This window comes from Chenopodium album, chromosome 11 (assembly GCF_948465745.1).
Source record: "Chenopodium album chromosome 11, dcCheAlbu1.1, whole genome shotgun sequence".
In the NCBI taxonomy this organism is placed as follows: domain Eukaryota; kingdom Viridiplantae; phylum Streptophyta; class Magnoliopsida; order Caryophyllales; family Amaranthaceae; genus Chenopodium; species Chenopodium album.
The window spans coordinates 47568511-47639683 of NC_137844.1; the positions used below are offsets into that span (position 1 = coordinate 47568511).

A 71173-nucleotide genomic window follows, 5' to 3' on the forward strand; every position below is an offset into this window, starting at 1 on the left:
AATGAATTTTTTTAGTCTGCCCGAACTCGAGAATTTTTCAGGCGGGGCTTGATCAGGTCTAGTGGTCATATTAGTGAATACTTATTTATAAATGCATTTGTAATAAACATCAAAAATCAATCGAACAACAATCTAAAATCTCCACTAAAATCTTTAGCAAAAGTGCAAATATGTATAAAACTACAAATAATATATCACCTTTATATCTAAAAAATCATTTGTAAAACACAACATTTATTGTATAGCTATACTGTACTCTATAAATCAATTTGTGATAATATTTACGTATAGTAGTAAAATTTCATAAACAAAATTGTAATTAACTTGAATATATAGTTATATCGAATTGAAATTGAAAAAAATACTTCCTCCGTTTTTATTTACTTGACCTATAGCCCTTTGGCACGTAATTTAAAGAAGAGATTAAAGAAGATTAACATAAGATAAATAAAAAAAAATAATAAAAATTTACCATGAAACCCCAATTCATCCCTTTTATTGGTGGTTTTATTTTTTTGTATTAAAAATATCATTTGTCTTCTTTAATTAACTCCTTAAATTGCATGTCATAGGACTATAGGTCAAGTAAATTGAAATAGAAGAAGTATTAGCTAGAGGTATTTGAAAAAAAAATTATTAAGTGATGTTTTAAAGTACTTTCTTTAACATCTATTAAATGAATCAATTTATTAGAACTTTTGTGGCAAAATCTAATAATACTCCATTTAAAAGATAGTTAAAAAGAAGTTGAATTTTTTTTTTTTTTTTTTTTGAAAGAAGTTGAAATAATTTTTTAGGTAAATGTATATAGAATAATTATGAACACCAAATAAAAAGGAATAAATATTTGTCAAAGATAATATAAAAGATTTGGAATGATATATTATTATAGAATAAAATATTAACAAAAAAAAAAGGGTTAAAAAGGAAAGGGGAGTTTTGGAGGGAAAAAACAGCACCAAGGTGTGACACGTGTCACTTCCGGTGTCTGTTTTAGTATTAAGTTACTGATTATTGATTCAACTTTATTTCTTATGACTTTTTAGTGACTGTGTCTATTTCACATAATCCATAATTAAACACTTGTCGTCCCTTTTTCTCGGACATGAAAAATTTTTAAACAAAAATCACTACACGTGATCAATATAATGTTGCCTTATTTCCTATAACGATTATTGTATTTTATTAAGTTAAATTATTAAGGGTAAATTGGTAACTTTGAAAGTTATAACTATGGTCTATGTATAGTATTCAAAGTTTGAAAAATTATTGAGAATTATATTCAATATATCAATTTATTACTAATAATTATATGTTCACAATTTTATTTGGGTTTTTTTGTTACTATAAAAGTGTATTTATAAAATATAACTTACTCATCACAAGATTTAGGATACAATATTTGTTACTATCTTTGTAAATATCAATTGGAGGGTAAGGACAAATAAAATTTGAAAAAAAGGTAACTCATGTTCTTGTGAGGGATCGAACTCGGAGACAATATTTCATCGGTGCAAATTTATGTTCATCGTTAGTACTAGTAATCAAGATTCAAGATAAACATCAACATTTGTAGGATTTTTTTTTTGTTAATAATAAGTAGTGCTACGTCTCTTATATGTGGTTACCAAACATAATTGCTTGTGTTACTAAATAAATTAGTAAGTTAAAGTGTTTAATATTATCGGGATTTTTTTGCCCTTTTCGCCGGCCTTTTATCTTTTACAGCCATTGTTGAGGTCATTCGACTCTCATTTTTTTACTAACGAATACGACTTTGACCACTTTTGTTACTTTAATAATTATTGTTGATATAAAAAAGCCAAGAAAACAAGAAAAGAGGGGGAAAAAATCAAGTAACAACAATTTCAAATCATCAAAACAAGATAAACCTATCTCAACAATCACCAAGATATATGAAATAGGGGTTCTTAATCAAAGCTAACACAAAATAAAGCTAGGATTAAGGTGTAACCACAAAGATTACAAAATAGCAATCACAAAGAAAGCAAATAATCACAAAGATTATGGGTAGAGAGAGAAAATTTCATTGATTTCAAATTAAGCCAAGTTTATCCCCAAAAGAAGTTTTGCCTATTTAAAGGCTCTACAAATAACCCTAAAGTTCTTAAATTACACCCCTCGGATTACAAATGAAAGGCCAAGATTAAAAGATAGTAAAAAAAAGCACAAAAGAAAGGAAGTCGTTTGCTCGAAACAGGGCTTCGGGAGCGGCCGCTCTAGAGGATAGGAACGAGCGCTCCTCACTTCTGAGACTTCAAATGACGCCCTTAGGAGCGGGCGCTCCTTATAAGGGGAGCGGGCGCTCCTCGCCATTGCCTGGACAACTCAACTTCAAACGTTCATAACTTCTTCGTTTCTTCCTCAAATTTGGCATGTGATCTGTCGTTGGAAAGCTCTTGAACTCTACTTTCATGTCCAACTTGAATCACCTGAAAATTCCTTGTAACGAAGAAGATATAATTGATTGAATTTGAGTGTTGCATTTTTTTACCAAGTAAAAGCTTTTCTTCCTCATCATTTTTTCCATGTTTCATCTTCAACCATCAATTGTAAAATTAAGATACAAAGATTGCTCTTATTCACCTAAACCACATCATAACAAAGAGAATTCATCCAAAATGTTGATCGAGCCTTAAATGCCACTAAAAGAATCGTATAGCCATATAATTTGTAGGTTTCAAGGATGCTCCCCCATTAATTGTATTTCTACACAATTCCAAATTCAATAGAAAACGGGAAGAAGAAGAAGCAGATGACCAATTTCAATAGTTTAATAGAAAAAGTAGAAGAACACTAATTTCAATTGTTGTAGATGATTAAATGATGAAGATTAACTCAATTAAACCACAAACTATATTACACATTATCTTCTAGATATGACTTTTTTACGTTTTTTTTTCCATCTTCCATGGCGTCCATTGTAATTCATGGTGTTGACTGTTGAAGATGAACAAGGTTTTTTTTTTTTTTTATTTTTTTATTTCTAAAATAAAATGTTGTCATGTAAAATAACTAATAGGCAACTATCATCGATGTGATCTTATAGACTAGACAAATATATTATACAACAATATGCATGTATGTGGGAAGGAAAAGACAAACAAAGCACAATAAAAATTTTCAAGGCTAAGTGTTTCTTTGCATTTTTACAAAAGAACCATAAAAGATGTAAAGAAACACTAATCCAATTAGAAGAGGGTTATCTTTTCTTCAAAGCGTCATCAGACTCATCATGACTGCAGTAACACTAATGCAAAGAAACACTAATGCCAAGAAACACTAATTCCATTATACATTTATTTTTTTTTTAAAAAAAAAAAATTTATATTGAAAATGACAAAAAAAAAAAAAAATTGAAATTCAAAGTTTAAATTAGAAATTTATTTTGAAATTCAAATAAAAATTTCATATATAGTGGATTTTAAGGCCCATTTTACTAACAAATGAAATACTAGCATGTCACAATGTATGTGGGAGCCACATATATTGAATGTATGTGTAGCTTTTTCGACCCCTCAAGCTCTCTCACATCAACTCATCAAGTCCCATTCATGACCATGAGGCCAAGATCCAGGAAGTTATTGTGGACCATACATAATTTATACGGGTTAAACATTTTGCGGATAGAAATCCAAATTCTAATTCCCGAATCCCAAAAAGTTCAATAGAGGGAAAAATTTCAATTTCCATCCAATTTAAAAATAATACCCAAAAAAATTGGCGGCAAATTACAAAATTCAGCCAAACATTTAAATTTCATTCCTAAATCCTAATCAAATTTTACCGCGCACTTCATCTTTTTCCCATAAAATCTTCTTCCACCACTTCAATCACCACTTTCCCATCCCAATTTTTTTCCAATCAATTGAAAAAATGTCACAAAATCAACGTAGGAAGGTAGATTGGTCATCACTTCCTCAAGAATTACTCGAAAAAATCGCCAATTTCACCGGTTCTCGCTTCGAACGCCACCGTTTTCGAGCAGTTTGCAAGAAATGGCGATCTTCACACTCTTACCCAATCTTAACTTACTTCTTATACCCATCTCTCCAAAAAACAATCCCAATTCTTCCTTCTTCGATTTTTATCCGATCGAATCGGCCGATTAATCTTGTGGGTAGTGCCCTTTACCTCATTCAACCCCCTGAAGATTCAGACCCTGATTTCTCTTCTAAATCTTGGATTATATCAGTTGAAGAATTAAACCGACGTCGGTTTCGGGTTCGTTTTCCTCTTTCCAAAAACCCCATCAAAGATCTCCCCAATGATTTCCATAAAAAGCTCTGTACCTTTGATTTCAAAGTGTCCCACATCGGCGAAGGCCTTAAATTATGCTTCTCTAATGGCAATGAAGATGTCTTCTTATTTGAGGGTTTTGCACCTTGTTCTAATTACCCAACAAAGAGTAAAGTCGTTTTGTTTCGAGACGAGGATTCGCCTACTGATGATCCTTGGTCTGTCATGGTACTATTGCTTAGTCAGGGTGGTAGTTTGGGTACTTTGAAGTTGGATGGGCAGTGGAGTTTCATTGATCGTGGCCCGGGTTTTCGATTCGATGATGTTATAAGCTTACGAAGAAATGGACTACTTTGTGGCATTGATCGCGAAGGTACAGCTTATCTTATTGATGGGAGTGAATGTAGGGTCATTGAAACAATGAGTGCATCTCTTTGTACAATACATGATCATTGTTATGCAAGAGTTAGCCGTAAATTCTTGGTGTTGATTTATAGTTTGGTGTTCATGATTGTTAGAAATGAGGAAAATTTTGAGGTTTATTTGCTAAGAGAAGAAGAGCATGATTGGATTAAAATGGGTGATATGGGAGATTGGATTTTGTTTATGACATTCGATAATGTGTTTGCTGTTAAGGCTAAGGAAATTCCGGGTTGTCGAGGGAATTGTATTGTGTTCCCTAAGAATTTATTTGCTTTACATTCTCGAGAGTATTGTAAGGATTATAAACTTTTTGAGGGAGTAAGCAAGTATATGGAGGTCGGTGTGTACTACTTGGACGAGGATCGTTGTCGCCCTTTATCTAGTGAGCCTGGCTTATCTGAGTTGTTTTGGCCTCCCCCTTCGTGGCTTTCGCCTGAGTCAGAATCACAAAATTGGTATAAAACTATCTACTTTTTTGAGATTCATACTTTATGTTAGTGTATTATGGAACTAATGATTTGTGCCTTTTTCTATGTGCTTAAAGAACCAAACTATATAATTTTGGGATTTTTTCATTTCTTTGTTATGTATGATCTTTGTTTTACCTTGAACTAAAGGTTGAGCACAAGAGCTACTTGTATTAGTCGAATATACCAATTGCTTTAATTAGACTAAAGGGGCAAAAACTACTTGATGTCTAGAAAAATGTTTTGATTGTTATTAATGCTTTTATAAAAGGGACTCTGATGAGGATGAAGATGAAGACGAAGACGAAGATGAAGATATGGATTCCTACAGCGATATTGGTTCAATGTCTTGCTCAGAAGCAGCAGAACACCCTGCCTCTTTGCAATGTATAGAGGAGGAAGGCACGGGAGCTATTCAGGCTCGTTCTCAGTCTGTCTGCCAAGGAGACGAAGCTCAGCAAGGTAGTACTCCTAACTCCTCTTTGCAGTGTATAGAAGAGGGCACGGGAGCTATTCAGGCTCGTTCTCAGTCTGTCTGCCAAGGAGACAAAGCTCAGCAAGGTAGTACTCCTAAGTCCTCTTTGCAGTGTATAGAAGAGGGCACGGGAGCTATTCAGGCTCGTTCTCAGTCTGCCTGCCAAGGAGACGAAGCTCAGCAAGGTAGTACTCCCTGGTCCTCTTTACAGTCATGCAGTGTTCAAGTGCTGCCTTTTCCATTTCCTTTCTGCCTAAGAATTTTATCTGAACTTAGCTTTACGCATATTTACATAAAAGTTGGATGATTAGCACTGATTATTCAAATTTTGTTTCAGAGATTCCAGATGAGAACAGTAATGGTTCGGATCCAGTAAATAGTCGTCCAACTGAGGTAAATTTGATAGGTTTTTGTTCTTTAATTGACAGCTGTTTTGTCTTTAGAGAACCTGCATAATAGTGCAACAATTTAGATGTCTCACATCTCTGTATCTTCGCTGTTTTGCAGACACCTGAGAATGTTGCATCAGAAGACATATTTCAAGGACTTGACGTTAGCCCTGATCTAATTCCAGTGCTGCAAAAAATATGGTCGACGTATGGGAATATAATCGAAGATCATGCAGTCTGCAGTATTGGTCTCTTGACATGGGCGTTAGAGTCCCTAGCAAAGATGATAGTTATTCTCCAAGATAACACACATGCATCCTTGAACGAATCTCAAGCCGACTACTTGAGATCTACTCTAGCCGACCTTCAGTCTATGAACTTTAAATTAGACTGGCTAGTTCCCTATGTTGAAAGAGCAATAGCCCTTCACAACAATGAGCAGGTGGAAGCTATGCTCGAGCTTGAGACGACAACATCCAAGCTGCGTGCTGAACTACATGAACTAGAAGATAAATTAGCAGAACAGAAAAAGCTTATCAATGAGAGTGTGATGGCCTCGACACCTTTAATTCTAGAGAAGAGTTGTCCACTGTTTCTGATTTAGGGTAATAAGAATTGGTCCTAAGATGTATAGGGCTGCCAAAAAATTGTTGTAAAACTAATGTTAGAATCCTCATTTTAGGATCTAGAAATTGTAAATTTCCACTTTACAAGACTTTGTAAAATGTTACTTATTACTCTTCTTTCCAGTTTAATCTTTTATCCTTCAATTAAAACCTTTAAAGCTTGGATCCCATCAAGTTTCTGGTTTTGTAAACATCAGTCAATAAATAAATTTATATTCCAGTTCTCCACTTGGTAACAAATTTAGATCTTTTAAAAAACATTGCCTACATATTGAAAAATTTTATATACACCCAAATGCAAGGTGTATTTAAGGGTATTTTAGATTATTTTTTTTGCTCATACTTGATGATTAAATGAGCAATAATTATCATAAGTAAAAAATACCTTGGGTGTAATTTACACTCAGATGTATATGAAAATCTTTACCATATATTTCTTCCATATATTTAATAAAGTTAAAAAAACAAAATACTACTCTATCCGGTTTTTGCAAGTGCATCAATTGTCTTACTCAACAAATTAAAAAAAATTAATAAGCATATGTAAATAGAAGTATGAGGTGTCAATTTGGATGTTCAGTCAGATTCAATGAAGTCAGGTCTAATTTCAAACTTGAACCATGTTAAAGTATTATGTCCATACAAGTCATAATTTGAATCGAACATTTTTCGAGTCGGATCGGGTCAAGTTTTAACACCTCTAAATATATTGTAAAAGCCTGAAAAGGTAATTTAGTGTTATGCCACAAATATTTGCTTATTTCAGATACAAAAAGCATATTATTCCTTGCGTCCTAAAACAAGTCACAATGTTAATTATTCCTGTGCCACATAAATCATAATCAAAGTAGTTGGGTTACTCCCATACTTTCCAATCACTTAATCTTTGCGAGGTGTGCATATGCAAGTAAGAACTATCACAGGATATAATTATATAAAACATCTTCAAGGGAGAAAAAAAAGACTTCACCTGAAACTCAACTACAAATCAACCACACCAGAAAATAGAAACTAAAACTACACAAAAAAAATTAACCTAGCCAATCCAGAAGCATCTGAACACATTGAAACATTTAAAAGAGAAGAATGTTGTTTATCATATCAAAGAAATCCGAAGAAATTAGTTAAAAAAATTGCTTTATTGAGCTGATTTAACTACAATTACAGCCAAACCATTCAGCCATTCATGTTAAAATTAAATTAAAAAATAAAGCTCAAACAACAAAAATAAAAAAGCAAACTCCTATATAAGCCTAACTCAAGATTACACTATCCAGTACCAATGTAGGCCGCACATCCAAGCACACCGACAGCTAGAGCAACACTGCAACCACACATTGTCAGGTTTTGCAACAATATAGGTTGAGCATACATTAACACTAATTAAGAAAATTTACTCGATGAATTCTCCTTCATCAATGCCCTTGCTGTTTCTGCATGGATAGCAATTGAAAGTTATCATGAAATAGTCAGGTGCTCTCAGGTTAGAAAACGAAACAACCATGAACAGAGATCAAACTGACTTTCAAAGAAAATCAACACACATGGAGTTCAGAGATATACATGACAAGAATGGTCATGAGGCTAAGCAAGGGAAAATACAATCCCATCATAATTAAGAATTTCAAAAGCTGTCTAACTTAGGAATGTGCAATGTTTTGCAAATCAAAACAGCAAGATGAAATAAGGCAAGTGGCATACACAAAGTTTAAGCCATGACCACCATTTATGAAGATAACAACCGCTTGATACCAGTCTTCTGCTCTGAAGTAAGCCTTGTTGGAAACTTGATGTTAAATTTTATTCTCAAGTTACCTCTTTTAGAAGGTTCCTTAGGGATAGGCATTCCCTCTCCTTTAACCACCTCCTCATATGAAGGGCTAATAACAGAGTTGATGGGTACTGTTAAAGTACGTCCATCAAGTGTTGTTATTTGTGCATTAAAGCCAGTCAGGGCTTCAACTAGGGAGATTTTTTGAGTAATAACAAGATCATTACCATCCCTCTTATAAACGCTGTGAGGCTTCTCATCAATGATGAAAATTAGATCTGAAGGTATAACGTTCCGCTGCTCGTTTCCTTTTTCCGGAAAAGTGATCTTTGTACCCTTCTTCCAGCCCGGTTTGATCTCAATGGTGAGGATCTCCTCCAGCGTGGACGGCCTCCTACAAGAGGAAGAACACAATTATTTGACACAAATATCAAAGACGCCAGATTTTCCCATGCTCCCTTCCAACTGTATTTCTCTTTTATTTTTATCTGGAAGAAGGGGAGAGGAAGAGGGGGAGGGGAGGGGGAGTACACATACAAAGTCTCACTAACCATAAAACTGGGACAATAAAGTAATCCATACTGAAAGCTGTGCAAACCAGATACAAATACAGCTTCAGTAACAATTAACCACAATAAAAAATCATGAAGATCAGATGAACATCAAGAAGCAACCCAAGCAGTTGAGATGCTTTGTTGATAGCAACCTCAGTCTCAGACTATCTAGGGTTCACTAATGGTAATAACTGCCCCCCCTCTGAGTGCTGTGCCTTGGAGAGATACACAATGTCTTACAATCAAGGTCTTACCCAAAAAAAAAAAAAAAAAACAGAAGCAAAGTATAAGCAGCAGTCCAACTTCAAAGTACATGTAAAACAAGAGAAGGTATTAAGAGCACAACAGGTCAACAGGCCAATCATCTTCCAATCACATATTTATCTCCTACGTAGTATTTTTTAGTATTCCCAAGCATGCAAAATTAAAGAAACCTTTTTCTGTAGCAATTTATAACAAAAATTTATGATTAGTATTCTACAACAGGCTATCGTTTCCTCCTCATATCATAAATTCATAATAGCAGTATTTTTTGTTTACATTTACGCTTTGTTTGGATAGCACAGAAGGAGGGAAAGGAAGGGGAAGGGGAAGGGGAAGGGGAGGGGAAGGGAAAGGGAGGGAGAGGTGAGCTCCATTTTCCCTCCAAATCTCTCCAATATTGGAGGGATTATGCTTATTAAAGTGAGAGGGAAAATGAATTCCTCCCTCTCCTTTCCCTTCCTTCCCTTAATCCTTTACCCAAACAAGAGAATTTGTCCCCCTCCCTTTCTCTTCTCTTCTTTTCCTTCCATTTCTTTCTATCCAAACAAATTGTTAACCTTCCATAAGGAACATATAATACCACTGCAACCGCGGGGGGTGGGGGATGGGATGCTAAAAAAGGGAAGATCATTTAAAAAACAGCACTACGTATTTTGGATGTTTCTAGTACTATTAAATATCAAAATCCGACTCAACACCTTATGCCGTTTTACCTTTGATGCAACATATATTGCCAAATCAATTTCTACAACACCATCCATTGTCTTTATATAATGCTAACATAATTTCATTGTCATAGCTTAAAAAAACCAATATCTGCAATAATGTGTTGTAGGAAACACCAAAGTTTTAAACCATAAATGAACTTCCACTTTACCTAATTCTAAGGCCTCGTTTGGTTGCCCTTAATTACCATAGGCACTCAAAATTCCCATGAATTTCCTTTTGATTATCTTGTTTGGTTGAAATTAAAAAAGAAAATGGAGGAAATCACAAATTCACAATTTATGGAAATTACAATTTCCCACAAAACATGAGAATTTATAAACCCACCCACTTGGTCAATCCCAATCCCTAAGATTTACAAATTCCCACATGACAACCAAATACATTTGTTTAATTCCAAGGAATTTAATAAGGAAAGTAGTTTTCCATGCACTAGAATTTCCCATAGGAATTTATTTCCTACTTTAACCAAATGAGGCCTAAATATCCTAGAGCAAGAGTCACCTAAAAAACTTCCTCAGTACCTTTTCTATTTAACCAAATGTCTCTGAAGCACGGACAAGACATCAAGCAAAATATCAATTCAACGATACTCACAAGAATTAGACTTCTCATAGGTAAGAAGGTAACACAAACTTTACCTATATCTAGTTATAGCTTTACTAATCTTTCTGCACAAAAATTAACCAAGGTGATGGCTGAGGCCTTATCCTGACATAAGCTTTGCAAAACACCCCATATTTATTGCAAGATGTATATCCACAACTTTTATAATACATAACTGCCATCCTAAAATTCAAAACCTAAAGCCGATTTTGTAATAACCAATTAACCTCTTCTATCACTGATAACCTAATAAATGAGGTCTCAAATGCTCTTCTATCGCTCAGAATCCTAATAACCTCTTCAGACCTGATTGCAACAAGCACCTAAACTTTCGTAATACATACTTCCTCCGTTTCTATTTACATGACTAACATTCCTAAAATGGAAATATCATATTATTTGACCCATACTACATATGGTAAGCTTTTGGTGGATAAATTCTCTAAATTACCCTAAAAAAGTGCACATGGGGGCAACTTTTGGGGTTATAAGATAAGCCATGTGCAATAAGGGCCACAAAACTACAATTTCTCTCTCCTCTTCTTAAATATTGTGCCAAAGGATGTGGGTCAAGTAAATAGAAACGGAGGAAGTATGTATTAGTATCCATATGCTAACATCTTTTCTTGGAATTCCCACATATATTTTGGTTTCAAAAACATTAAGATGATTTAAAAAGACTAATGACTAAATGAGCAACCAACAGGTACTCTACATAAATACAGGTCAAAAGGACTTCTGCAATCAATAGTTATTGCATCTATAGCGACTATAAGTTCTCAAAACTGAAGAGTAGGAGAGTTTATCTTGATTCTTGAGTAAACTTTAAACACATGTAAAACCATCAAGATAGGTATAATTTCATAGCTTAAAAACCAAGCAGTAAAAATAAGAGCTTCAACCTAATAATAAGACATGACATCAATAGCAGAAGGATAACATTGATAACACACATTAGCATGGAGCCATAAATAGAAAGAACGTCCCCATTTGAAATCAAAAGCCAAATGGATCACCTATGCTCAAATCAGAATTTAAGAACATGTAGCTTTACAAAGATGAAAACTTTAATTGAAGTTTTGTTCAAAGTTGCAATTTTTATGGTAGTACAGTTTAGTAATATTACCAAAAACCATATTTAGAGATATAAAGAACATTACATAAAAGCTATGTATGCCAGTTTTGACCGAGTTTACCTCTTGCTTTTGTAGCTATGAAATCACTATTTTGTTGGGATAATTCTTAAGCCAAATTCTCTAGCACTTCTCAAGTCCTTACATCTAATTACATCAAGGCACCTTTGTGTAGAGGTATAAGAGAGACATAAAAGATTACTAATTTGACAATGTAATGCTTTTGTTAAAATCACCCTTCTGTTAGCTGTGTAGAAGTATAAGTATATGGCAGAAAGGCATCCTTTAGTAAACTAATTCCTATCAAACAGACTTTTGACTCTCAAATCTTTCTTCTCATCCCTTCAGAAGTTCAGATTTTATTGTACTAGTGATTGTACCAGTTCAAGGATGCTACGCATTGGCTAAATTACCAACTTCCCACAAAACAACTTACAGATATATACGTTTTCCAATAAACTCCATCAGTTGGTACTCGGTAGCTTGAAATTTATCCAAATTTACTGCACTTATATAATCTAGCTAGAAAATTTCAAAATCACATTATACAATGTCTTGACATGCAACATGCGAATCGAACACCCACCTATCCCTTTTATCTCTCCTACCAAAAACCCTCTAGAGGTTCAATAATCATTAGCTGCTGCTGAATTAGGAATATAACAGCACAACTACTAAGTGGTAATTCCTAGAACCTCAGCACAAAAACATTTACAATCACAATCCAATTGCATAGTGACAATACTAGTTATCAATAGTGTAACACTGAATCAAAGATCACAAAATCAAACACAGACTAAAAAGGACTCTCAACACTAAAATCTACATAAACATATAGTAAGCAAGCAAGCAAGCAATTACCCTGAATAATCAACAACATCCCTCGAAATCTTCATCTTCTTAGTAGTTCCCTTGTACAAATCCTCCAAGCTACATTGCAATGTGCGCTCGATAGCAGCCGCCTTTCGGGGCATGGAAGGCATGCCCGATGGCTCACCACCGCCACCAGCACCACGACTAAACTGCGAAAAAATATCCTCAAAACCTCCTCTCCCAAATGCAGATGAACCCCCAACACCACCACGAGATCCCCCCATATCTCCCATACCAAACGGGCTCGAAAACCCGAAAAATTCGGAGAAAATATCATCAGGACTTCGAGTATTAAATCGAAACGAACTATACCCACTTCCTCCATCTGAACCACCAGGGAACCCACTAGATCCTGGCGGTGGTACATTCCCTTTCAACCCCTCTTCACCATATTGATCATACACAGCTCGCTTCTGGGGGTCGCTCAAAACCTAATTCCAATTCAATCAAACAAACAAACAAATAAAATCAAAATTCAAGATTTACCCTAAAAAATTAACAATGGGAATTGATAAAAAATTGAGAGAATTACATCATAAGCTTCGGAGATTTGTTTGAATTTGGCTTCAGCATCTTTCTTATTATTAGGGTTTTTGTCAGGGTGCCATTTCATAGCCAGTTTACGATAAGCTTTCTTGAGATCATCGTCTTTAGCGCTTCTATCAACTTGAAGAACTTTGTAGTAATCCACACCCATGTCTGTTACTACTTTTCTCAATCAAATCAGGAATTTTTTCTGGAATTTTTCTCAGAAAAATTGTGTCTTTGTTTTTATTTGGGTGAAATTTTTTGGGAATTGAGAGTTGAAGAAGGGTGAATGATCAAAGAAGAGTGGGAGAAAACGATGATTTGGGCCGGTGGATTGAATTACCCTTTTTATTTTTTTTGTTGGACTGATGTTAGTTTAATTGCTCACGTGAGTTTGGAATCTTGTGAAATTATGACATGATTTGAGTAGAATTCTAATTCTACAAAATCGCAACACTTTAATCGTTACATAATTTTAAGTTGTTTAATCAACTTTTACTTTTAGGTGTTGTTTGTTTGATATTAGAAAGGAATTTGTACTTTATTCGAATTAAATACCTACATTAAATTTTTAAGAAATTACCTAAACTTGTTTGGTTAACATGATAACTTATCTAGGAGTTAGATAATTAACTTATCATATTTTATGGGAAGTCATAATTCCCATGAATTTACAATTTCTATATTTACACTTTTTATTGTCAACCAAACAACTCGACTATTTTTAAATTCTCATGATTTTTTTTTTCAATTTTTAAAAAAATTCTCATGATGTTTCAATTTCCTCATTTTCTTGTGCAATCAAATCAACCGTTAGTATTTCTAAAGTTGATTTTTTAATCAAGGTACCCTTGAGAACTAAACTTTTGATCAACAAAGTTTGTTAATTTAGCAGTCGAATTGTAAATAAAAGGCTTGTCAAAAAAAGAATTGTAAATAAAAGAATATCAGTTAATGAGTCACCACCACCTGCTCCATCTTCCCTGATGAAACCAAGCTTCTCTATGATACTAGTGATTACGAGGAAGAAAGTCATGTGTTGCTGATTTTGAGACAATGGGAAATATGTAATGGTGCATGGTAGATTTGGCAAAATACTACCTCCATTTCTTTTTAATTGCAACAAAGAGGTATTATTTGTGAGACATAAATTATCCCTTTGTTGCAACTAAAAAGAAACGAAGGTAACAGAAAAAAGGTGTAGAAATGGTTAATTGATTCTAAGATCCATAGGTCAAATTGAGTTTATAATTCTATGTTTAAAGATAGCTCAAAAGTCTATGACAACAGTGGAGGCGGGACAATAAAGAAAAGAGAGAGAGCTAACTGAATTCAAAAGGTTGAGGTATGCTTGTGCAAGCAACCAATATCTATATATTTGCGTATAAAATACTCTCTCCGTCCCTTATTTTTTTCCCATAGCAAATATATGGGTCAAACTTTTATAACTTTGACCATGAATTCTCATTAATCTATTAGTGATAATGTATTCATGTTAGATCTTGTTAGAATATTCTCATAGTATATTTTATTAATATCATGTTTTTATAATTTTTACGCATATAAAAATGGAGATATATTCGTTTGAAGACGTGTCTTGGAGACCGTGAAAAGTCAATGGGGCAAAAAATAAGTGACAGAGGGAGTATGTGTTAAGACATTGAATCGGTTTCCTTTTTATATATCAGCTGGTATGTTGGATACAAAATACATGATATTAATTCAACTCCTATTAATGGACGTTATCTAGCTTAATAAAATTCTCAGGTGCTACCCAAAACCAAATTTCATCTACAACTTAACGTTTGTGGGTCTCTCTACAATTAAATAAATAAATAAATAAATAAATCCGCCCCTATAATATATTATTATATTTCTGTTTTGTTATAAACCTTTTCACAATGGAGCGCATATAATCCTCTGCTGACCAGACAACATTCAGGTGCAATATATGCGCAGTCCTTGCAAAGCCGCTCCATTTGATACACTTCCAAATGTTTTGGTTCTCATGTTCATCAATTTTCTAAGCAGCTTCATGCAAATCATATGCACTTCAACGTTGACATAAGACAGTAGGTAGTCAAGCTTAAACTTGATACTTGCATAAGACAGTAGCTTTGATTGTAATCTAACTTAATTACATGAACTTCAACCAGTTACTCGTTACTCTAGCTTCCACTGGATGATTCTTTACTTTTCTCTGGGACGACATCCTTGTCAGAGCTGCCTGCATCCTCAGCCTCAGGTTGGGCTGACTGCGACTGACTTCCAGCTTGAGAATCAGAGGTGATGCCAAGTACAGTAAGTACAGACCTGAGAGCATAGATGCAACCATAATCATCAGTCCATGATTTTATGACAAAAGGTGGTCAAATACTCAAATGTGCCACAAAACAGAGATCATTTTCGACATACCTTGGGAGAGAAGATTTAATGTTCTGCTGGTTTGCATGAGCAGCCAGAGGTGCTTTGAGTGCAGGAATTTTATTTAGAGCAGCTTCAAGCTGAGCTTGTGGCAACTGGAAAAAAACAGTACTAACATTTAAAACAAAACTCCAAAGGCACCAAAAATATTCAGAATTCATGTGTTTTAAACATTTGTCTAACAGAAATTATGTCAGGCCAATGTGATTTTACTATCCAAAGAAAGTACAACTTAATTTCACTATTAAACAGTGTCATGCACAAACTTTCTGGTCTTGAAGGAGTTTGCAAGCAGACAGCATGATTCTAATGAAATGATCTCTTTACAAACAACCATGTGCTTAATGGCAACAAGAAAAAATAATTTAAGAGTTGCTCTCTATAGATCCCAGATTCAAGCTAGTCTGAAGGTACATGTGCTCAATTAAAAATGCTAAAACCTAGGAACAACAACAACAACAACAACAACAACAACAATAATAATAATAATAATAATAATAATAATAATATTTTTATCCTCCCAGCGTATTGGATAGCAGCAGGTAGATGGACTCAGATGCACTATAAAACTAGGATCCCAGTATTTAAAGAGAAATGGAATTGTTTAACTCTGCAGCTTTAGTTTTCAGTTTTCATTCATCTGTGAAAACAGTAGAATCATATTGAATTGAAATATCGTTGTTTCTGTTTTAATAAAATATACTTGATCCCCTGATAAGATGCCTCAGAAAAGATGGCTCATTAAAAAACACGGAGACACTATATCAGAACATTGGACGTACCTGAAGCAACACGGTAAAAGAATGAGGCTGTGTTAGTTGTGCACATTTGAGAAATCCAACCCATAACTTTGGGTATTTCCATATCTGTTAAACAATGTGTCAATCATAAGATTCAAGGAAACATGAAGGTACTCAGAGATAAATAGCACGGCAACCTATAGCTGAAATGTTACCTGCTTGCTTACAAGTCGAGAAAGGATATCCATTATGAAGTCCACCTACAGTGTGAAAAAATAATAAAAATTAGAGTAATCTTTTTCAAAGTGAAATGCAAATGTATACTAAAACTCGGAAACCATTGTAATACACTAATTTTAATGCTAATAACCAACAAGGTCACTCTAAGCTGGTTGATGTAAGGCAAAAAAACCTTTTTAGATGAAGCCTCAATTTATGAGTAAATGTAAAATCCTGCCTCACAATTAAAATGTGTGGTATAACAAATCTAACAAAATATGGTGGCAAGATTTTCCTAAATGCAAGAACATATCACAAGGGTGGAAGATTAACTAGCTTAGTTGGTTAAAGCCATGAGGGGTGGTACTCTAGACCTAGGATCAAATCCCGTCTACTACGTACATCATTTACCCTAGCAGTTCACTCTACACCAAAAAAGAAAAAAGGAAAAAAAAAAAAAAAAGAACAGATCACGAGGAAAACATATACCTGTAATTGAATGTATCCAACAAAGGCTGTTATGGTTTAGTTTTAGTTGGTACTTTGTACACAGTAGCATGCACCATAAATAATAACACAGTATTCAAGTACTAAATCAAAGCAACAAATGATCTTGCAATTCTCGCACATCCGAAATACTTGAAATATGGAAGAGACAGTTAAAGGTAAAAAATGAAAGTGGCAGTTACAGGTAAATGGCATCTCCCAATGAAAGTGGCAGCTAGACAAGATCAAACTTAAGGTAAGCTAATACTTATAGTCAAACAAATATGCTGCCATTTGAAAATGAAGAAAGACAGCAAGCAAATATTTGAAAAATAGCATACCTTGGTCATCACTTTGTGGCAGCAAATCACTAGTACTCCTTCTGTCTCACATTACTTTTATTGTTTGAGTTTTTTCATGTGAAATTAAGGAATTTGGGACATGATATGATTAAAGTGTAAAGGTTGTCCTTTTTTTGTTATTATAATTAATCTATGACAAAAAGGAGATATATCATTTAAGTCATTTTGGAACTTAGTGAGATATGGTTCCCCATAAACTTTTTATTCATAGTGGGTACATTTTAGGACAAATTTGAGTATACTTGTGTCTTTAACATTTTCCAATGAAGGCCTATGAAGATAATTACAGTATAAAAGGAAATGGGAAACACATTTGGGACACCAAAAATGGAAATGGAAAAAGTAAAGAGGGACGGAGGAAGTATTAATCTTGCCTAAAGCCGGTTTCAACACAAAAGCACTCATGGAAGAGAGACCTTAACCTTCCAAGAATTTTCCAATAAGATAAAAGAAGCAGAAAAGAAATTTAAAAGAAGAACAGTAAGGCATCTCACAAGGGATTAAGGAATAATCAGAGAATTGATTCAATGGAACATAGACAGGACTTAGAGTTTGCTAAGACTTACAGTCAACAAATGAAATAGCCAAATTAGACGCACAAGAAGTGTACTTAAAAGATATATTTTTTTTAATAATACTATTATTATTCTTTTTCTCCAGCCCCTGACATTTATTGCACAAGTTTGGGGTAGCTTCACATATTATGAACAGTAAGTGGCTTGAGCAACAGATTTTAAGCACATCAAGACAGCTAGCCAAGCAGCAGAGTTTATATAGCTTTGTTTCAGACAAAAGAAGCAAATCTTTGCTTGCTCATTTCAACAGAAAATAAATTAGAGAAATACATAATAGAACATAGCTTAAAGGCTTGAGGATCAAAGAAGGAGCAAAGTATATTAATATCATAGCATGCAGAAAAAAATAATATCCCTCTTACCAAAGCTGGAAAAGCACCGATTGCTTGTAGTACTGTTCTCATGAACAACAATGGAAGAGGAATCTGTTCAACCTACAAGAAGAATAGGGGAAAACAAAACCAAAGGCTACAGGATTAACATAAGGGAAAAAAAATATAGAGAAAACATAAGAATGTTCAGAACATACCAGCTGATTCAGAACCTTGGCAATTACTTGCTGTGTGAACATTTGTCTTTGCTCAAAGCAAGCATTACATGCATCAGTCACCTGTTCATGGAAAGGAAATACAAGCAAGATCATATTAAGATGGGAATCTAGACACAAGCAGATGTAAAAATAAAAAGATGGTGGCAAGAAAAATGCCTTCTTCAAAGGAATTCCATCTTTATCAGGATCTATGCTGTGGATGGCAATTAACACTTCTGATGGAGTTAGCACAGGATTAGGAGTCGAACCCTGCAAAACAATTCGTTCAAGTGGTTATATAATACTCCATAGAATTTCTTCAAAAAAAAAAAAAAAAAAAAAAAAACAACAACAACAACAACAAAAAACATCCATAGAATGGTTTTAAGTAGTTGCTGAATCTAATGGTTTAAGTAGTTGCCGTATCTATGAGAACTATTAAGCTAGGATGGTTTTCCCGCTCAAAATCAAAAGTCAATGGATTTCATGAAACAAACAACTTCTCAATGTGAATAGTTTTTCGTTAACACTTTGGATATTACCAAGAATAGCAAATCATGACTCGTATCCTCCAGGCTCTAATAGGATGAAAAAAACAGCATATAGGTAGTTCAATTTGACAGTTTAGGCAAAGAGTACGATAAAAGTGTTCTCTCTACTTTTGTCATCTTCCTAATCATCTTTACTTGACATAATACACTAAGACTTTAAAAAAAAATTAGCAATACAAAATTTCTACTGCTTTCAGGTCGACATCCTAGTAGTAGTAGTAGAAGAATACTATTCCAAACAGGCAATAACAATTAGCAAGAATATACCTGCAGCAAGCGTGCAAGAGCAGCCTGGAACTTGTCTTGGGGGAGATTAACAGCATGAGGGAAGACCCTCAACACCTGACAATACAAAGTCAATAACAATTACTCCAAATAAAGCCTACTCCAAAATCCTAGAAATACAGCTATAAAATGATGATGTGCAGGCATTGAAACTGTAGTCAAAGTTATAAGATGAATAGTGAACAAAATCTAAACGTCTCATCTATTGTGAAACAGAGGTAGTATTTGCACAGCAACAATAACAATAGTCGGGGGTCCTAACATGAAAAAAGTGGTGAAATATCGAAGCAGAGGTGATTACAAAAAGACAAGGAGAGACAGTTACAGCACTATTATTGGGACCCTCTCTTCCTCCAATGTTATAAATATATATACCTTTTTTCTTTTTCTTTTTCTTTTTTGAGTAAGTAAAATTTATATACCTATATCTATATATCAATATTTAAAAAAAAAAAAAAAAAAAAAAAAAAAACCATATGTAGCTTCAATCAGCACAAACGTAACCTAGAATTCTGGAAGTTGGTGAACATAAGTAAACAGGTTGATGATATGCTACATGCTATAACCATCCCTAAGGCTTAAAGGTGAGGGAAATTATACTTCCTCCGTTTCTATATAGTTGACACGTTCAATTTAGGCACACATATTAAGGAGAGGAGAGAGAAGGAGAGAGAATAATAAGGCAAGTGTGGTACACTAGTAAATGCAAGGTATAAAACTTACCCTAAAAGGAAACGTGTCAACTAAAAATAAACTTCCTAAAAAGGAATACGTGTCGACTTAAATAAAAAAAAAAAGAAAAACAAAACGGAGGTAAGTACTATACAGTATCCAACAAGTAAATACAGAGAAACTATCTAAGAAAATAATTTCTATAAATAGTAGCATTTTCTCTGCAAGCTGCAGGTGATAAATCAAATGTCTACACAGTATCATTTACAGACAAGCATGAAAGAGAATAACATAGAGAGTATATATGTAAAAAGAACCTCCTCTTTTGGTAGAAACGGCAATATTGGAAACAGAATCTCTATATCCTGTGCCATGCAAAAGTAAAGATGCATTAGTATATTACCAATTCTACATGGAAGTTATGAGAAGCAGAGATAAGAAAGAAAAATATACTATACCTTTATCTTTGTCTCATAAAGTTTTTTAATAGTAAATATCAATTCTGCAGATGGAACCCTGCCATCTGTAAGAGTATGCAAAACCTATAGCATGGAAAATTATGTGTCTCAGAATTTGGGCATTTTAGTTCCACATGCCGCATAAAAGGATAAAATGCAAGGAAATATCAGTCTCTAAGGTAAAATAAATCTGAACAAACCTGCATCAGAAGATTCTCACTTCCATCAGGTGGATCAGAGATAATCTCAAGAAGAGGTGGTGATGCACCCATTGTCCGAATAAGAATAGGCATCTGGCTATGAATTGCCTGTACAAAACCAAACAGTTTAAGAATGAGCAAATTAAAAAGTGCATAAATAACCCAGTCAAATGACATTTTACATGCAAATCCAAATACACCTGTTTCGCTGACTCTGGTGAGCTTTTATATATGATAAATATTTGACGAAGAAGAGTATGTTTCTGCAAGCAAAGTCGACCGCAAAAGACAAAATATTCAATTAGACAACAGATTACAAAGTCATACACAACCAACTAAGAAAATGTGTCACCTTTGTACATAGGGCAAAATACAGTGACATGCATTGTTGTGCTTCAGATACGGAAGTACTGGCAACAATTCCAGGTGTGCAAGGCGGGGAATTATGAGCAGATGATTCTATGGCCATTGTTTCCCCTGTCGATTGGTCTTTCGCAGCCAAAGTTATTTCAAGACTCTGATCAAGTTAAAAACAAGGGGGTAAGGGGACATCAAAAGCAGGTTGAAATTTACACGAAGTGGAATGCAACCGTACAGAATACTATTTATTTTCAAGTTTCACACAGCAATAGAGCAAGCCGAATGTTTTTTTACTTTAGAATTGATAGGATGGATTGGATTTAGACATCCAATGAGTGAAAAATCCTTCTCGTGAGAATTGTCCCTTGAACATATATCCGTAGTTTTAAAAATATTCCTCCCACTGATCAAACAATTTATTATAACAATTCTCCTCCACATATGAGTTTGCATATCAATAATAAAGCAACCGCTCAAATCCTTCAAGTAGACACATATATTAGTGTACGAGGCGGAAGGGGGGGGGGGTCAAAAAGAATGAAATCCAGCAGGTAATCTAATGAAATTCAGTCTCCTCTCATTATTATGTAAAGAACAAGTTCTGAAAAGCAATTTACACCTTTTGCGATTGAATACTTGATTTATCAGCATCTGCACTATGAGTATTTTCCACAGTAAGCAGCTTCTCCTTAGCAAATTCTTCTATTTGCAGGGAAATTGACGGTAACGGATACAATTTATTTGCAACCTGCAAAAAAGGAAATAAGATAAAAAGCACACAAGTGATATGTGCACTTGAATAGTACATATACAAAGCTTTATTTGTTAGCATAGTCGACATACCAAACGTATTGCCTTCATACGAACTTCCTCCATATGATGCACTGCACTCTTTGGAAGGAGAAAAGCTTATCAGAGGACTTGATATTGATACAGAATGAATGCATATACAGATTCATCATTTTAAATCATGTCCAACCCCTATATTAGATCCCAGTTCCTATACTAAGAAGCCTTTTATAACATAAATTTCAATATCACTAAGGCACTAGCTTCTATAAAATTAGTCTCGTAGTAAATTGGTAAAGCTGTTATTGCATTGCTAAACCCATGTTCTTACTTAATCCTAAGTTCTAACTTTTCACATACCTTAACATATGCTATAGTCTTTCATAATTTAATAAGAAAGGTCAAACAAGCAACTTACAAAAGGTGATTTTATTCATTGTGAGATTTGTGATCACTATTCTCAATTAAAAGTCACTTTTTTTTTTGACACAAATTAAAAGTTACAGATTATAACTTCTCTACACAAATTTGCATAATTTTTTCAATTTATCGCACATTTACAATATATTTATTTCCTTTCTTGACGGTTTTCATTGAATAGCAATTAAAAAAAAAAAAAAAAAAAAAAAAAAAAAAATCAATTACAAAGTGGAGAATAAGAAAACACTTCTTAGAAAATTCTTCAAAATTCATAATTCTTAAACAATAAAAAAAAATTCACTAACAATCCTAAAAGAATTATGGCGTAGCTAGAATAATTTCTAAAGGGCTGAGAATCATACTATCCCAGATTTTTACTTCTCACAAGTCACAACACATGTCCATAAGATCATTCTGCGCACACTTTGGTTTAACTTGTTTCCATGGACACTTATTTTTAGTTAGACAACTTATCCAATAAACAATTAATAATTACCACTTGCTATAATGTTCTCTCCAAAAATACAAGAATTTATTGTAATATATATTGTTATTATTTTAAATGATATATTCTCCACTTGTTCATTTTAGACCGTGATAGTTTCATTATTCGTTCTCTATATTATTCCCACTGTAATTCATTATATGGTGGCCACCTTATATTTCTTCTTTTGTAAAATCATATTTGTAATGAAAAGACATACTAGGAGCATTGAACAAATTTAGAATTTCCTTATAAAAGGGGGATGCAATGCATGCAATGGAAGCAATGTAATCATCTTTTTTTTATTTCCCATTTAGCTGGTGCTGGAATTATACAAGATAGACAGCATATAATCCAAACACATCAAAGCTCCTCACTGATTTCATGCATGATGGCATTGTGATTTTTATTTTTTATACCTTGTCTTTCATGATGTCTCTCAATCTTTCCTCCTTTAGTAGTTTCAAATCCTTTTTTTTTTTTTTTTAAATAAAGTTTAAATTTTAAGATTTTCTTGGATGTCCCCCCCCCCCCCCCTAATAATGACCCTTGTATATTGAGATTTTCTTGTGTTGCAGTTGTACCGATTGCATCCCCTTTAAATTTGTCCATGCAAAGCTATTATGGCTGCCACATGCTCACATGCTTTTGACCATAAGTGAAATCTGAGGAAGAAGAGGAAAGTTCATAGCCATAGGTTTTTTTTTATAACGTTGTCAATTTCCATCCAAAAAAAATGTGCAAACAGGACCATAGGGTCATCTTTGAATCTCCGGCATATGAGGTTATATTTTAGCATATTACTTTATTTCATGCCTCTAGGGATTCAAGGGTTAACATCCCAAAAGAAAAGGATGATCTATCGAATGATAACACATTTATGTAGACATTGGGAAAATAGAGATGAGGCCCCATATCACTTCAACCAGCATCCCCGACCACAACCAATTTCTCAATGAACACAAATTTTTTCCCAATCAACATTTACATTAAGATCATGGTTCAATTAGAGATTGACATCTACATAAAATCATTAAATATGATAAAAACACAGACCTGCAAAGCAATTTTCAACAGCACATCACGCAGAGTTGGCCTCAGCATTATCAAGCTCCACACAGCACTGAGACCTTGAGTAACCCGATCTCCATTGTGCAATTCTTTTTCATCTTTATCTCCAATCTCAGGTGAACACAAGCATTCCAATAATTTAAGGCTCGATTTGGGCAAATATGGAACTTCACTGAACAAACGACTCAAAGATTTGTCAGATGGTGGGAAAGAATCTCTCAGTGTTTCTGCCTGCATAGATATTCAACAACTTACCACAAAGAATATATGTCCAATGGAACGAAAGTGACAAAATAGAGGACTGTATACCCACCACTTTTAGAAGAAAAGTTTCATATACAGAAGAAGCAGTTGTGGAAGAAAAAAAGTCACGTTCTTCTTCCGCCTCCCCATACAATCGGTAGAGGACACGTAATGTCAACTCGTGTCCCTAAACATTGCGTGATTCAGTTCATGTAGTGCATATTTTTGGACAATCATATTTCGAAACAATCATAAGAGACTCAAACAAATATCATAGAAACAAACACAACATGACGTCAATAGCAGCAAATTAAATAATATACATCACCTCATGGTTTATGTAATCTGACAATATGTGTGTCTGTAGACATGTCCAAAGGTCAAGGTCCAATGAGAGCTGCAAAAGGAAGAAGGGAAACTAGGTCAAAGCACAGAAAATGTCACATATGGTAGTGAAAACCAAAGGGACACCCCACTAAAAACAGTAAAAATTCAAAACACAGCATCTTTATCTGCTTCATTCCAGCATCACTATTCTTCTCTCAGATTTTCTAATATTCGATATGAAGCTGCTTTTCTAATATTAACACATCACCAAAAAAAAAAAAAAATAACCACCCTCAAGGTAGCCAGAAGGATACACCAAATTTTAAAGAGTTCATTTCAAAAGGCAGTACAATATTACTTTTAGCATCCAGGTCTGTTAAGCAAATAAAAAAAGAATGTTCTTACCAAACGTTAATGAGTAAATATACATAAAATTTGAGCTTTAACAAGTTACTTAATCCAGCCATATTCACAGAGGTAGAAATTATCAAAAGCCTAAGTCCACTAGAAAATAGTGATGCCGCACCGTAGTGAAAAAGGCTTTTGAGTTCTGACAAAGAAAAAAGGAAAGTCAATCACACATCTTCAAAGGTGATAGGATTTTTTTGGTTTGGTAGAATTCTATTGGTTTACTCCGCTATCATACAGTAAAGTATGCAGTTTGGAAAGGCAAAAGAAGGGGAATAAAATAGTTTAGTCTGCTTCTTTACTATATCAAAGTTTAAGTTAGAAATGAATGACCTAAATTCCATACTACGGAATATTCTGACATCTTAATAGGCTGTAATGCTGATGTTAGCTTCTCTTTGGACTTTGGTCTCAGAATCATGACCTCATGGGGAGTTCCCTAATCATTCTGATGTATTGTGAAGCAGGAATCCTTCTATTCTTTTCCCTCGATATCTAGTACACTTTGGTCCCAAAACTCCCAATTTATTGTAATAGAAATTTCTCATACAGAAAAGGCCCTAAATATTAGTTTTCATCTTCAAAACTAAATGCTTTGTCTGGATAAAAAAATTATAAAAAAAATTAAAAAAAAAAGTTTACTTTAAACTACGGCTTTGGGATTCTTTGTGTAGCATAAGAAACTTTAAAAACCAGGTATTTCAGAAAGCCATTATACAAATTTACACCCCAAAATCCTTTAGAATGACACGAAAAATTCCTCTTTTCCTGGACGGAAATTCTCTCTTTATAAAACATCACTTCTTTATCTGAAATCATACCAGATCATGCACTAGTAAATGAAGTGATTTAACTTTTACAAGAAAAAGGATAATTTATCATGCAAGGACTTTGAATGAAGGTTCTTGATAATGCAATCATTTGAAAGATCCTTTGGATATCAAATTTCCCAGTTCAATCAGCGTAAAGGGAAAAATATGATTCACCCAAGAGGAAAATTTTGAAACCTTACAGTTTGATAGTTCTTTGCTGTCTTTCATGTTGATAAATTTTAAAAATATATATAAAAAATTAAAAAAAAAAATTAAAAAATTAAAAAAAAAAAAAAAAAAAAAAAAAAAAAACCATGTTTGCACACTTTCTACTAACTGACTTATTCAAATCCGCAAAAGTAATGATTTATAATAATGTTTGCTGAGGAACAAACCCATCAATAAAAATAAGAAATACAAAAGCACCTTAATTGAAGGATAAGCATTAAAATTACAAAACATAATAATTACCTCAACTCCCAAATAAGAAAGTAAAGAGAATCGAAGCTGTGAACCTCCAGAGACAGCAACCTGCTTGTATGCTTCCACAATGCGCAAAAATACCAGCTTTTGAAGCTTATCCTTGTCTTCGCTAGAAAGGTCTATCACAGGTGCTGAGAGCTTAGGCAAGATAAACTGGTGAACTGGCCCAAGGGAACTAGCTGTAGAGGCCATCCCTATGTTTGCATCTGCTGCAGCAGTTTTAGAGCTAAGTTCCTCAGACTTCTCAGTTGACACTGATGGAAGTGATTCTATTTTTAACCTTTTCCCAACACTTGTAACTTGATCTTGGCTGCCATCATCCCGATCTGTGGAGGCCAACGATGAAGAAGCAACAGTGTCCAGGAATCCATCGCTATGAGCATTATCCAAGCCCGGAATGGCATTATCTGAAGGTCCCATATCTGGAAACTCACAGGCAACAGCTGACCCTTTGGATACTTCAAAAAGATTAGCAGAAGCAAAAGCACATGGCATATCTGAATCAACAAGCTCAGTTGAACTTTTTGACGTAGCATATGCCACAATGTTATCAGCAACATCCATAGCATGAGTTTCTTCTAAAAGCGGATGCTGTCAATTCAGGGTAGACACGAAACTCAAATAAACTAGAGAACAAAATAATATATATTTCCTTACAAAAAAAAAAATAAACAGACTTTTACATAAAAAAAAAATTAAAAAAAAAATAAAAAATAAAAAAAAAAAGTACACAGGAAAAATAGTTCTTTATAACATTAGTGAACAAAGAGCATATACTTGTGTGAAAAAAAAAGGAAAAGAGCATATATACTAACAATCTGTAGCAAAAATGCAGGTTTTAGGAATGGCTGTCTTGAGTCCTTGTGGAACAGAGTCGCAGACTGCTTTCCCTATGGACTACTTTCGATAAAAGATAATTTCATAGAACAAAAATACATCACGATAAAAGCTATAAGACTGCATACAAGATACAGAGGAATTTTGAATAAGTGGGAAAATAACCCAGGTGCAACCAACCACAAACAGGCTACAAACACAGCACAATCCCAGAACACCCCAATTCCACTAGTCATATAGCAATAAACACAGTATTGCCCTCAAAGCAAAGCATATAAATCCACTCTTCAAAACATCTGACAATCAATACTCACAAATTCAAGAAACCAAAACACATTACCTCCATGAACCCCATCACTTAGCCTGTCATTACTCCAGCCATTTTTACCCTTTGGTACTTTTTCATAGTGGTTCTACTGGAGTTATCTCCTAGTTTAAAGTATGATCAGGAAGCTAAATTTCCCTTTGGTACTTTTTCATAGTGGTTCTGCTGGAGTTATCTCCTAGTTTAAAGTATGATCAGGAAGCTAAATTTCCCTTTGGTACTTTTTCATAGTGGTTCTGCTGGAGTTATCTCCTAGTTTAACGTATGATCAGGAAGCTAAATTTCCATTAAATGTGACAAAGCACTACTTGTACACTGATCAAACTTTAAAATAATAGTAATAATAATAATAATAATAATTAAAAAAAAAAAATTGGGTGCAAAGAAAAGAGAGGGGGGGGGGGGGGGGGAAGGGGCCTGCAACATGACATCTTTGAGACTAAAAAGATGCAACAAGAAAAATATAGATGCTTGCCTCAATGTTATGTGACACTGGTGGTTTGACATCAGCTGCTGCAGATATGAGCTCGGAACTGCTACAGTGAACAGCATTTGTCAAAAATGATGAAAGTTGGTCAAAGGGGGTATCAGTATCAATTTTATTGTAACGCAAACCCAAATTTGCTTGCAGTTCTTCATCTCCCTCAGCCTTTGGGCAAGTAGAAGGAAGGTTTCTCAAATTCCATATAACCACTTCTGCAAGTAAGTCAGCAGAGATACCTGATATAAGTATCTCCAAAGATGCAGCAGCCTTTTCACCTTGAGCAACCAGGGCACCAAAAAGCCCAACAAGTTGCTGTACAGGCCCCAAATCATCTTCTTTCGATGCACTTGCCACCCCAGGTGAATCAGACTTAATTTCGACAGAAGAACGAAGATCACCTGACTTATCACTCAGCTCCTCTGATACACTGTGCATAGATCGGGCACGTTTTCCAGGTGTATCCTCATCTTCATTCTTGTCACCAACTTCCAGGTCACTGGATCTTTTTCTACCCACCTTATTATGCACTGAATCATGGACTTCAAGTGACTGCTCCTCCTGTCAGATACCTCAGGATAAGTTGGTGCAAATTTGAACAAATTGTCTAAGTTTTCTTATATGTAAAACTGGTACATTCGAGCAAATGCTACATAAAAAGTTACTCATCTAAAAAAGAAAAATCTTAATTCAGTTAAAATAATCCAAAAGTGAATACCTTAACAGCAACTAGCTCAGCCTTTTCCTCCTTCACATTTCCATTGCTACTGCACATGCTTTCAAGGGCTTTTTCTGCCAGATGCCCAGCATTCATTTCCTTCAAAGCACCAACTAATCGATCCCGCCACTGATGAAATCAATTATATCATGAGCTAAAAAAGCATAATGTTTTAATAGAATAACTCTCATTATTTGACCTGCTGCAACTTGAATGTCTAATTGGTAAAAATTACAACATTAAATAAGTCAACAACTCGGCAAGATTATAGCAAACAATCTCCGATATCCTAAGAAGGAATACTCATTTATCACATCACAAAATGTAGCCAGAAAGATTAAATGATGCAGCAAACTTTGACAGCCTAATGGAACTAGTGGATGCCTCCTCATAAGAGTCAAAATAAATATGCAGCTTCAAACTGACTCTCCTAAAGCTCAAAGACTCTAATCCATCAGCATCCTCAAGTCTACCAAATCAAAGGAGACACACTCTATCCAAGTATATTCAGACCTAGGGTGGAGCATGGCAAGTTAATAATTATAAATTTAGGCTCCGCGAAAAAATAGCATAGAGTTTGTGTGTGTGTGTGTGTGTGTGTGTGTGTGTGTGTGTGTGTGTGTGTGAGAGAGAGAGAGAGAGAGAGATAGAGAGAGAGAGATAATTCTGGTAGTCACATCAATTAAATTGACGTAATGATTCAAGCTCCATCTGCTAAAGGAAAGACACATGGGAAAAAAGTAGAGTTGGCAAAAAGTCGTGTCGTATTCGTGTTTAGTCTCGTGTCAATTTCGTGTTCTTCATAAAACCTATCAAAAACTATGTAAAATGTAAGATAAATGCATAATTTGACCACTTTATCAAAACAGGTCGTGTTCGGGTTGATTTCGTGTCGTGTTGTGTCGACTTTGTGTTTTCTCTCAGTAACTTCGTGTCCGTGTTGTGCCGGTTTCTGTCGTGTCGTGTCAGGTATTGCCAGCTCTAGAAAAAAGGGATCAAATCCATGGTCAGGGAGCATCAGGTTGATATTCTGAAGAGTATGACAACGGATGGTGCAAGAATGATTGCAGTGACTAGATCAGTGAAAGTGATAGCCTTAAACATAAAGGCAAGGCCCACGATCCCAACTAGCTTTAATGAACACTAAATTCACAAAAAGGGTCAGTTTAGCCTGCAACTTCTAGTGATATGTTATGTTAAGCACTGCAAATTAAGACCAGACTGAAATTGCTGACTCAACATGGGGCCAAATGATTGCAAAGCAAAGCCAGAATCCCACAGAATGAATTCATGAAACGTGTATCTTTGTATCCCGATTCTGAGATTACTCTAGTGGGAACAGACATTGGATGAGAGCTTGATTTACAGCAACAAAGTAATGTGGCGCAAAGAAAGGAATCTGCTGTGAGCCAGTGAATGCATTAGAAACTTTTTTACCCTTAATTTCTGTGATGTTCTTTCATTCAGCTCTCTTAATAGCTATATACCAAGATATCAACAATGTGCAAACAAGGGGAAAAAAAAAAAAAAAAAAAAAAAAAAAAAAAAAAAAAAAAAAAAAAAAAAACTCCCCCCAATGCTCAGGAGACATGCAACAGAAGGATTGTCTAGTTTTGGAGCAAGGAAGAGAAAAACTGCAGACCTACCTCGCAGTCTTTAATTTACTAAACATTAAGAAGCATGGGAAAAGAGGGACCAGACCAACAACACTGACAACAGTTGGTGCCTCCATGTGGCATACAGTATAGGTAAATATTGATGATGCGTTATTGAGTGATTATGAATCAGTCTGGCACTTCATCATTCAAGACCACGAGGAAAGCGTTATCCAGCTGTATTATGCAGCTTTGTGGGAAATGTAGTGGCAAGATAATTTGAGAAAACAAGATGGCATTTAGATCATACATCTTGGTAAATTGAAAGTAAATTGGAGCAAAAGCTCAAAAAGGGAAAGGAACCGGAAGAGGTAAAAAAATTTAACCAAGACATTTGTCATCAAGTAACAAAGATCTAGGTCCAGGGAAACATGTTAAGACAAAAGGTCATAAAGTGACCAGCTGGTTTTCACCCAATTGGTGGTGTGAGCCGTGTGACATAATTAGTAACCCCTTTAAATTAATTCCAACAACCACTCTAAAATTTTACTAGTAGCTTCAATTAAGCATGTAGGTAGCTCTATCCCTCCATCAGTAACCCCATACATAAATTGTCAGTAATCTCATAATGGTTAGTAAGTCCATATATGGGATTATTGATAACCTCATTTTAAATTTTTCACACCGTCAACTAATGGTGCAGCTCGTCTCCTATAAGATTGGAAAGGTGACTAAAATTTGCCCAATTGAAACCTCATCATCTCAATTCTCATTATAGTGGTGGTTGCAAAATGACCAAATGATCTTATTAACTTAGTTGAGGGGCCTTTAAATTAATGGAGAGCTTGGACAGAGTTTTTGGAATGGATTCAAATTGAGCTAGAATACGTTCCATTGTTTGGTTGAACTTTCTTGCCTTAGAATCTCATACCATGAAATTTCTAACTCCGCCCCAACTACCAAGAATCACATACCCACCTTCCCCCTAAGATTATGACTCCATTCCATTCTGGATACAAACCCTAGCTATAATAGAAAGGGAAAAGAGAAAAATAATGAAAAACAATCACCACACTTTGCCATCACTAGAAAGGCATCACCAAATGTTTCTTCTTCGTCTAACGCTATTAGTTTTTTTTTTCTTTTTTATTGTGGGGGGGGGGGGGTATTATGGCGCAAATTAGGTGCAAAATTCAGGCAAAGAGATGCTATAGCCTTTATGATTAGAAAAAATAGCGTTTTATTCAATCTTCAAAAATTTTTACATTCTTCTACCCTTTGTAATTTTTGTTGGCTATTTTTTCTTCACTTGCTATAATCTTTTTTTTTTTTTTTTTAAGAGAAAACCTGCAATTTTGGTTTTGTACAAAGTTGACTCTTTTCCTGCTCTAGATAAAATAAGAGTGCAGAAGATTTAAGGAGATAATGGCATCCAATAACTGGCAATTCCTTTATAATGTCATCGCTGTCAAGAAGTTAGGACTTTGGAGGTATTTACATCACAAAAAGGGAATGGCTAAAATCCATACCTAGTGTTTGTTTAACAAAGTTTTAATTTTTAAACCCATACCTCAAAGGCTCAAGTGCTCAACCTACAGGGAAGGTGGGTATGGCTCATACCAAATGTACCAAATTATCAGATATCAAATAAAGTAACAATATTCACTCCCAAACATAACCAAACACATGGTATTAAACCCATACCACCTCAGCTTCATTTGCAATTCCAAACTCATACAAAAAAAAACAAACTTTCTCTTATACACATGCAAGTCATTCACTGCTATGCCAGCTTCAAGCATCTATACCTGACACAAAATACAGTATCTAATCCCAATCCAGTGAGGCCACTTTCAATTAGAAAATTAATAACAGGTCAAGTACGACTAGAAAGTGTCACATACCTAAAAGATAAAGATAGCAGATGACCAAAGAAAGTTGATTTATGAAAAATATATTTGAGTAAATATATATAAAGGGTCAAAATTATGAGACTTAATTATCTAATGTGTATTGTTCAAATTAAGTAGACAGTCATCTTACAGCTACTTTAACAACCAAGGTAATTCTATCAACCCTATCATCAAATTAAGTAGACAATCTTCATACAACTATCCTAACAACCAAGGTAATCAGAACTTTATTGATTTACATAAGAAACAGCGCAAAAAAGAAGATGAAAGATCATACCGGTGTAGCACTAGGGTGTGCACACTTCAAGCAAGAGAGATATGCATTCTTTAAAGCACTCTGTACTCCATAAGCATGCAACCCCTTGATAACAGAATTTGAAGGATCCAGACCCAGAAGGACTGGAAGAATTCGTCCATAAAAGGATGGCCTCTTCACAGCAATGGCTGACAAACTGGTAAAGAATATATAATAAGTAAGACCAAACAGTCAGAAAAAATCATGAGGATCCCAAGATAATGAAAGGAAGAAACTTGGGACACAGATAAATATTTCGATTATGACATCAATCAGAAGGTCATGGTCTCATGGTCTTAAAAAAAGGCTTTTGCAATAGGAACTGATAGTATATTTTCCATTTTATCCTAAGAGGATCTATTTTCTGGTGACTATGACATCACTTATCTTTCTAACAATTCAAAGACAGTGATATCATTTGATAGGCTGAAACATTTGCAATTACACACACAAACACACCACCACCCCCACCACCACCACCACCAACAACAACAACAAAAGATGTGTGTAACACTAATACAGCACTTGAACATTTGCCACAATCTCCCCCGCAACAATAAATGTACAGCCTTGCATTACAGTTTACAGATATAATTCATTCCTACATGAATGGGAAGTTCCAATCATTGTTGTGCTTCCTGCATGTAAACTTAAAATAGAATAAAAGACTACTGACACAGGGCAATTGACAAAGGATCTAACATCTAAAGATGATGGTAAAATGTTCCACAGCCGTGTTACTGCAGTCGTCAATCACCACAGCCTTTCTCCAGAAAAATTAAAGTCACCCCATTATCATTCACAAAATTGAAGTATTTCCTGCAGTTGACTCTGGGGAGAAAAAGGCATCACTATTACTTTGAAGAGTAAAGCAAGTTCAGGCAGGAATATTTGCTAAAAGGAGTTGTAAAAGACTTAAAGCAAAATACAACACTAATAAAAATAATGCCCTCTTTTTGTGCTTAGATACAGCTATACTTAAACCAACAATTAAAAAGTCATTGCATTGACAGCTGTTCTTGTTGGACTAAAAATCCAAAGATTTGTGAACGTTAAAAAATCTCATCTAGTAATACCCAGGTTTAATTCAAGAACAGAAGACCGTTTAACAAAGTATTTAATAGGTGTATCAGGGTAATTGAGTCCACACTTAGTAAATGACAGCATTAGAAATCAAATAAATTAGTTATTATTGTCATTTAAGTAAAAACTGATAAAATAAGGATATTGGAAATCAGAGTTTAGTACAGTGTATGAAAAAGCACACCTCAAGAGGGCCTAGTTGCTAGACAATTGGGGTAGAGCGCTTTGTGATCTAGATGAGATGAATTCAAAGAAGTGCATGAGGTGCACCAAAAAGCGCACGATTGAGATGCAACCAACTACCAAAGGCGCACATCAGTCGAAGCTGAAGCAGCTAGTTTCGAAAGCAAGGTAAGGCCCCCCTCGCCACTCGGAATATATTTAATTTTTTAATTTAGTGCAAATCACTCTATTGAGGCAGATCGATGGAGACCTAAGGCGCGACTAGGTGCAGCAAGACTTATATGGCCTTATCACACCTTGAGCTTTCTTGTACATCGATTTAGTCAATAATGCCATTTCTTTTTCATATATGTATTCAAATAAAAGCACGGCTCAGGTATAAAACTTGAATTACTAAAACTTGAATTACTAAACTTCAAGACCAAAATAGAAAGCACCAAGCATTGCTTGGGTATTAGCTAGGGAGCTACTAAACTTCTAGACTAGCAACCTTACATCATTTTCCAAGCAAAAAAGGAACTCATTAGAGAGGTATAGCTTACCAATTAATGAGCACAACCACCATGGAGGTGCTGAGTGATTTCACGATGGGGAGGCGAAGTTGATCAAGCAATAATCTTAAACTTTGACTGGCTTCAATTGACAGATCCCCAAGCTTCAGAAGAGGATGCCCTCTACGAACACATGAGATACTGAACCCTGCTTCCTTACCTACAGCTAAAATCAGACCCTTAATAACAATATCAACAAGAAACATTAAGTACATACTAATAGCTAGATTGATTTATGGTCCATACCATTACCATCACTAATAAGATGAGATGGAAGCTCAGTACCACCATTGGGGTCTGGAGTATAAATAAGAATGATGGCTGCAACAAATTTCAGAGCCAACAATCGTTTTCCATCACTTCCAGACTGAAATACAGACATTCATCAGATACATAAAGAATGAATGATTTTATTTTATTTTTTTCTAATAAGAGCACTGAGAACTTATTTTTAAAAAATTATATACAATTGAAAAAAACATTGAAGAACTTTATGCAAGGTAACATGCCTCAAAAGCTATTGAACATATCTTTTCCTTCAACTTCAGCATCCACTCCCACGCTGACTCAAGCGAATCATCCAACTTGCTTGCATTTAGCCCCTACACTTGCCAGAATAAGATGAGAACATTCTTGAAGCAAATTGATTAGAAGACGAAAAACATTTGTAAGGAAAATGGTCCGAACCATCCAGGGATAAGTTTAAGCTAATTGACATCATATTAAATTGGAATCACATTAAATTCATGCCCTCCTACACAGGCATTTATAATTCATAGTCCCTCCGTTTTTTTTTTTTTTTTTTTTTAATCTTCCTACTTAAAGTTCATATAAAATGTGGTAAGTGGAAGGTGAGTCCTTTTTTTACTTTTTAGGTAGGAGATAAAAAGTTGTTAAGAAACATTGGTATTATTATATAATTAAATATGGACCAAGTGATGGGGAAAGGAGTGATAGAAGTGGAAATTATCTTTAATATAAAAAGAATAAAGCAAAAGTAGGAAGATAAAAAAAGAACATATCACAAATGGAAAGGGGGAAGATAAAAAACAAAAAAGAACAAAGGGAGTACTAAAAACCAACCTAAAGTTTGGAATGCTATATCATCACTCTCCTAAGAAAGCTTTGCAATTGCATATTTGTTCCCTTTAATGAAAGGAGCAAAAAAAAACAGAATTTGATGAAAAACAATCATTAAAAGAGAGGGGGGGGGGGGGGATAGAGTGCAGGAGAATCGGAAAACCTTATATTAGGAAGATTTTACAAACACAAATTTCTAAGTAGTCATCTGAAAGACAATCCCAGGCTTGAACTCTTACAAATCTATGAGCCAAGCCAGTTCAGCGTGCTCAAAGCCTCAAGTGCATTTTGGCTCACATACCTAAATGCATCATCTGAAAGACAATCCCAGGCTTGAACTCTTAAAAATCTATGAGCCAAGCCAATTCAGCGTGCTCAAAGCCTCAAGCACATTTTGGCTCACATACCTAAATGCAGCATATTAAGCTATAAAAAGTCTCAAGCTCACTCACATTCTCAGCAGTGACATGGGAAACCTCAAGGCATCACCTCTACACGGTTAGCAGAATCAGCAATAACTGGGTCAAACTAACAACCCCCCCCCCCCCCTCCCACAATTACTTATTCAACTTTTCATCAAACAAATTTAATGGATCATATGTCACACGAGATTACCTGTAATGCTATTTTCTCCATGGTACAGCAAAATATATTAGTGCCAGATGTAATAGCTTGCCGGGCCACTGCTGGAGTATCATCATCAACAACAGTCAACAGTGCAGGTGTAATTTCAGGTAAAACCTCCAAATGCCTCAACCCAATTTCACCAATTACCCTAGAATCCAGATGAAAACATCAGATAGATTGATATTTCTAGAAAGAAGAGAGTAATGGAAGGTAAAAGAAAATACAATCTTAGAAAAGGGAAAGTGCTAAGACCTTTAATGCCCAATCTAAGAAAATAAAAAGGACTTAAAGCCTTTCTTTTTTCCAAAAAAGCAACAAAATCAGAATCTGCTTCAAGCTCACTAACCTTAACAAACACAAAAGAGTATAACAACAGACGCATGAATGAACCCCTCAAAAAAATCAGGAATATGCAAAGAGAAGATGAATACAAATGGTAAGGGGGGTGTGTGAAATTGGAAGCAGCAATTTACAAGTCCACTAGTGGAGAACAGACGTGGCCCTGTCAGCTAAGGTCATTCCAGAAATTAGTGTAAGGAGACAAGAAAATTGAGGGATTTTGTATCAGCAGGAATCAGTCAAAGTCTTAATAATGAGAACATTGCATTTTTAAAATAGTTCTCCATAACTCTTCCTAGTTTGGCTTCAACCCATCAAAAAAAGCATCTCACCCATTCCCTTGGAGACCACATCGACTTTATTCACCTTGTGCAAAAGAAAATACCATTTGACAGAAACTGCTAAAGCTACCTTATCCACTCAGGAGATGTTTCTAAACATTGCAATAAAACCCAATTCACCTTATCCCTTAGAAATAAAATTAAACAATCTGCCACAAGGAAGCTCCTAGTCTTCTTTAAAATTACAAGCAATCCTACACAAATCATAAGCAAGAATTATGAAGACCTTTCTTACATTAAAGAGAATCCTGCCTCTACTCCTCATCCACTAGTATAAGAACCTTCCTTAGAAATCAATCAAACAATCACAGCCTTAATCCCATAAGTGGGGTCAACTAAATGAACCAAAAGTAATTATTCCGTGTAGTCATCGACAAAAATCTTCCTCCTTCGTCCTTTACGATCCAATGCCTCATTCTCATGCAAATCCAAATACATCATATCTTTCCTAACTCCTTCCAACCAAGTCATTTTCGGTCTCCCTCTCTCTCGTTTAACCCCTCTATGGTCCAACTCTTCGTACCGGTGCACCCTCTGGTCTTCGTCTTACATAACGTAGACAATTTTCCCTTAATTTGTGTGCAATGCCTGCCACACCTGCTTTCTTGTGAACAACCTCATTTCTAATTCTATCTCTTAGAGTATTCCTGCACATCCACCTTAACATGCGCATTTTCGTAACCTCCATCTTTTATCTTAGGAGCGCAACATTCGGTACCATAGAGCAACACTGGTCTTATGGCAGTCCCGTAGACCTTCCACCTCCTCTTGACACTATCCCTAGACCTTAGTAGCTTTGAAATCAATCATTGAATTCTCAATACTGAATTGTCCTTCCACAAACATTCTTCTTAAGAACTACAGAATGTTACCAATAATTCTTGTAATATCAATGTTCCAACAAACTCCTAAACCAAATAACAAACAACGTAAAAATGGCTAGTACAAGTACTAAACTTTACAATCATCAATCATCCTGTACAACTCCAATGCACAAAAAATCAAAACCCCACAAACTAAAAATATCAAATTCCGTAAAAATTAGCTTTAATCAGTAAAAACACAATCAAATTGATAACCCACAAGCCACAACGATAAAATTCAATAGCGAATCCGTAAAAATAAGTTTTAATCAGTAAAATTAAAACCCGAGTGAAGAAACTTACTCGGTAACACATTTACGAACAGGGCTAAAACAATCAGAAAGAAGCTTCAACAAAGAAGGGAGGAAATCAGAGAAAGAAACAGTAGTATCATCTTCTAAGCCCAACAATTCCTGCTTAAGTTGATGCAAATTTTCGAGCTTTGAAGGGGTATCAGCAGCAAAGGTAATTGAATCAATGAGACTCTGAATTCTTTCTTCAGAACCAGCCGCCATTAATCCCACCATTATTCTTTCTTCTTGTTGATTGATTAATTTTGTGAATTTTGCAATTGCTTCATAGCAAGATCTTGCTGTATATTTTGGGGAAATTAATGGGGGTCGAGCGGGAGAACAAGGGGTTGGACGTTAGAGACTTGAGAAAGAGAAATCGTTAGGGACAACTTTCCTAATCAACTAATGAATTTTTTCATATTAACATGCTATGGAAATTATTATTTTTGATAACCTTCTATTTTTAAATTTTCTAGTGAATTGCAAAAAAAAAAAAAAAAAAATAAATAAATAAATAAAAAATAAAAAATTAAATCATTATTTTGGTAATCATGAATTATTGATATTAGGTCAATTATAACAACAATAATGAATTTTAATTAAATTTTTAATTATAGTCATGCCCTGTTCACTTCACCTTAAAAAAAAAAAATAAAATATTGAGTAAAAATAATTTCAGTTCAGTAAAAATAATTTTAATTCAGTAAAAATAAGTTAATGGGGGGTCGGGCGAGAGAATAAGGGGTTGGACATTAGAGACTGAAAAAGAGAAATCGTTAGGGACGAACTTAACTTTCCTAGTCTAATAATGAATTTTTTTCATGTTATTTTTGATAACCTTCTATTTTTAAATTTTCTGTTTACTGAATTGCACAAAAAAAAAAAACAAAAAAAAAATAATTAAATCATTTTTTGGGTAATCATGAATTATTGATCTTAGGTCAATTATAACATTAATAATGAATTTTAATTAAATTTTTTATTATTTAAAAAAATAATATTAAGTAAAAATAATTTCAGTTCAATAAAATAATTTTAATTCAGGAAAAATAAGTTCATTTCAGCAAAAAATTTCAGTTCAATAAAATTCGGTAAACTTAAAGAACAATTATAAAAGAAAATCAGTTAAAATAATTTCAATTCAGCAAAAATAATTCCAGTTCAGTAAAATTAATTTCAGTTCAGTAAAAATAATTTAAGTTCAGCAAAAATAATTTCAGTTCATTAAAAATAATTTCAGTTTAACAAAAATAAGGTGAAGTAAACGGGCCTTTAGTTTTTTCTTTTAACATAAAGATCATTTTTAATTTAATTTTTTTTTAAAAAGTCGCCCCCACAAGCTGAGCCACCTTCCCTGGCTTCCCCGGCCCTACCCACAGCGGCCTAGCCTAGCCCCACTTACCGTCCCACTGCCCCTCCCCTTTCCTTTGTACCACCATCCCCTCTTCCTAAAAGTCCCCCTCCCTTACCTTCAAAAAACCCTAGAAAACCCCTCCCCCACCCCTGAAAACCCCCAAATTGCTCCTTCCCCCACCTTTTATTTGGTGAGGTATAGAGCAGTAGTTTAGTTAGTTAAGGTCAAAAAATACACTCTTCATATTTGATTAAGAAATTTCAATTGCTCATAATTAGAGTGATTTTCATAGAAGTTGTTGAATGTTAAAAACTTTACTGATAGAAGGAGAAATAGAGATTGAAGTATTGTGTAGTAGAAATATATTTTTCACTGCATCAGTTTACAACTGTGAACTTGCCCTTTTATAGGCAAAGTTTTACAATATTAAAACTAGCATTGTTGTACTTAAAAATGTAGTAGGTTACATTGCATTAACCAGTTAAAAGACTACATGCATATGAATTTCAATTAACTTTGTATTTTTCTCAACATTGATGCGGGGCTTGTTTACATTGCCACTTTATGCTACTATTCCCTACCTACTGTTCGTGTCATAACTTTTTTTTTTCTTTTTTTACTAGTTCGCAATAAAACCACTAATGCGGGGCTTGTTTGGCATTGTTTTTTTTTTTTTTTTTGAAAACAAAAAACCAAGAAAAATGTGTTTTCTTTTTCTAATGTCAGTTTTCAGAATTATCATGATTTTAATAGGTTTGACTAATTTTTTTTATTCATTATATGACATATATCATATGATTGAAAAATAAAAAAAGAAAACCACAAGGATGTCAAAAGAACCATAAATTAAAGGTAAAACCGCTAAGAATTAGCAGTTTTAATTATTTTGTTTTGTGTATATGAGTTTTAAGTAAGTAAACCGCGCACTAATATATTTATTTTTTGAACAAGGTAAACCACTAATTCAATTAGCTGTTTTATTTTTCTTACAAAAAATTAGCCGATTTTTATGATGACATGGACGGTATGTATCGAATTTTAACAAAAACTAGCATATTATTGAAATTTATAACTTTTCTAACCCTATTCATGGAAATCACTCATAAAAATTGCTAAAAAAAATAAAATAAATAAAATAAAAAAACAAAATCACACAATTAGACCCCGTTCACTTCATCTTAAAAAAATAATATTTAGTAAAAATAATTTCAGTTCATCAAAAATAAGTTCAGTTCAGTAAAATTAATTTCAATTCAGTAAAAATCAGTAATTGTAAAGAAAAAATATAATAAATAATCAGTAAAAAATAATTTCAGTTTAGTGAAATTAATATCAGTTCAGTAAAATTAATTTAAGTTCAACAAAAATAATTTCTTTTCAGTAAAAATAATTTCAGTTTGGCAGATTAGCAAAAATAAGATGAAGCGGACGGAGCCTTACACAAATTTTTATCAAAATTTCCTATATACCATCCAAGTTCAAAACAAAACCACTAGTCAGGTAAAATAGTTATAACCCTTTTCTAATCACCTGGAATCAAAACCGTAGATCCATCTCCTATTCCAATTAGAACCTTACTCACCCATCAACAGTTTTGCAGCGATTAATGTCAAGTTAGGGCAGTCTCTTAATGTAAAATTGTTTGTCATTACACTTTGTTACTCCTTGAATCTTTTTTCAGGACATGCCTCAATTCTACTGTAGTTTTACAATGAAATATTACAAGAGCGTACATTTTGAATTTTTGACATATACAATAATTATACTATCCAGGTCTGTACACAAGAGGAGAGAAAATTACAGGAGGGAAGTTGGCGAAGGTTAGACTATCTAGAGAAGCCAACTGAAAAGCAGTTGTATTCTTCACCCTGCCTAGTGACCCCAACAATGATTTACATGTATCTGTTCATATCTGGACTACAATGACATAGTACAGGTACGGTAAATGGTTAAACCAGAAAAAAATACGAAGGCTTGACCATTCACCCAAGAGTGCCCTATATATATAAGTAATTGATGCATTCCCAATCGATGGCAATGTAAGAGGCTAAAAACATCAGCTCTCAAACTGGCCAGCTACAACCCTCCACAGAGAGAGCGATATAGAGATGGAGAACTGAGAGATTGTATGTTACTACTAACATCAGACGGTGTATATTCTTCTAACTTTTTTCATCTTGCGTCGACAAATAGGGCAAGTACCGGCAATTTCAGCGATTCTGAGAAAATGGACAAAGCATAGAATAAAATTCATTTTCTTAATGGAAATCAATCAGATAGCTAGCACATATCCAATAAATATACCCTAGCAAAAGATGAAAATGCAATGAGATCATAGTAACGAGTATTGCCCTTACTGTAAATTCCCCGCGCCACCCCCCCCCCCCCCCCCCAAAAAAAAAAAAACCCCCCACCCCTGTTCGCACAAAAATCTTGCATTCACAAAGTAAACCTAATACGGTTGGTGAAGCTCAAATTAGCCATTCTACCTTTTTATTGACTCTAGAGATGTAAATATAGGACGTATCAAGTACAGCTAGTATAATTATCATCCAAATTATAATTTTCTTTATTATATCTGTGTCTTCATAAGCAGCTCAGCTTCCATTATCTTACCGCTTAGTCGCTTACTAGCTTAATAACACAGACACAGATAAATGGCAAACAGGCTCCTAGATTTACTAAGTCTCCAATTAGCTCATTGCTTACAACTAGAATCACAGAACAATATTAAGAAATGGTCCAGCTTCCCAGCCCACTCAGTCTCTTGTTAGCCCTTTACCTTTTCCAATAAGCACAAAAAATGGAGAGGTTGTTATATACACCCGGGTGTACCGTACACCCTTGAGTATTTGTGTTTTATTTTGATGATTATTTTTCATTTTATCATCAAATGAAGAACAAAAACTAACCTTAGGTTAGTTGGGTGTACGGTACACCCGGGTGTACATAACAAATTCTACAAAAAATGTAGTAAAGCAAACAGGAAAACATAGAAAAACGAGCATATACCTTATCCCACAAGTAAAACAAGTGGCACAGTGGCCACAAGGAATGAAAAAGCAATCTTTAGGTGCATCAAAACAAATAACACACAGTCGCCTACATCCTTCTTCCAAGTCCTCTTGGGCTTCCTCATCATTTTGTGAACCAGAATCATATGAAGAACCCAAGCTAGAGATTTCATCATCTTTCTGAGACAACAAGGGAGCTCTCTCTGATCCCAAGTCACCTGATTGGCTTTCAGTAGATTCTTCCATGTTACGTCTGATCCTATTCAAGAAGTTGAATGCCCATAACATGATCGAAGTCATCCCACCTGCATTTACAAGCACCAGAATTTATGATTTACTCCAGCAATACTAATTTACAATGTTTCTTTTTTTTTTTTTTGGTTTATGAACAATAATCCTCAATTAAAGGATATTCAAAAGCTATAATTCAAACAACAAATTGCCATTCCTTTCTTTTGGTTTATGAACAATGATCCTAAATTAAAGGATATACATAAGCTATAATTTTCTAAGCTTCACATTTTCAATTATTATTTACAAAAGAAAAGGCCAATAGAACAAATAGTCAAATTTATCTTTTATTATACAACTTAGTGTCAACATATTCTCATAGCACATAGCAATCTCTATTATGACAACTGAAGAAAAAGATGAATTCTACCTATACCAAGAAAATAAGTCATCCAGCGCGGTTCATAAGACAGTTTGACATACTCTCTGTTGTTTTCAACACCCTGCAAGCATACCCATATGAACAGAAAATATAAATTAAATAGCTTATAGATCACCATTCCATGAAAAATCATACATCAACGCGACAATCAACACAATCCAAAAATGCATGATGTGAATACAGCTTGTTTAATTCAAGACCTATAAAGGAAGAAGCGAACTAGCCAAAGCCAGAGTATCTAGAGGTATTTTTCTAGAGTCGAGTTCATGGAGCATATTTTATTCCTGCCAACTCCAATTAATTCTAAGTTGGAGTAATGTAGAGTTGAGACAAAACTAAGAATCTAGGGGGTTTAGGCCGAGTAAAATTGAATACATGTGCATATTAGTATTGGGAAGATGTTTCTTACTGTAGTTACTATAGTTATTGATATTACTAATGTTCCCATTAACTTTCTGTTAGACAGTTGCTATTTCCACAATTGACATGATTTACTTGCCTGTTAAATATTCTCAGCAGTTGGTATTGCACTCCTTAAATCAGCCATCTAAACAATGAGTGATATAAGCATGAACACCTATTAATTATAGAAGGATAATAGAGAGGAAAGCTACTCAAAGACAGTGCCCCTCACTTGCATAGACATAAGTACAACTAACAAAATAAGCCCTCACCTCTAATGGTCCTGGAGTAGTCAACAAAGCAGCATTTCCACCTGGGAAAGGAATCTTTAAATTGCACCAACCTTGAGTCAAATTACACTTGTAGTACGAAAATTCAGTGTTATGCATGGAAGATAGTATTGTGAGATTCAGTTCGACCTGTTTAGAAAAATGACAGCAAAGCAATTCAAAACGTCAACATTACTCTCAAAGTGACACAAAGAGAAACTCATCACATACAGTGAAACATTAAAACCAAAGCCAAGGTAGAATGTTTGCTTGTATGTATGTGCCAAGAACTAGCAGTAATCCTTTCAATTAGTAAGGACAAGTTACGAAACATATTCTGACATTTTGACTTCAGGCACTCCCTAGTACAATATGTATCTGGCACATTGACTTCTAGTTGAGCATAGTACTGTATTAAGACTACCTAAATTTTCTAATGATGTTGAAATTACTCCAAAGTCCTTGTACAAATTTTCACTCTCAGTGTCACAATAACCAATGTGGCCATTGGATTAGGAGAGATCTAACGATTGAGAGTGGATGTGCATCGATTTGGAATACTATTGGCATTTAAAATCCCCCTCATACAAAAGGTGCACAGAATAAGTTTTTAACCTATTCTTTATACTTAAGCAAAAGGATTATTAGTATGTGAACATTTGACCCTCATTGATTGTTGGGAAATTTCATGACACAGGAATTTGGTTCGTGATTTTAAATATCTAAGGGCTTGTTCATTATTGTTTGTGCTTCCAATTTCACAAAAATATGGAAACCGGAAAAGTAGTTTCCACTTTTTTGTTGTTGTTTTCAAAAGTTACATGATTAGTATTAGTATGACTAAGTTTCAGCACACAGCCTATATCACATGAATTCTAATTTCTAAATACCAATAACTAGAAACTAACAATGAAGTCAACGATACCAAACGAGCCCTATGCTTAGGCCTTCGGGTATGAATATGGAGACAAATTAGGTCAGTGATTAAACTTTTCAAACAATGACTGCATTCTCTCCTTTGAGAAAGTAAACCAGCATTTTGTCACATAACAAAAATGAAGCTTCAGTATAGTACACTGCCTTTCTCAACTGGCACGGCAGAATGACATTGCTAAGGCTGTTAAAGCAAATCTCTTAGTATTCAATGGTTACACTCTGTTAATGACTTACAAATCAAGGCATTTAAGAAAAATGTAAATATCATAGATTTAAGCCTTATTTAGATGAAAATATAGAAAATTCTACAGCAGCAAGACAACAAAATGTCAAAATCCATGTCTAACAATAGAGAAAAAGGGCATGTTCTCTTAGAGTAGATTAATAGGAAAAAAAAAATACCTCCACATCTTCAGAGTTAAGATTTCCAACAGCAACATAATAGTCGTAAGATCTTAATATATCCTGCGTGATAGAACCACTTCCTGAAATACAAGAGCTGGTCAACATAAGACTAGCTTCAACTTGCAAGTCAAGGTTAAACCATACGGATTTGTAAGTGCATGTGGAGTCTTAAAACGGATATAACCAAAACCAAATCTTACCACGTATGACATTCCATGACAAAGTACCATCTGAATATGAAGGATCCTCCAACCACTCAGCAAGTCCTTCAATCCCTGAAACATAAGAGATTAATAATTGAATCTTTTATGCCTTCTCTACCCAAACACATTTTCTCTTTCCCTATCTTAAGGTGAGATGCCCTGATATTTATCCTAACTAAATAGTATTTCCCTTCGAGGAGCTTCTAACCCACTCCCGCCATTCCGCCAATACCTCTCCTAAACTTTTTTTCCCCCTTATTTCCCCTCAGAATAACCCAGACTAAAAAATGAGAAAGTGAAGTGCATAGATAACAACGAGTATGTTTAATGCAGAAAATTTCTTCTAGCAAAATCCAGATGAAATAAACCTCAGAAAATATAAACATACCTTTTGCTACTATGAGCAACAAAGAAGATGAGCTTTCCACATTGTACGATATATTGATCTGAGACCCCTTATTCAAGTAATATATCCATTCCTAGAGAGTTGAATGAAAGAAAATGAAGCAAATTATAAAGTCGGTCCAAAACTCAAAAGTAGCAGACATACAGCCAAAACTTAAAAGAATGATGAGGGGAGCTCGAATAATGGTCGTATCAAAAAGTGGAAGAATGGACTAAATCACACTGGGGAAAAAAAAGAGAGGGGGGGGGGGGGGGGGGGCGCCATGCCTTGTGAGACTCCGGTTTAATAGAAGTATTCACAGATTCAGACCAGATCTTAGTGATCTCTAGTGGAGGATTTTCATAGAACCCATAAAGCACAGGAGCAACCTTCATATGATTTGATGTTTCCACCTAATAATACATAAACATAAAAATCATAAGGATAAAAAAGTAGCTCTATTTCTGCAGAGCATGCACTTGAGCAGAATTCAGAAGTCGAATGGAGACAAAAATAAAAATAGAAAAGCTATAAGATCTCTTTTCAATATAGAAATGCAATTATGTATGTATGTTTACCTTTACAGTATGTACAAATAAGGGGTTAGCCCGTAATAGAATGGAGCTATATGGGCCAATTTGTAAATTTTCCGATCCAAAAATACCCAAAATGAGTGTCATAGACACTGCAAGAAAGATGACGTTTAGTCAATTGGCATGTGAGATAATATAAAACCAGGGGTTTTGTGAATTTCAGTCTGCATGATTGAATGCAACCTCCTCAAAACAACAGGAAATATTGGCAACATATACAAACACAGATTAAAAGATGGAAGAAAATGTGCATCAAAAACAGATTAAAAATTTTTGACACGAAATCTAGAAACTGCTGACCATGCCTGCATCAATTTACTCTCTTCAAGTTTAAAGCTGTTCATTCTTCATGAAATTATTTAAGTAATGTAAGGGAGGTTTTGAGATTATCAGGTGAACCCAGTCTTAAAAAATTGCATCAACAAAAAAAACTATGCTTCTAGCAATGGAAATGCAAAGCAATTTTAGTTTTGGCAAATTATAGTGAGACATACTCCCTCTCCCCCTAAATACATTTCCCATTTGCTTTTCGAAAAGTCAATTTTAATTTGCCCATAAATTCTTGCTAGTACAATTTGGGTGGGGAAGAGGGGGGGGGGGTTCACGTAGGATATTCTCGTGTATACAATCAAATTATCAACTTTTTATAACTTCTATGAGTTTATCAATAGGTAATTAAGAAGACTGATGGTCAAATATGTGTCTTGAAAACTGTACAAAAAAGCAAACGGAAAATGAATTTAGGGACTGCAGAAGTAATATAATGACAGGGGCATGCCATCTATGTACCAAATGAGGGCAAAGGACAAAAAGGTATGCCATATTGCCATTAAACTATCAAACATTAAATACCATAGCCTATTCTTGACTCCAACTATACAAAATCCTTGGGGGGGGGGGGGGGGACCTCTAAATCTTGACAAAAGGTGGGTATACTCTCAAATTCCATTAAATTCTTTCTATCCAACTGCACCACCAATTCACCCTCAAGAGCAACTTAAAATAGTCTATCAAAAACTCTTTTCCACCTGTCGTACACTCATACCTCTTTCAAAACAAATGGAATCATAGCCCTCTTGATGAGCCTACTTTGTATGTCTAGCAAGCAACGGCAATTTAATTATAGCTCTTACATCCAAGTGAGCCTAATTCATATGGCTGACAAGAAAAGGCAGTTTAATTATACATCTTATGTCCAAGTGAGACTATCCATATGCCTGGAAAGCAAAGGCATCCCAGGGCCCACAGGTCTACAAGCGGGGTCAACACAGACTTATTATAGCTCACAGCTTTACATACTTCTGATTGACAAAGATGCATCTCTCTTTTTTTTTTCTTTTTTTTTAAGACCTACTTTCCAAATTGAGAAAAAAACTCATCAAACTTAAATGTAATGTTTTTAACTCTTATATCATGCTTCTTGAATTTTGCTATCATGACTTGCATGAATGAATACTTGCCAAAATCCTAGAGTCTACACTCTACAGAATCCTAATTGGCCTGATTTTAAGTTTTGTAAAAGTCCTACACTCTCCTACTCTAGTTTGATACATGAAAACTTCATCTCATGGCCTTAAAACAGGCTTCCTCGACTAGGCGACTAGGCCTTCAAATTTTTCAAGAACATACAGTCCTTGGCTGATTTCTTCTCTCATTTCTAATTGAAATCCCATACTTTTTACCCTCTTCTAAACAAAATTAATTGTCAAAAACCAAATCAAGTAACTATTCCGGGGATTACGAGCTAAATTCCCATTGCTCAGCAATGCAATGCCTCAAAAAACTATCAGCAAGACAACAATCCAAAATCGCAATTGAAATTTAACAAATTACACACAAAAACAACACAATCAACAACATCAAACAAACCAACTAATGAAAAAATAACAAATAAAGGAATAAAGGAATTACCAAAGAACCAAAAAGTTAGAATAACGATAACGCAAGACAAAGTATCATCACCAGGCGGGTCCTCCATCCCCGGCGACGACGACAACCGACGCTGAACAGGCCGAACACGATACGACATACTTGATTGCTGCCGCATAAGCTCCGGCGAGGACTCCACTTCTCTCTCCTCATCGGAAAAAACTTCCGGCAACCTCGTAGGAAAACCGGACGACGTCGCCAAGGAAGTCGACGGACCTTCGTCCGCCGACGGAGGCGGTGACAACGAGGTCGAGGATGTTGCCGCCATTAAAGGAGGTAAATTATAAACCCTAGGAGAGAGAAAATTGGAAGAAAAGGGGGGAGATTTAAGAGGAAATGGAAGAAGAAAGACGAAAGACTTTTTGCGTGTTGGTGGGAAGTTCTTCGGTGGTCTTCTGTTGAGATTGGGATGAGAGAGTGGTAGTTGATGTCAATGTCAACTAATAAGGCGGCAGGTAATTGGATAATTTAATTATCATCATGATATTATTTTTAATTGTATTTTTATGTATATTCATTGATTTTTTATATTTTTCTGAAGAAATAAATTAAGAAAAAATATCTACAAATGTGTTGTTATGAATAAATATATATAGGGGTTTTTTTTTTTTTTTATGTCAAAGAGAACATGTAAATAAGTAAAAGAAAATAATACTTCGTATAGAAGTACAACAAACTACACTACCAAATAATTTATGAAACACATTTACGAACAAGATTTATTTGAATTAAGTCATTGCACTACTTGAACTACATAATATGCACTCGATTACACTTTGCACCCATTTGATCTGCCTAACAACGTGCAAGAGATCTAGTTCAATGTATCAGTATACTTGGGGCCTGTTTCGATTTACTGAAAACAACTGAACTGAATTGAACTAATTGGAACTGAACTGAACTGATTGGGGCTGAACTGAACTGAACTAATTGGAGCTGAACTGAACTGAATTGAAATATTTGACTATGGATTTATGATTTTTAATTATGGATTAGTAATGATATTAATCCACTAATAGTTTTTTTAAAAAAAAAAAATTTACTTTCATGTTAATTAATGCCTCCTGTGAAATTAATCTGCTATAATAGTTTGGCTGTTAATAAATTAAACAAAAACAAACCAAAAAAAACCGAAGAAAATATCCAAAAATGAAAAAAAAAAAAAAAAAAAAAAAAAAAAAGGAAACAAGAGAAAAGCAGAAAAGCAAGTTGAAGTCATGGAACAAGAGAAGATCATAATATGTATGGTATGATGATAACAGAAAGTAGCTATGGATAGTGTACGAAAGCAAATAAGTGATCAGATATGGCAATCAATTCAGAGGAATCCCGAGCTTGATGGACAAGAAGAAGACGAAGAACTAACCGATTATGAAAACTAATAACTGTTACTCTCATTTTGCCAAAGAGTTCAACAGTAAAAATGTGTATAAAAAATTATAACCATTTGAACAATGATTATTATTATTATTATTATTATTATTATTATTATTATTATTATTATTATTATTATTGTCGTCATTGTTGTTGTGATATATACTAAAAAGTATGAAATTTGGCTTTAATTATCATAAGCAATATCATTAGACATAAAGATGAACTTAAAAAGATCATCCCAAAGGCATGCTTAAACTAAATTGTCATTAACAATATCATTAGCTAAATCATGTAAAAAAATAAATTAGCAAAAGAACTGAATTGGATTGATTGGAGCTGAACTGAATTGAATTGAATTGAACTGAACTAATTAGGGTTGGAATGAACTGAAATTAAGTTGAACATAACAGGCCCTTGTTCCCCTTGTAACACCATAGAAATTCTTTTCCTTTAAAATACCTATTTTTCCCGGTTTAAAACTTCAAATAGGAAAATCTAAGATATTACCGCCACCGTGAAAACGGCTAAGGCAATTATCAAAGACACATACACAGCGGAAGACTCTCCTTTAAAATATTTAAAACGACTCAACTTAAAAAGTCAACCAACAAAAGTAAAGTCAACCAAAGTCAAACATACAACTTGGAACCACTGTAGGCCCTTAACAAAACCAAATCAATTTCAAATCCTTTACGTTAGTCTCGCAACAATAATATCATAATATAATTAAAGCATTAACACATCATGAAATTATGGAAACTAGTATGATTCGCTTTTCGCTCAATGCCCATCATGAATATGCTTCATCACCTGAAAAGTTTCTCTCTACTTGTTTCCACTACTCTCCATTAAAAATGGGTCATCATAGGGCCAAGGTAAAGATAAGGTCAACAAACACACAATCAGCAAAGCTGAGTACATAAGCGTAGTTAAACACACTAACATGCTTTTACCTATCAACACACAACTTACCTTGTTGCACCTGTTTTCAAGCACACAAAATACAACAAAACTTCTCAACTAAGTAACTAAATAATTTATTTAATTTTGATTATGCATCGAACGGGTTTCCCCCCTAACTTACCCCAATAAAAGGGTACTAACACGGGAGCTAACCGTGCCAGTATAAAAGAACCACTCGTAAGTGGCGGAATTCCTGCGTATAATGATAAAAGGAAAATACAGCGTCCTGTACTCCCAGTAGAAGTTATGGTTAAATATAAAACCCCATAACTCCCCCCATATGTTCATATTCAAGGTATATACGTTCCAAGAGTTTTGATGCGTAATCTCTTTCACTTTACGTTATTTACATATTATTAAACTTGGTGATGACTCTCAAACCATAACACAATCAAACATTATAATTATCCAAACAATTAAACATTCCAATTTAATTCTTGAATAATTAGTGACCACATGATATTTAATGTTGAATCCTTTTTAAATCTACCTCAGTGTCAAAGACACCTTAAACGCGTAATACGCCACAATTTTATCCCTCGGTGTTAGAAACACCTTAAGTGCACTAATGCACCAACATATAATTTATTCCTCGTGTACATAGACACTTACATAGCTCCTTTCTCATGCTTATAGCATCAATAAAAATTATATGAACCATAATAAAATTCCTTTTTAATATTCCAAATCAAATTAAACATGCTTTCTATCATGCCATAAATAAAAGTGTGGTTCATATATAACATGCAAAAATAGTTATTTTCATTCAATCCATCACAAATAATCCATGCTTCATGATTCAATCACCAACATCAACCAAATAATAAATTCCAACCAAAAACTATCATAATTCTATTTGGAATCAATTATTCAAACCCTAGCATGATCCTATATCACCAAATAAATACCAAGTACGCGAACGTACCTTGAATACGATCTTAATATCGCCACGACTAATAGAAATCACTCACTTCAAAGTCTCCTACAAATTAAAATAATAGTAGAGCATTAAAATCCACCCTACACAAATTTCCAGAAATATATACTCTTATTAAACCACTCATAATTTAATTAAAATAACCTGAAATTTTATTTAAAACCTCATACTTTAATCCCAATTAATAGGTAATTAAAATTCCTTAAAGAAACTTGATTTTTAGTATACTACCAAAAATTCCAGCAATATATATTAATAAAAACTTGTTGTAATTATGCTTTAAAACATCTAAATTAAAGGTTTAAACCCCTCTAAATCATAATCCTTCAATAATCAATTATTTATGAATCTAGGGTTTCAAAATTGGGGCTTTTTAATTAGAATTAAAATCTGAAAATTAATTTGCACCATACTTAATATTAATCATCATAAAATTAACACAAAACCCATAATTTATGATTAGATCTAAGGTTTAAACAAAAATAAAAACAACAGATTAAATTTTTTTTTCGAGAATAGGGTGGCCGGATAGTAGGCCGGCACCATAGCTGGCTGCTGCCAGCCTGCTGGTGGCGCCGCCGCTGCTGCCGGCTAGTGCTGGTGATGGCCGGTGGCCGGCGGTGGTGATCCGAAAAGGGGAAGGGGAAAAAGAAAGAAAAAGAGAGAAAAAATAAAGGAGAAGGGAGAGAAAGTTTACCTCCACTCTAGGCAAAGTTTAATTTGCCCAAGTATTGAATATTTATACCCCTTTCTCTAGAAACCCTTCTTACCTAAACTTTCTCTTTTTACCCTTTCCTAATTAAACTTTACTGAAATAAAACTTTCCTAAATTATATTCCAACTTAATAAAATAATTAATTAAATAAAAATTTCCTTTTCCTTATTTTTCTTTTTTTTCTTTTTCCTTTCTCCCCTTCCCCTTCTTTTTTTCGGCCACCCCCACCACCACTGCCAGCCACCGGCAGCAGGTGGCTGCCGCCGCCAACAGCACTAGCCGCCGGCAGCAGGCGGCCACCGGCGCCGGCAGCCGGCGTGGTGGCTGCCACCTTCTTCTCCTCTCTCTCTTTTTTCGAATAAAAAAAAATTATTATTAATTTTGTTTTAAAAATCAATTTAATCCTAGATCTAAATATTAATTATGGGTTTTGTGATTTGATTTTGATGTTTGATTAAAAGTATCATGTTAATTAATTTTCAGATTATGTTTTTAATTAAAAAGCCCCAATTTTTGAAACCCTAGGTTCTTGATTTATAAATTATTGAAAGATTATGATATATAATGGTGTAAACCTTTGATTAAAGTTTTTTAAGACTAAATTACAGCAAGATTTAACTAAAATAAAGTGCTGGAATTTTTGGTAAAGCATTAGAAATCAAGTTTCTTTAAGGAATTTTAATTACCCATTAATTGAGATTTAATTATGAGGTTTTAAATATAATTTCAGCTTATTTTAAATAAATTATGAGGGGTTTTATAATAGTATATATTGCTAGAAATTTGTGTAGAGTGGGTTTTAATATCCTTTTATGATTTTAAATTGTAGGAGACTTTGAAGTGAGTGATTTCTATTAATTGTGGCGATATTAAGATCGTATTCAAGGTACGTTCGCGTACTTAACATAATTATGTTGATGTAATAGCATGCTAAATGTGTTTGATTGATTACAAGTAGTATCATGCTAGGTTTGGATTGGAAATTTTGATTTGGATGTTATTGGTGATTGGATTATGAAGCATGATTTATTTGTGATGGAATATTGGATGGAAAATAATAGTTTGGAATATTATATATGAACCACATATTTATTTATGGCATGATAGAGAGCATGTTTAATTAAACTAAATGTTTAATTTGGTTTGAAATATTGAGAAGGAATTTTATTATGGGTCATATAATTTTTATTGATGCTTTATGCATGAGGAAAGGAGCTATATAAGTTTCTATGTACACGAGGAATAAATTGTATGTTGGTGCCTTAGTGCACTTAAGGTGTTTTTAACACCGAGGGATAGGATTTGTGGCGCTTTATGCGTTTAAGGTGTCATTGGCACCGAGATAGAATTAAAAGGGGTTCAACATTAAATATTATGTGATCATTAATTATTCAAGAATTAAATTGATGTATTTGATTGTTTGAATAATTATTGTTGATTGAATGATTATGGTTTGAGAGTCATCACCAAGTTTAATAATCGGTAAATAACTTAAAGTGAAAGAGATTACGCACCAAAACTCTTGGACGTATATACCTTGAGTATGAACATATGGGGGGAGTTATGGGGTTTTATATTTAACCATAACTTCTAATGGAGTACATGACGCTGTATATTCCTTTTTATTATTCTTATGCGCAGGAATTCCGCCACCTATGTGTGGTTTTTGATGCTGGCACGGTTAGCTCCCGTGTCAGTAACCTCAATTTATTGGGGGAGGCTAGGGGGAAACCCATTCGATGCGTAATCAATGCTAAATAAATTATTTAGTGTCTAGTGAGAATTTTTATTGAGTGTTGTATGCTTGAAAAACAGGTGCAACAAAGTAAGTAGTGTGTTGATAGAAATTTGTATGCTAGTGTGTTAATTACGCTTATGTACTCAGCTTTGCTGATTGTGTGTTTTGTGTGTTTGTTGGCCTTGTCTTTATCTTGGCCCTATGATGACCCATTTATAATGGAGAGTAGTAGAAATAGGTAGAGATAAGTTTTTCAGGTGTTGAAGCATATTCATGAATGGGCATGAGTGAAGAGCGTATCATGCTAGTTTCCATAAGTTTATGATGTGTTTATCGCTTTAATTATTTATGATAATATTATTATGCGCGACTAACGAAAAGGTTTTGAATTTGGTTTGGTTTTAATAAGGGCCTATAATGGTTCCAAGTTGTAGGTTGATTTTATTTTACTTCGTTTGACTTTGGTTTGACTTGACTATCGTTGATTTACTTTTAAAGTTGACTTGTTTTGAAAGGGTTTGAAATTAGTCTTCCGCTGTGTGTCTTTGATAGTTGCCTTAACCGTTATCATGGTGGCGGTAATATCTTAGATATTCCTAATTAAAGTTTTAGAACAGAGTAAAACAGGTATTAAAGGAAAGGAATTTCTAGGGTGTTACACTCCTTCTCAGATCCAACCCGTTGAGAGCTCCTCCATGGTTTTAATCTAACCCTTACTCCAATCAACACCATCTCCGCTCCATCACCTTCTCCAATGGCTTGAACTTATTTAGTACTACTAGATAGATCAATAAAATAGAACAACGCTCCAGCCATCCAGTGAAGAACTCCGGCGAAATAAATTCGATGAAGGCTTGAAACTTCATGTAAGTATCACGTTACGATTCAATTTGATGATAATTTTGTGAAATCTACCTTAATTTTGCTATGATTCATTGAATTTGGTTTGCTTAATGTTGAAATCTGACCTAATTTTGCAACAATTTAGTTCGATTAATGTTGAAATTTGTCTAATATGTTCTAGAAATTGAATTAGGGGGTTTTTACTTGATTTTCGTTGAAATTTTTTGTTTTGAATTGCTTGTATGTTGATGTATGTTAATTTGTGAGCATTTTGGTACCAAATTTACATTTCTTGATGAAGAAACGAGTAAATCATCATTGTTGGTCTCACAAGTGTTAGAATTTGATTAATTGATATACGAGGGTCAATTTTTCGTTTAAAATTTATGAATTTGCAGTCTTATCATATTTTTGGATTGTAATTTCGTACGTCATTCACAACAGTTATTTTTATTTAATATTTAGACCTAAATTCTTATTTACTTTTGGAGTGTATGAATTTTAGACTTAATTGTACAGTTAATCATACATAGAATTGATTATTTACCTTAACTTTTTTCCCTTTTTTCTTTATTGATGCAGATTTTTTAGAGGAAGAAGAAAGAATTTCTCATAGTTCTTCCCACATACATTATTTTCAAATTTCAATTCTCTAATTTGTCCTTTATTATTGATCATTTAAATTTGTATATTTTTTGAATAGCATTTAAGTTTGAATTTTTATTTGAGGAAACACTTAAATTTGTATTGATATTATAGTTACTGAGTAATATGATGAATATATCTAGTACAATTATCATATTCCAATACTGTAGTTGACCTGCGAAATTGCAGGTGGTAATTTTTTTTTTTAAAAAAACATATTAGAAAAGAGAACGGTTGTGTGTAAGAACCGTTCTCTTTTCCTTTGAATTTTTAGTATGATATGAGAGGGAAAAGAGAACGGTTGTCTCATACAATCGCTCTCTTTAATATTATTTTGCATACAAATCGCCTCTTTCAATCGTTCTCTAAACTTTACACATCGCTTGGTAGAAGAACAGTCCTGAGGCGATCTATAAGGCCTATTTCAACCGTTCTCTATTGCCTTTTTTTAGGTAGTGTCTTTTCACTATATGACGTCGAACAAGTCGAAATCAATGGAGGGAGAAAAGCTTTTAACCATGCTCCACTACAACAAAATAAAACAAAGGTAACAGTGCAAAACCATTGCCTAATATAAAAAAAATGTTGCCTTGTAGCTAAGGCAACACATATGAGGCGTAGTATATGCCCCCGTTGTCTATTCATAAGGCAACACATTTTTATTCAAAGGCAACAATTTTGAAAGCCAAGGTAAAATGATACATAAGACAATACTTTTACAAAGACAACAAATGAAAAATGTTGCCATCTAAGGAGACAATGCAAAAATGTTTCTAAATGATGTCACTCCCAAGCATTTAGTAGTTGGTAGGGCTTGAACTTGTGACCTCAAAGTCACAAGGTGAGTTCCCCACCAACTCCACCAAACTTGCTTATTTATATAAAAGCAACATCTTAAATTATGTTGTCTTTTTAATATAAATGTTGCCATAGATGGCAACATAGATATTAATGTTACATTTTCAAACAATAGTTTTGTTATCGTTATCTTTTCATGCAACAATTATTATGTTTGTTGTCTTAGACAAGAAAAAGGTAACACTTTAAGCGACTATTGCCGTATATAGTCTAGAGCAACACTTTTTTTTTCTGTTACTTTAGTTCAAGGTAACAAATAAATATTGTTGCGTTAGATTATAAAGAGTAACATTTTTGTAAGTGTTGCAATCTTAAGTGTTGCCTATTCTCATTTTTTTTGTAGTGTCGTTATTCTTTTGTTATTTGGGTTTTCGTTTCGCCGCCGAAAATGGTGGTGCGAAGTCGAATTTAATAGAAGAAGGAAAACTCAGGTACCCTTTAGGGTTAGCCATGCCATTAATTTTACCTTTTGTTATTAGGGTTAACCATGCCATTAAGTTTACCTTTTGTTTAAGTCGAACGGACTTGAAAGGGAAGGTGAAAGTGGGCAAAGATTGGAGGGGGGAAGATTAAAGTGGGTAAGAAGAAAAAATATGAACAAGAGGAAGAAGATGAACATGAAGATCGAAGATGGTGGGAGGAAGAAGATGATGAATAGTAGTGAACGGAGAGCTAATGATGTTAACTTTGAAAATCTGTCCAACTTGTCATAGTGGCTCACAAACAGTAAAAATATATAATTTTTAATAAAAAAACAAAATTTTCAATGCAACTTATTTACAAAAATGTCATTTGATAAACATATTTTGTTTATCTAGGTTATAAACTAGGGCTTGCTCCTTTTTTACATACATAATAAAACTATTTAAATCGTGTAATGCACAGGCCTAATCTAGTGTAAACTAAAAATGGAGTTGGTTCCCACTAAATATAGGGTGATATAGTAATTTTGCATATAAATTTTTAATCTTGAATAGAAGGGATGCATCTAAAGTATCAATAACTATATGCAAAAGGCGAAATCAAGGATGACACATGCCATCTTTTGGTTAAAATTTTCCCGCCATTTTTACTTATTTTTTTTTCAAATTTGCATGAATGTTAATTTATATCTTATAATATTTAACTTTTAATATGGCAATTATATATGAAGTTTCTATAGCATTTAATGCAGATATTTTAACATATCTTTCCTATATTGTATATAACCAAAATACTATGGAATACATATAAGGTAATATATTAAAATAACGTATGATCATTTTACATCGTATTTTATTAATACAATATTAAGATAACCCCATGCATGTCCACTATGCAGACAGTAAAGACATCGATGGTGGTCTACAATACATGATGATGAATGAGATAATGGATCCTTGGCCCACACTAGTAAAATAGTTGCAATTTACTTTCATTGTAGCCATGTTTTATTAATTATGTTTGTTTTAAAGTGTCTTTTAAAAAGCAGTGGACTACAATCACTTGCTGAGTCATGACTTGTTGTAAGCCATAAAAGGTGTTGGTAATCTGAGCAAGTCTTGCCTTAGGCAAAGGAGTGAAGGCAAAGTTGGAAGAGTAAGCTAGAGCATTTTTCAAAAAACATAAGAGAGCCCTTTAGAAAAAATCCTCACCTTAAGAGACAGATTGGTTCTCCAACTCTTTTAAAGTAGAGAAAAGTCTAGTTTAACTCATGTATGTGTAAGCTTTCAGCTAGTGTGTTGTAATATATGAGTATTGTAATATTTTCAAATTAAATAAAAATTTCGTTTTAGAAGGGAACGTTATCCCTTTGAACCTTTTTTTTAAAAAATAAAAAAGTTCAAGGGGATAACGTTCCCTTGAACCTTATATATCAAATGAGTTATCTTTTTGTTTAAGAAGTTTCCATCATAAACACAATAAGAATGGTTTGATTAGAGATTACGGTTAAGGTAAGAAAGGAATTAGATTTATGTTGTGCTTGATCTAAGGAAGGCATGGTTGGGGTTAGCTACCTTGGTAAAGCCGGAAGCTTAGAACGCTGGTGAAATTTGTTATATACATCCTGGTGCACCATAGACCCAACTAACTCAAGGTTAGTTTTTGCTCTTCATTTGATAATTAAATGAAAAACAATGATCAAAATGAGAACAAAATACTCATGGATGTACGGTGCGCCCGGATGTATATAAAAATCTCCCGAATGCTGGAGGTTTCATTGTCGACTAGTTCAGGTATTACTCAAAATTCTTTAGTTAAATAACTGTTATTGCGAAGCATCGTAGGCCATTAAACTGAAAAGTTAATTTATTTTGATATATAAGTAGTAGAGTTGTGATAACTAGTACCGTTAAAAGTCATTAATTAAAAAAACATTAGTTGATACCAATACATAACTAATACTTCGTATTATATAAAGGGTTCATTGGTATTATCAAAGAAATTCCAATAAGGAGTTTGTTGATATAAAAAAAGAATACCAAATAGGAGCATGTTGGTTGTTGTTGCCCTTGTTGGTATACCAACCTTTAGTGTTTGTGGTAAGCAAAATCCTCTATTTTCTTGCATTCTCTGTTGGTAGAATTGCAAGAAAAGAACCTGTATTTGGATCCACGGTTTCTCATTGTAGAGTCGTCAAACCATATGACTCTATTGGTAGTGCTCCTAGACTCCTAGGATGCAGCTATACTTTTAAACCCCTAGGAGTGGAACGGTTTCCAAAGTTCGTTCTTCAGCATCAGGGTGCATTCAATTTCCGATTTTTCCGTCTTCTAACAACTTCCATCATGAGTTTCCTTCAATGTTAGTTTCAGGTTTCTTCAATGATTATGTCCCGCGCTCTTGGTCCATCTCGACTATTTCAGTTCATTTGGCTTCACTTGGTCTACAATTTGGATGTGGTACGATCCTCGTGGTTATCCAGGCTCCGCAGCTATTGCTATGCTACTCAACTTTTAAAGTATTTTGTTCTCTTCAGCAAGCCCTATTTGAGGATTTGTTTAGGTGTGTTGATTAGTTCTTTTAGGTTGTAATTCTGCTTTTATTTATATAATTCTCTTCGTCAAAAAAAAAAAGAAAAAAAACATGACATTAAAAACAATACCACCCTAAATTCATTAGAAGTGTCGGTTTACAAGTCCGCGTTAGTAGAGGCTGAGAAATCCTCTCTTATTACTGCGTAAGAAAGTAGGCAAAACACCCGTGACATAGTTTAACCCGCCCTTAACAAGTAGGCAAAACCCTTGGTGGGAAAGGGAAGAGGGATTTTCTCACCGCCTGTTTTTGAAATTTTAGGAAACAGGCGGTTGTTCTTTCTACCTTTTCTAGAATAGAGTATACCCAAGATCATCCTCTCTACACTGCCACTACCATTTCCATTTCTCTTCAGGTTTTCTTCCAAGGTTACTCAAATTTCCATTTGTTTCAATACTTAGCTCTAAACTCACAGATTTTACAAAAACAATTTGTATGGATCATTTTACTCCATTCGCCTACTCTTTTAATCCTTATAATTTTTTTTTGATGATTTACTGATTTGTTTGGTTAATTTTGTGGATTAACGTATTAATTTCTCAGAAATTGTGTAATTTTTGACCAAAATTGTGCATTGTATGATATTAATTTGTTTGATTGCTTGCTATTTATTTGAATATGTCGAAATCATTCTCGTTAATTTTTTTTCCTTTTGTAATTCTTTTCACCATGTTAGCATTTTAATATTATATACATACGAATTTCAATTATTTTTTCGGTTGAAAGTAATCTGAATTTGCTTTCTGTAAGTGTATAGTGAATGTTTTGATAAACTTTTGGGTGATTTCGATTATGTAGGGTTTTGGAAACCTATCTGATTCGGTGGGTGATTGATTATTCATTGATAGTTTTTTGCAAATATGGTGAGTTTCCATTTTGCTTTATATATAAATGTGTTATGTTTGAGTTATTTATTTGACACTTTTTATATCACTAGCTTGTACTCGTGGTAATACACGGGATATGTACTCCTATCTCGACTAGATAGAATTGGATGTAGGTTGAATGTGGGGAATTTTGAAAAGTCTTGTGAAACAAAACTTTAAATCAATGATACCGAGATGCTTGTCAAGTTGCCATTTTATGCCCATCTTTTTGTTGTTATACTTTGGTACGGAGTATGTAGCATCCCGAGTGCTTATTCTTGTCATTATTTAAGAGAAAGAATGTCGTTGATTGTCTACTCTTGCTGTAAATTATATCAATGACTAGTGCTCGAGCTATATCAATTTGGAGCTGAAATGGATGTCAGTGCTGTGGCAGTGTGGCCTACTTGCTTTAAGTTGTTGTTAAATTTTGTTAAAGTGGACTTGAGTTCGGATTTCCCATGTCAAGATAAATAGAATAAAAGTAAGGAAAATTGAGGTCTGCATAGCCTCTCTATGGACTCATAAATATGTGTTAGAGGTAAATTTTCATGGATAATAAAGAAAGAATGAAGATTTAGAGATAAATCTTAGGATGAAGGACAAGAATGTTCATATTGAGCTGAATTACTATTGATTATCCCTTAAGGCCTTAATGATACCCATTTTGCACTATAAATTTATAGAGTCTAGAAGTGTGACTTGTGTATATAATCAGAACTGGGTTTTGCAATATTGCAATCATTATTTATTTTGCCTTGTTTTGTATTCTTTTCTTTACATCGTATGAGCTTGTTTCAATTTGTTTTGTTGATTAATTTTTTGTTTAAAGTTATAGAATCTGCCTACTTCTTTTAATAGAACTCTTATCGTTTACTTTCAAAATGATGGTGGTAGTCCAAGAAGAGAGGTCTTTCACTCGAAGAGAAGCGTGAGAAAATGCTTCAGATATTTTATGACTCACAAGATTTCTTCCTTGTAAGTGCAAAGCCTCCTTTTGTATTATCTCTTACATCCTCTTTTATGATATTTGGATTCAAAACATTGCAAAAGTGTGGACCATTGTTATGCGTATAACTAGGGTTATGTTAGCAGCCATAAAGAAGCAACTTAAGCATCTTACAATCCTCGCTCTTTTAGCTATGCTCTATATGGTTGAGTTACTACTGTCTTCCTCAAGCTTAGTTATCTGTATGCTTTTCAGGATATTCTTCCATTATATTAACCTGCACTTTGAATGATTTTGCTGTTGTTAATTCCAGCTTAAGGAACTTGAAAAGATGGGGCCAAAGAAAGGTGTCATTAGTCAATCAGTGAAGGATGTTATCCAAAGTCTTGTGGATGATGACCTTGTCTTGAAGGACAAGATTGGAAGTTCTGTAAGAATGTCTTAACTTGAAAGTAATTTACTTATGGACTCAGAATAATAACAGGACTTGCCATGCTTTGACACCGAATAGCATTATCATGCTTGACTAAGTTATTTTTCCCCACTACATTAAAGCATGATTGGCTGACCATCTTTCTTTTGCTAGATTTACTTTTGGAGTCTTCCTAGCACTGCTGGGAATCAGGTAATCATCTGCAATGCATTTTACAATGGGTCTTAAGTTGAAGTTTCGGAAATTTAGGGAACATGTGACTTGGTTCAACAACTTAATCTGAATTTATGGTTTGACAGCTTAGGAATGTGTCTCGTAAACTAGAATCTGATCTTCATGCCAGCAAGAAACGCTATGGTGAATTAGTGGAACAATGCGCTGCCCTGAAGAAAGGACGCGAAGAATCTGTCAGTCATTAGCTTTATCATTGAGCTGTAAATATTGTATTTGCTGTATTAATGACATTCAATGCCTTACTATGCGATTTGAATTTTTAAGGATGAGAGAGATGAGGCTTTAAGCGAGTTAAAATCTGTTCAGCTGAAGCACACTGAACTGAAGGTTGGTTTGTCCTAGTTTGACACAGTGCATGGTAAAAAGAAATATATTTTTTTTGAGAGTTTAATAACACTACTTGATTATTATTTTCAATAGGAGGAACTGGCCCAATATGCAGATAATGATCCTGCTGCTTTTGAGACAATGAGTAAGGAACATTTATTCTTCTTCTCTATGTTCAAATGTGTGGTTCTGAAGAGAATACTCTTGCTCTATCTCTGTTTTGTCTTCTGATCTTTCTGGTAAATTAGTTTTCTGAGATCCATTTAGCAATGACTGATTTCTGAACTGCCAATGTGGCCTGTGGCAGAAAAAGCTATAGAAGTTTCATATTCAGCTGCTAACAGATGGACAGGTTAGGCGTTATTTTCCTGTATAATGCTATAAATAAATTGTACTAGTTGCTGCCTGTGATTATAACCCCTCTCATAAACAATGCACAGATAATATATTCACGTTGCGGCAATGGTGTGCAAACAATTTTCCACAGGCTAAAGAACAACTTGAACACATGTACCAGGAGGTATCTTTTATAAATTACTCAATTTTTGAATTTTGACTACCTGCATCTATTTAATAGTACTGTATTGATTGCCTGTGACATTTCATATTAGCTGCTTTGTACTTGCAACTTCTAAAGTAGTCTTTACTATTACGAAATACTCTTTTCTCTAGCTCTTTCAATAATTTTAAAGAATCTTTTGACTGATAACCTGAACTTGCTGCAGATTTTCTTTTATCTTGATTGTGTCATCCAGAATCCTTTATTTAAACCTCATGTGGCAATTTTATGCAATTTCTTATTTGCTTTCATGGACATTACCTTATGTTCCGCTTAAAATGCATTGCAAATGGCACGGTGTGTCAAAAATGTCAGTCCTTTTGTAGCCAATCTGAGGCTATAATAAAACTATAAAAGTATAAATTATAGGATTTTTCCTTGTCGTTTTGACAGCCTTGTTCTACAAATAATATTCTATGATGTTTTCCTTTGTGCCGCAGGCTGGAATAACAGATGATTTTGACTATATAGAGTTACCGAATCTTTCTTCCCTTGGAGCTCCAGATAGCTAGTTAGAAGGTGAATTTATCTTGATGCTGCCTGGCATAGATGAATGATTTATTGGTAACATGGGCATAAATTGCTTAATTAAGCGTTTTGGTCAGTATATGTACATTTTACTAATTGTTTCAGTTCAGTGATTTGATTTTTTGGCACTCATGCTCATATATTAATGAGCTCTTCTTTCTATTTTAATATTATAGATATTTGTTTGCTTCTCCTTTGTTTGCTAGTGAATTGGGGACTATTAGTGAAGGGGAAGATAGAAATAGAGGGGTGTGGGGGAAACGGTAGGTTTCTGTATTCTGGGCACACTCACTGTTATGTTGAAGGGGAAGCAAATTTTGAGAGTTAAATCTTTCTGGTATGTGACTGCTCATTTGGACTGCTCATTTGGTAAAAAAGTAAGGTACTCAAATCCAATGATACAAGTGTTGCATTTGTCCTGGTGGCATATCGCTCTGTTGTATTTAATTACCAAATGCATCTACAAATGTCAATGCTCATCACAATATTTCTTCTATTTGACCACATTAATTTCAACGTAGTAATTTATTTTGTCATCAAACATGCCATCTCAAACTTTTAGTGCAGATCGTGCAGCTTCTATTCCATCTTTTTTATTTTCTTGTGGCTAGTCTAAGGGCTTATGGTAGCTGATGCAAGATTGCTTATGTAACTGTATTAATTGATGTCATCGATGTCACCTCATCTGTTTGTCTGCTTAAGAGCTTCTCTCACTCAGTTTTCCTGAAATTTAATGACCATTTATGTCTGGTGTTAACTGAAAGTCTGGCCGAGTTTGTCCTATAAGCTCTGTTTAATTGCTGATAATGAGGTTACCTTATTGTATGCAGACTGGAAAGCATCATTTGTGCTGGTGGCTAGTCGATGAATTTTCCTTGAAGAACCAGACTTGATGTAATGTGTATCTGCTTGTGTTTGAGGTTGAGCAATTTGCTGTAAAAACTTCTCAGCTCTATCCATTTCCCTAGAACTAGCAAACTTTGTTTAGCTTATAGTCTTTGTCAATATCATTTGACATACATATTGAATTATTGACAATGTATATATATTTCGCTTGTAATGGGTGGTTGCATGTACTTCCTAGTTCCTAGTTCCTAGTTCCTACTTGCCCTTTTCTTTCCTCGTTTATTCTTGTATGTAATGATGACCTCATGAAAGTCGTACCACTCGTCGTATGAAATATACTTCATTAAATTTTGAGTGTTATTTAATCTTTATATATAGTATTTTAAAATAATACTCTCGAGTTTTTTTATTTTTAAATCTTGCAAGGGCTTTCAAAAGGAAGCAAAATGGGAGGGAGAAAAAAAATGGGGGCTTCTTCAACCAATAAATGTATGTGTAATATAATAAATAAGTTCTGTAAAACACAAGTCTAGAGTAAAATTTAGAATAAATTAATATCTATCTATATACTATACTAAAACAGGGTACATTAGCTTTATGGTTGCCACGTGTCTTTTTTTTTTTTTTAATACTCAATATATAGAAATTTGAAAATATATTTTCTCTCTTAGAATATAAGATAAATATATTCCGTATTTATATATATCGCTTAGTTTTGTTAAGTAAATATTCTTGTGCATAATTTTAGCTAATAAATTTCCTTAAGTTTAGGGTAATTAGGCTCTTGTAATTTGTATATAATCCATATGTTCCTAATGAGAAGGCAAGGATTCAAACTCTTTGATGGTATTATTTTATTTTAGATCCTAAAATCCTTAACAATATGCCTATGTTCTTCCCCACCTCTTTCTTCTTTCCGCTGCTCTTTAACAAACTTATTAGCTACAATTATGCACAACAATATTTACTTAACAAACTAAGCCATATACATAAATATAGAATATAATTATTTTATATTTTAACATTCTCTTACTAATAAACTAAGAATACATATATGTCTTGTAAGTATATTTTCTGAAGATATAATTAAAAAAATTACCATGTATGACGTTTAACATAATTAATGTTCAAATACCATTGCACATAATTTATAATACGTAGTATTTGTGTTTAATATTTATATCAACAATGACGTTTGGTAAAAGATTGACAAGTGATATTTTTTCCTACAATGATAGTTAATAATAGATTATGAATAGCCACAAATTATTTGCATTCTTGATCATTTTATGAAGCTAGAAAATTTTATAAATTATATTAGTACCAAGTGTGCATAAGACTGATTTTATTTATTTATCATACATAAATTTCCATAATAGAAATAAATAAATGCATATAAAAAAAATAATAAATATGAGGCATGTAAGTGTATGTGTACCACCCTATAAGAAACACTATAATTTTCATTTTTAATATAGATTTTGGTACTAATTTTATATGTGTGTAGCCAACCATCATAGGATTACTCAGTTAGTGTTATAGGGGTTACCCATTTAGTGTTATAGTTGTTACTTTGTCAATGTTGTACTTTGTTATTTAAGGGTTACTAAATAGGTATAATAAGACTATGTTCACTACACCTTAAAGATATAATATTTGGTAAAAATAATTTCAGTTTATTATAAATAAGTTCAATTTGGTATATTTAATTTCAGTTCAGTAAAAAGCAATTATTTTAAAGAAGAAATATAATACAGAAACAATAAAAAAAAATATCAACAAAAATAATTCAATTCAGTAAAAATAATTTAAGATCAGCAAAAATAATTTTAGTTCAACAAATATGAGATGAAGTGAACAGGGTATAAAAGTTACTATCAATATGATAGGGATTAGTCTATGAGTGTCATAGGTGTTAAATACTCCCTTTTTTTACAAGCAGTCAAATAGTGTGACCAGTCGCACAGAGAATATGTTGTACATTTTGTATATGTCGTCATTGGTGATATGTAAGAATGATATTAAATTTTTTTCTTCTTTTATATGCTTGTATATTTTATTATTTAACTATTATATATATGCAATAAAATATTAAATGATTACATATAATTGAAAAAAAAAGACAGATAATCATTCCGAGGTTAAAATTTTAGGGGAAAAAAAACTTCGTACTAAGCTTTAAGTTAGAGGCTTTGTAGATTTTTGGTTGTCGAAGGTCCAATAGGTGTGTGGTGATGATCAGGTGAATTCATCGTATGATAAAATTAAGGTAGTAAGTGATGGGATCAAAAATCCTATTTTTAAAAATTTCATGTTAAACTTTAAGTGTTTTCAGAGGCCATTGAGGAGAAAAAGAATACAAAATTATTTGTGATATAAAAGTACAACATATAATGATCATATTGGTATTATAATGGTAAACTTTTCCAAAAATATACTTCGCATTAAGTTAGAGGACAGAGATAGCCAATTAAAAGGCAAATTTTTATATGTGGCTGGCCACATTGTGTGGCAGGGTTTACTCGAGTTACTTGGTTAAGAGTTACTTAAGGGGTTCAGTCAGGGGTTAGTTAAATACTTGATCATGGGTTAATTAAGAGGTTACTCGGTCAGGAGTTACTCGGTCATGAGTTACTCGAGTTACTTGGTCAAGGTTTACTTGAGGGGTTCGGTCATGGTTACTAGAGGGGTTCGATCAGGGGTTAGTTACTCGGTCATGGGTTACTCGAGTTACTCTATCAGGATTTAATTTAGGGGTTACTTGAGGGGTTCGGTTAGGGGTTACTCGGTCGTTGATTACTTGAGGTGTTCGGTTAGGGGTGCGGAGATGGGTTACTCGGTCAGGGGTTACATACTCGATCAAGGATTACTCGAGTTACTTGGTCAAGGGTTTACATGAGGGGTTCGGTCAGGGGTTACGAGTTACTCGGTTAGGGGTTACTCGGTCAAAAGTAACTCAAGTAACCTCTGACCAAGTAACTCGAGTGATCCGCCCACATGATATGACCATCCACATAGAAAAATCCCCCCTAAAAATGAGGTGGCCAGTGGCGCAAGTAGAAATGAGGGAAAAAAATATGACTTAATGTGAGTTTTGATTGTTAGTTCATTGAGTTGAATTATTTTTCAAATCTTCCCATACAATTTAAGAATTAAAAAAAAAAAGAGGTTGTTTTCAAGTTGTACTTTATATATCATTATTTTGAGGGTTAAAAATATATGATTAAGACATATTTATAAGTAAATTCATTATTACTCATTAAATCATTTTATCTCAAAATTTTGTGAAATGAATATGAGTATCAAGATTTGTAAGCAGTGAATCGCACGGGTGCTATACTAGTTACTATTACTATATCAGAAATAATTGATCGACAAAAAAATAGTACAGAGTATACTTTAAGCTTTTCAAAATGACAAACTTTTAAATAAATCGAATGTATAATAAAATATTATACATCTGTTATAAAGTTACCCTAAAATAAGCAAAAATTACTCTAACATGAATAAAAGTTACCTTGACATAAATAAAAATTACGAATTATTTATGCTTTATTGATAAAAATTATCCGAAAAAAGTGATTCTAAATTTGATAAAATAATCCCCGACGTACAGTAAATTATTGTACGTCGAATGTATATAAAAGTTACTCTTTCAAAATTCTTGCTTTTGAATTGGCACAACATAAATTACTTACTATACAAAGTATTACGGAGTACTCCGAATGAAGTACTATACATGGAACATCAATACAAGTATAATACAAAGACACATTTTGTAATTCGACCTTTTGAGTAATATCCCAATTTCCAAGACTTAAACAAAATAAATTAGCTGATATACATACATGTTTATAATTTTAAAATAGTTGCATTTTGTTAAATTGAAGTTAATTATCCTAGATTTTTTTGATTCATATGAGCCACAAGGGCGGGTACAACGGGGGGCGAGGGGAATTCCAGCATATGCTGGGGGTAAGGATCGATCCCGTAATCTCGAGGTTACGAAATGGAAGTGCTACCATCAGGCCAACTCCACATCCTTAGTTAATTATCCTAGATTGTTGCATAAAAGATCATATCCGTACTCTTTATGTCAGTGTGTCGCTAATTTTTAATTCTACTTATTTTGCTAAGAGTGTGTCATAAAAATGTTAATTATCTTAGTTTGAGATGAGAATTAAGAACTGATATTTTTAAGTGCCTATTTTGATTTTTACGCTATTTGCTAATCCAAATTTGACCAATATTTCTAATTCATACACTCTATAATTAAACATCTATTAACCTATATTAAAAGCGAATTTATCCATAACACTTGTAAAAAATTTTCCCGTCTTTTTCGCTGCTTTTTTTTTTTAACTTTATGATTTTTTTTCCAGTTTGACAATCATATTCCATATACCCAAATATTTAACAACCGTGCATTGCACGGGATTTTAACCTAGTAGTTACTATACGTGGATATTTGTAGGAATTGTGTTCAAGCTTTCAATTTTATATATCTAAAATCTACTCCCTCCGAATTTTTATTTGCATCACTTTGAATTGCACAAAGTTTTAGGAGAGTAATATATAATATTGTGAGTGGATGAATAAATTATTATAGTAAAAGTAAAATGGAGACCATGAAAGAAAAAGTATGTGAGAGAGGATAGATCTTTTTATTATTTTAGTGCGGACCATGGAAGAGAGAGAAATGATAAAATAAGTTGAGTGTGGTTAAAAGTAAGAGAGAGAAATGATAAAATATAATATAAAGTTACCAAAAATAGACAGAAAATCTTGTGTGGACCTATATTATTGTGGACCTAAGATTTATACTCACGTAACTGACATTATATTCAACATAGTGACCCCTAATTTAATATAGTAACCTTATTTTTAATATAGTAACCTTTTTTTAAAACTTGTGTGACCTTTAATGTTATTATGAACATAAAGTACGACATTATGTTGAATAGTAACTTAATTTTAACACAGTGATCTTTATTATTCATATTGACCATTATATTAAAAATTTCATTAAAAAAATTAACCTCTTATACCTTTTATAATGTCACACTAATTTTTATTTCAACATAATAGCCTTTATTTTAATATAATGACCTTTTTATTTATTAATAAAACAATTATATTGTCTCTAATATTGGTGGTCCACAATAAATTAGTGTAAACCATGTCTATTTAAGAATTTGTAAAAAACAGATGTGATGCATTAAAAAAAAACACCCCAATAAGAAAAGTGATGCAAATAAAAAAAAAACGGAGGGAGTAACTTTTAATATTCATACTCCATCTGTTTTTTTAAAGTGTTCCATTTTAACTTTTACACTATTTACATGCACCAATTTGATCAATATTTATGCTATTTATTAAAGATTAAACATAATACGTGACTAATTGTTAAAATCATCTCAATTTCGAATATCAATTTTTCTTACTTATAATTATTGGTAAAATATCCACTTAATAAATATGCCGATTAAAATTAGTCAAAATTCTGCTTATGACTTATGTGTTGGGGAAATTGAGACGCTAGAAAATTAAATAAAAAACCTCGTAGGAGTTTTACACAAATAAATTTCCTTTCAAAATAAAATAAAATAAAATAAAATAACACAAATAAATTAACAAAAAACAAAAATACAACGAGTGAGTCAAGGAAAATGATTAAGCAAATATGCTTTACGGTTTCAGACAGGCTGTTTCAGAATTAGTTTTTCAAACCAGAAGAAATCGAACACAATTTCCCCTTATTCCCATACTACCCTTCTCATATTTCCCAAACTCAATACCAAACCCGTAATTAAACCCATTTTCCAAGGGTAAAATCGTCAAAACATCCAAATTCCACACCACCCACTACCTCTTTCAAAACAATCATTAACTCAAAAAAACACCTTCATCTCTTTCTCTCTCCTCAAAATCAGATCTAAAACTCAAACCCTAGAAAAAAATTCATCCCCAAATTTAGCAATGGGGGATTTCAATCTAGCATTGCTTCTCGTCGCCATTATTGTAACTGTGTTAGTCTTCGTCTTCAATGTCTACCTTTTGATCAATTACCAGCATCCTGATGATGTTAATCAAGCTTACTTCCCTAAATTCGTCGTCGTTTTGGGGCTTTCTGTTGCTGTTATCTCCATTCTTATGCTTCCTGCTGACGTCGCTAATCGGCATGCTTGTCGTCATGCTCTCTATAATGGCGCTTGTCATTTGACGTTGCCGATGAAGCAGCTTTGGCTTGCTATTTATATTATCGACGCTATTCTTGTTTTCTTTGTGATTCCCTTTGCTATGTTTTACTATGAGGGAGACCAGGACAAGTATGGTACATTGCTCTGCTGATTTATTGAGTTTTTGATTTTGAATTTGAATTTTGTTTGATGATGTTGATGGGTGTGATTTGGGGTTTTTGTTGTTGTGGTTGCAGGAGTGTTGGAAAGCGGGTTAAAAGCGCGGCGATCTGGGTGGGTGTTACTGCTGTTGTGTGCGGTCTTACATTAGGAATTCTATATGGTGAGCCATTACTTGAATTTGATCTTAAGTATTGACTATATTGTTGCCTGTTTGCAAATGTACATTTTTAATGTGATGTGAGAGGAGTTGCTTTTATGCCGTGCTTGGAATGAGGGAAATGAATTGGGGGTGTTAGGAATTGATATTTGAGGATAAATCAGGGGTGCTTGATGTGTGGAGGAACTATTGTGACCCTGAATTTATCTTGCGATGAATGTCTTAGATTTGGATGTGATCCTATAATATGTGTGTGTTGGATTTGGACGCTGTATCCTTGTCCGGCACTCTTGGCATGTCCGAGTAACATTGAATTTTGGAGGAAGTAGGATAACCTATCACCCCTTTCTCTCCATAGTTACTTTACTAGTTAAATATTATACCCTTGTTGATTTTCCTCATTTAAAGCATGGAAAATGAGTCTCCATGTTATGTAGAAGTGAGGTTGTGTATGTCCAACTAAGTCTCTGTCTTTTGTCCCTTATCAACAAGAAATAGCACCTCCAATATGGCCCCGTGGATCTAATAGACTGTGGTCAACTGAATTGAGCACCGATAAAAGAAACATTGATCTGATAAAATATATTAGATTCTTCCCATCTCACATTGGCCATTGTAGTGGCTATTTTATGGTCAGGAATTGGAAGCCACTTAGATTATTATTTTCTTAGGAACTGAGAACTGAAAATTATCATCTAAACTACAGGACTTTGGGGTATCTTGGTTGGGAACCACTGAACCAGCCACTTGGTCTAGAAACAACATCCCGTTTCCCTTATCATTTAGGATGTTTCTCCTTAATGGGAATTCTTACCCTTTATTGACTTAACACTGCTCGTCAACTTGATCCTTTTAGACCTCTACTCATCAAAACATATTACTTGTAAAGTAAAAGGGTTAATATCAATAGAAAAGGGAGAGGGATTTTGTGGACATGGAGCATTGTTTGTTGGCTCATAAATGTTTAAGCATTTCTGATCATTTCTGTAATTTGTCATTGAATCTGGTTGTTTCCATCCTTGTTCCCTGCATGACTGCAATATTTTTTTTTTCCCAACTCCCCTTTTATATCTATCAATGTAGATGCCAGGTCAAAGACTATTGTGGTCAAGTTCTCTGTTTTTGGTCACTGATCTAACTT

General features: G+C 33.9%; 6 protein-coding genes across 11 annotated transcripts in view; 3 read left to right on the forward strand and 3 right to left on the reverse strand.

Moving 5' to 3' along the window:
* The first annotated feature begins 3897 nt into the window (after window positions 1–3897).
* On the forward strand, window positions 3898–6796 carry LOC145568999 (uncharacterized). Its single transcript, XM_081628374.1, has 4 exons — window positions 3898–5138; window positions 5422–5810; window positions 5963–6018; window positions 6133–6796. Exons 1-4 carry the CDS (start codon window positions 3898–3900, stop codon window positions 6616–6618), a joined length of 2172 nt encoding a protein of 723 aa, XP_081484500.1. The 3' UTR covers window positions 6619–6796.
* A 1249-nt stretch (window positions 6797–8045) lies between these two features.
* On the reverse strand, window positions 8046–13422 carry LOC145567643 (uncharacterized). The gene is made up of 4 exons (XM_081626973.1): window positions 13100–13422; window positions 12556–12998; window positions 8342–8805; window positions 8046–8073 (listed from the first exon to the last, which is right to left on the reverse strand). The coding sequence occupies exons 1-3, from the start codon at window positions 13262–13264 to the stop codon at window positions 8367–8369; spliced, it is 1047 nt and encodes a 348-aa protein (XP_081483099.1). The 5' UTR covers window positions 13265–13422; the 3' UTR covers window positions 8046–8073; window positions 8342–8366.
* A 1513-nt stretch (window positions 13423–14935) lies between these two features.
* LOC145567644 (uncharacterized) lies at window positions 14936–37936 on the reverse strand. Of its 5 annotated transcripts, XM_081626978.1 has the most exons (28): window positions 37528–37936; window positions 35670–35829; window positions 34484–34576; window positions 34221–34341; window positions 33966–34140; window positions 32140–32314; window positions 28355–28483; window positions 28038–28197; window positions 27631–27851; window positions 25982–26584; window positions 24292–24360; window positions 24034–24150; window positions 23706–23951; window positions 21800–21847; window positions 21576–21704; window positions 20949–21113; window positions 20797–20859; window positions 20597–20704; window positions 20397–20480; window positions 20256–20303; window positions 19249–19323; window positions 18608–18700; window positions 18431–18511; window positions 18264–18335; window positions 16475–16519; window positions 16302–16385; window positions 15511–15614; window positions 14936–15408 (listed from the first exon to the last, which is right to left on the reverse strand). In XM_081626978.1, exons 1-28 carry the CDS (start codon window positions 37749–37751, stop codon window positions 15264–15266), a joined length of 3837 nt encoding a protein of 1278 aa, XP_081483104.1. In that variant the 5' UTR covers window positions 37752–37936; the 3' UTR covers window positions 14936–15263. The 5 variants fall into 5 exon arrangements, with proteins under 5 accessions (XP_081483104.1, XP_081483103.1, XP_081483102.1 ...); XM_081626977.1 differs by having other exon boundaries at window positions 27631–28197; window positions 33966–34134; window positions 34227–34341; XM_081626976.1 differs by having other exon boundaries at window positions 27631–28197; window positions 34227–34341.
* Window positions 37937–40605: 2669 nt separating this feature from the next.
* Window positions 40606–48087, reverse strand: LOC145567646 (E3 ubiquitin-protein ligase APD2-like). 2 transcript variants are annotated; one of them, XM_081626980.1, is made up of 10 exons: window positions 47663–48087; window positions 45737–45843; window positions 45446–45571; window positions 45162–45252; window positions 44771–44845; window positions 44568–44650; window positions 43233–43379; window positions 42553–42619; window positions 41884–42190; window positions 40606–41090 (listed from the first exon to the last, which is right to left on the reverse strand). In XM_081626980.1, exons 1-10 carry the CDS (start codon window positions 47946–47948, stop codon window positions 41015–41017), a joined length of 1365 nt encoding a protein of 454 aa, XP_081483106.1. In that variant the 5' UTR covers window positions 47949–48087; the 3' UTR covers window positions 40606–41014. The 2 variants fall into 2 exon arrangements, with proteins under 2 accessions (XP_081483106.1, XP_081483105.1); XM_081626979.1 differs by having other exon boundaries at window positions 42547–42619; window positions 47663–48086.
* Window positions 48088–59594: 11507 nt separating this feature from the next.
* Window positions 59595–63886, forward strand: LOC145569000 (meiotic nuclear division protein 1 homolog). The gene is made up of 11 exons (XM_081628375.1): window positions 59595–59634; window positions 60535–60615; window positions 60900–61016; window positions 61173–61211; window positions 61319–61426; window positions 61518–61580; window positions 61674–61725; window positions 61888–61932; window positions 62021–62100; window positions 62580–62658; window positions 63498–63886. The coding sequence occupies exons 1-10, from the start codon at window positions 59632–59634 to the stop codon at window positions 62649–62651; spliced, it is 660 nt and encodes a 219-aa protein (XP_081484501.1). The 5' UTR covers window positions 59595–59631; the 3' UTR covers window positions 62652–62658; window positions 63498–63886.
* A 5499-nt stretch (window positions 63887–69385) lies between these two features.
* Window positions 69386–71173, forward strand: part of LOC145569001 (LIMR family protein At3g08930-like) — a 13800-nt gene continuing 12012 nt past the window's right edge. The window contains exons 1-2 of the mRNA XM_081628376.1: window positions 69386–69842; window positions 69950–70035. Of these exons, the coding sequence (XP_081484502.1) occupies window positions 69493–69842; window positions 69950–70035 (436 nt within the window). The 5' untranslated portion in view covers window positions 69386–69492. The remainder of the gene's footprint in view (window positions 69843–69949; window positions 70036–71173) is intronic.

Bases quoted from the DNA above. Each gene is read 5' to 3' on its own strand.
- LOC145567646 (XM_081626979.1), bottom strand. From the start codon at position 47,948: ATGGCGGCAACATCCTCGACCTCGTTGTCACCGCCTCCGTCGGCGGAC. The intron at 44,651-44,770 runs GTAAGATTTGGT...CTTGTATTTCAG, and splicing joins GTCATGGAATGTCATACGTG to GAAGTGGTTCTATCACGCAG. The intron at 42,191-42,546 runs GTAGAATTCATC...TTGTAAATGCAG, and splicing joins GACTTATTTTCTTGGTATAG to GTGGGATGACTTCGATCATG.
- LOC145568999 (XM_081628374.1), top strand. From the start codon at position 3,898: ATGTCACAAAATCAACGTAGGAAGGTAGATTGGTCATCACTTCCTCAA. The intron at 5,139-5,421 runs GTATAAAACTAT...CTTTTATAAAAG, and splicing joins GAGTCAGAATCACAAAATTG to GGACTCTGATGAGGATGAAG. The intron at 5,811-5,962 runs GTAGTACTCCCT...ATTTTGTTTCAG, and splicing joins AGGAGACGAAGCTCAGCAAG to AGATTCCAGATGAGAACAGT.
- LOC145567643 (XM_081626973.1), bottom strand. From the start codon at position 13,264: ATGGGTGTGGATTACTACAAAGTTCTTCAAGTTGATAGAAGCGCTAAA. The intron at 12,999-13,099 runs GTAATTCTCTCA...AATTGGAATTAG, and splicing joins AAATCTCCGAAGCTTATGAT to GTTTTGAGCGACCCCCAGAA. The intron at 8,806-12,555 runs GTAATTGCTTGC...TTCCTCTTGTAG, and splicing joins GATGTTGTTGATTATTCAGG to GAGGCCGTCCACGCTGGAGG.
- LOC145569000 (XM_081628375.1), top strand. The intron at 61,017-61,172 runs GTAAGAATGTCT...TTCTTTTGCTAG, and splicing joins AGGACAAGATTGGAAGTTCT to ATTTACTTTTGGAGTCTTCC. The intron at 61,212-61,318 runs GTAATCATCTGC...ATGGTTTGACAG, and splicing joins CTAGCACTGCTGGGAATCAG to CTTAGGAATGTGTCTCGTAA.
- LOC145567644 (XM_081626974.1), bottom strand. From the start codon at position 37,751: ATGGTGGGATTAATGGCGGCTGGTTCTGAAGAAAGAATTCAGAGTCTC. The intron at 28,198-28,354 runs GTATTCACTTTT...GGTATCTGACAG, and splicing joins CTGAGCTAGTTGCTGTTAAG to GAGGAGCAGTCACTTGAAGT. The intron at 18,512-18,607 runs GCATTTTTCTTG...TTCCATGAACAG, and splicing joins ATGGAATTCCTTTGAAGAAG to GTGACTGATGCATGTAATGC.